Raw genomic sequence first — 70,662 nt, 5'->3', positions numbered from 1 at the left:
CCACGAAGAGTCAGGGCCAATGAAGAGCACAAGATGACCAAGATGCTACCTGATCCTGCGTCCACAAGTTCAAGATCATGCTCAGGCTGACATGAGACAGGCTCAAGGTTGATACAACAAAGTATAAGAGGATGAAGGACAGGCATACACACTCACGTCCCCATCTGTCACTCTCACTATCGATCCAACCTCCCTCTTCCACTCGCACTCTCTCTGCTTTCCTAGACAATTTCCTATCAAAAGACAAACATTCCTAACAAATATGCCTGAAGGATCATGTATTTAAGTTTCCTCACCCCTAAAAGCTAATTTTTTTTAATTTTTAAGTGCGGCAAAACAACCAACTATATGAGAAAATCAAAGGGGAAAAAATAAGTTCCATCAAAACATCAAAACTGAACCTTTTCAATTCGAACATAATGGCTCCTTAGTAACTTCTCTTTCGACAGATCCTCCAAGAACTCAAGCATAAAACTATACCACAAAAATAAAACGAAACGTCTAACTAGACAAGTTAGTACGTCACCAAATTTCGTATCAGAGAACTTCGTCGCAAAGTGAATGTCAGACCTTCCAATGTGCTCTTTGCAATTGACTTATTCTAACTAACCTTAGAAACATCATCGGAACTCATCCAGAAAAGGAACAGAAACAGATCGATTCTCCCAACTAATTACAACTTGCCTAAACTTCTCAGCGAAGCCCTACAAAATTAATCTCACTAGATCCCCACTTCCCTCCAAAATAAATAAACAATAAACTAAAAAAAAAAAAAACCATCACAATCGACAACCTCCGGCTTCATATCTCAGCAGAACAAAACCTAAAATCTCCTGAAGAACAATTACAACTACAGAGAAACAACCAAAAATATAGAGCCCCAAGGCACGAATTCAACAACCAAGAGATGACTAGAGAGAAGAAATCACCCACCGGAAGGCGAGGAGGCGGATCCGTCGTCGTTGCTGTCCTCCATCCCACTACTGTTCTCCGCCATCCTCCCAAGATAGAGAGAGAGAGAGAGAGAGAGAGAGAGGTGAATAAGAAAATGGAAAACAAAAGGAAAGAGTGATGCGACGAGAGCCTGGCAGTCGGTTGTAAGGTCAGAATTCTCCATTCGCCGTTACGACATCGCATACGATGCCTGAAGACACGTGGCGCCCTTCCCTCGCGCCAGCTTTGCGCAGAATAAATTGTCTGCATATAGTTTATATGAAGATATCATCTCTGCCGTCCATGTTGTTAAATGGAGGAATTCGGACGGTCGATATATCAATTGTATAGGTGTTAATATCTATACAATAAGGTTAGATTTGATATGCTCTTAAGAACGTGCGTCGGGTAGCGGTTCGAGGACCATCTTTTTATTTATTTCTTTCTTTTTTGTAAAAAAAGACCATCTTTTTGGACAGCGGAGAAGGCGCCGTTTCGGAAAAGAACCTAAAAAAAATGGGACTTTTATTGCAACCATTGTGACGGGCTACTGAGATCTTGCCACGTCGTAGATTGTTCAAAGTTTGGTAACAGTATTGATAAGCTTCAATCTTAGGAATTTAATCGTCTAAATTATATAATAGTGATTTTATAAACGATTGGATTCCGAGACGGTTGCTCCACTTGGAAGACAGGAATCTAGATTTATATTTTTATTAGCTTGTTCGAATTGTATAATATTATCATGAGCGACGTATATGGGATTTTGCAATTTAAATGGATTTAATTCTTAGATTTACACTAATATAATTAGGTGACGAGAAGTGAGTCAATTAGATTGAGTCGAGTCAAAAAGATAACCTAGTAGAGCAAATTTTGTCTGACCCGCTATAATCTACTCTTATAATGGTTTAATTATCATCATTGAATGAACTTCGGTTAGTAAATTTCTTTTCATGTATTTATCGTTCTTTTTTATCCCAAACCTCTTCTCTCTCGTAAAACTGAGGTGTTAATTATAACCGTTTATTTTCTTAGAAATAGATCTAACCTAGAAATCTTAACTCTATCTCCAAACCCCAGCCACCATCTTCCTCTATGAGCCACTTATTCATAGGGCTAATACACACCCCTCCATCACCATCCCACGGTCATCCACCACCTGCCGATGACTGCCACAATGTCGGTATATCTATTTCTATCCAATTTTGATCATTCTCTACTATTTCAATCATATATTTTTCATCCCGATAAAGCTACTTGATCTGAGACTTATGAAGCTAACACATAAAAAAAAAAATTTTAAATTTTCCTACAAATATATATGTTCAGATCTAGTTAATAACATTGATATTAGAGCCTCGTTTCTCAATTGATAGTGAACATGCGATCCAAAGCATATCTGAGGGAGATCACTACCATGGAGGACCAAGAATTCATCTTCATCCCTATGTAAGCTTCTCCAATGTCACCATCACTACCAACGACCGTTGTCGATAAACTACCCATGAGGGCGAGAGTGTTACTCGAATCAATGGAGGCTTTGAAAGATCTAACCACAGAAGCCACAAATTCTATTATGGAGAACGCCAAACAGCTTGATAAGGCATTGCAAACTTTGATATAGGCCATCCTGACCCATCACCATCGCCTAATGCCGCCGACCATGGCGGATTTGACCCACCCACAAGAAGAAAGTCTTCCCTAGTCGAGGTGGAAGCTAGAGCCGGAAACTCTAGTTTTCGATCAGCAATGATACACACCCTCCAACCCAAATTACCATTGTCAATCTCTTCCTTGGGACTTTCACACCTGAGCCATAGTTGTTGTTCACACCAACGCTAGTTAAAAGACCGTCGTTGACAGCCTTTCACTCTACAACAAACTATGGCTGATAGCCTCAGGTCCAACACTTCTATCATCATCAACGACCATGACTAGCTTCCTCTGTCGAATTGCCAGTCAATTGTGGACACTACAATGGTCGGCAAACCGTCGAGTGGCCGAACTCGGCAGCCACCTTCCCTTCTACTGTGTTCGAGCCATACCACATTAGTGGCTTCCTCGGGGCTTTCCACCATCGTGATTCCACTACAGTGAGGCCTTGGGCACCATCCACAGTCATCAAAAGTTGGTAGGATTGCCGAAGACGCGTCATGGTTGCCTATGCAGCAAGACGAGTTTGAGCTTAAAAATCTCCTACCACCTCCACTCGTCGTGAGGACTCGTCGATCACTAGCTGTCGTCGGCTAGGGACCCTGCCCAACCGCCACTGAGGCTACAACAATCTGTAGTGGCACCCCTAGGCTAAAGAGAAAAAAAATTGGCATTAAGGTTACGATTAGGGCAAGTGGGTGGAAGGGAGGCATCTCGAGACAGGTTAATTTTTTGCGAACCGGCTCGACCACTTTGTGCGACTTAGTTTTGGACCTAGGAACATGACTTTGGGCCCAAGGATAATTGGTGGAGTGACCCAATCAGCCCAGTTAGCTGACTAAGCCAGACCTACATGTAGCTCGAGCCCAACACAAGCTAAACCTATGGGCTCATGACCCACATGACCAACAGCTATTGTGAGATCGTCCAGCTCGCTATGATGGACAACATTTGGGAATTCAAGCTCAAACTAACAAGCAATTTTTAATATACCATGGCACGCTCGACCACTAGAAGGTCAAGCTTGCATCATTTCACTTGCAAGGCATGATGATTAAGTGGTACCAGCCTGTAGAGCGGGCTTGACCATACAAGTCTTGCCATCTTTCACAGATGTGATCTATGCTCGATTTTGTCCGACCTAGTATAAGAACTTTTAGGCTATGTTGACTAAGCTGATTCAATCAACAACAGTTCAAGTTTACTATGAGAAGTTCGAACGGATTTACAACCGGGTCACCAACTAGTCAGACTCGGCCCTAAATAGCACATCTATTAGTGGGCTCAAGCTTGACATTTAAGCTAAGGCCAAGACCCTGAGGCCCGCTACTTTTGAGGAGGTCTTCTCACTTGCGATTCTGATAGAGATCCAATTTGTATTAGCTGAACCAGATCCGCAAGACAGAGAGAAGAAAGACGACCCAAGCCTAGGGTCCACTAGAGGCTACATCTACCTTGGCCTAGCCACACAAATGACCCAGCAGAATTGACAACAGATCATCCATCGATTTGTGCCAAATAATTTGGAAGACTATAGGAAGAAGGGCTTACGCTTCTCTCGTAATGACTGCTTTATCCTGGTCACAAGTGCAAGCGTACGTCAATGGGCTCAATTATGTTCTTAGGCGGTCTTAAAAAAAAAGAACCCAAGTCCTTCGACTAGCACAAGAGGCTATACAACGACAACAACGTGAAAAACTAGTCAACTTGAGGACAATGTGTCAAAAGCATGGTGAATTAGTACAATCCGACCAAGAGGGCAAAGTCAGTTAGATTGTCCCGAGTTAAGTCTAATAAATTAATTTTATTTATTTATTTTAAATTTATATTAAAGCGGATAATTTGCACACGTAACCCAGTAGGTCGAATTAAATTCAAACCACTATGACTACTCCTACAAATACGAGTGGTCATGGCTTATTTATTGTCATAGAATGAACTTTGGTTTAGTAAATTTTTATCATGCTTTTATCATTTAATCGTAGCAGTTTATTTTCCTAGGAGTAGATCTAATCTAGAAACACTAACTCTATCTTCAAACCCTAGCCACAATCCACCCATTCACATAATCGACCCCTACATTCTCATGGCCATCCACAACTTGCCGACGACCACCGCAATGTTGGTATTACAAGTTTTTCCAATTTTGAACCTTCTCTATTATTTAAATTATATTTTTTCACCCTGAGCTCGGAATCACTTTATTTTAAAGTCATTAGATCTAAGACTCATGAGACTAAAACTCTTAAAAATTTCAAAATTTTCTTGAAAACAAATTGGTCTGAATCTAGTTTATAGCATTTAGGTTCACCAAATATGTAAATCATGTGTCTATCATAATAAAATATATATTATAGATGTACTCAATTTTATATACTAAATTGAAAATTAAATGCAATTAAATTACAAATGCCCGGCACAAACTTATTTCCTTCCCCTCAGAGTTAATACTAATATGGATATTTGTGGAGTTTTTACTATTACTAATAGTAATATATTACTAGTATTATGTCTAAATATCGGTACCTAATTGCCTGACATGTTCACAGATGACATATAGACACAAATACCTGAAAAGATTTAGCTGCTTTAAATGACCAATTTGGCACTAAAAGTTTATTTTGTACCAGTGAAATTATCAACGACTAGTTGGCAAGTTTATAAATCTAACAATTACTCAATTCTGATTTAGTTTATGCAATCTCCTAGAATTTCTCATATGGAAACAGTTTATGCATCTAAAGATCATCTAGATATTTATGCATTTTCTGGTGCTAACTGGGATGGTTGTTCTTGTGATCATCAATCAGTAGAGGGTGATTATACCTTTCTAGATTGCAATCTAATGACATGGAAGTCAAAAGAAGCAAGATGTTGTTGCTCAATCAGGTGCAGAAAACTAAGTGTAGAGCTATGTCTCATGCTACATGTTGATTAATATAGTTAAAGATATTTATAATTGAGCTTAAATTCTCTATAACAAGACTAATGAAGATGTTCGGTGATAATTAATCTTCTATTCGCAATGCAAATAATTCAATATTTCATTTTCTTCAAAAAAAAGTCAATAAAAATATTTGTACTGCTTATTTGAAAAGTGAAGATCAATTTACAGACATAATCACCAAATAAATAGATAAAATCAGTTACAATTAATATTCTTTTTATTTATACCATAACTAACGTATTGTTCCTTCCAACTACTCACAGGAAAGGTGTCATCAAGCACCACTACCTCAACTTGTTCATGATCATGATCTGCAACATTGGATGCTTCTTATATCTTATAATTTATTCTTTTATAAAATAAATGCAGGTGAGTCTGGAGAAACATTTGATCCCTGTCAAAAGAAAAAAAATGAAATCAGGGCACTTCTTTTTCTTGGTTGATCTTATCATTCAATTTTTATTCGTTATTAATATGAGGGTTGTCTATCGATATTGTATACCTAATTGTGTATGATTTATCTTTCTCTCTTTTGTGATTTGATAAATATCCTATTCATGCATACGAAGAAAACTCAAAGTCATTATTGTGTAGGTTTTTTTTTGATTTAATTTCAGTGGTGACATCTGATTCTTCACTATTTTATTGGGTGTTTGACTCTCTTTAAAATGCCCTCTACAAAAAAAAATCCTATTAGATGAATTATATTAGGTTTTTAATTGTTGGCAATTGTGTACAAAATATTCTAAGTGTATTTTTACATATATATGAACTTTATACAAGTTTAGAAAATCTCTGGTTTGAAGAATTGTAAGATTATTGGAGCAAAGTTGATGAGTTAACACCGCATTCACAAACATGTTCGAACGCGGGTACTGCGTTCACACAGACCGAGATTTGCGTTCACAAACGCGTTCGAATGCGGATACATGCGTTCACACAGACCGAGAATAGCGTTCACAAACGCGTTCAAACGCAACCTAAAGAATTCAAGCTGTCGCGTTCGAACGTACTTGGGCCCGTTCGAACGCACCTGAGATCAAGTCAGGCCGTTCGAACGCACCAATGAAGTTTGAAAATCTTGGACTTTCGTGAGTTCGGATAAGACTTGAATTTGGCTCTATCTTGGTGATCATATATAAGGATTGTGATGCTCTATCTCTATGGAAGTTGAAGAAGTATTATTGAATGAGACATCTTGAAGCTACATCGGTTTTTCAACTAACAAGGTTCTACTCATCTACAAAATTTAATCTTTCGTCTTAAGGGCTATCTAGATGAAAGATCAATCTTGAGGGCTACTGAGGTTGAACTTCAATCACGAGAAGCAGTGAATCGTGAGTTCTAGCGAGCAAGACTAAGAGGAACAAAGTCGTTTGAATTGACGGGTTATTTTGTGAGTCAGTTTTGTAACTGCTACTATTCTAGTGATTGGTTTTGATTCGAGTTTGGATCCGTGGTTTTTTTTCCGTTTAGGTTTTTCCACGTTAAAATCTTGGCGTTCATCTCTGCTTTCGTTTTTAATATTTCTTCGGACTTTTACTTAAGCGAACGAGTGATGTCATTGCCTAGTATTTAGATACATATTTGTGTCTAGGGGTTTTTTCAAATTATATAAATGATATATCATGTCTTTGTTTAACTAATGTAAAACTTTTTTAGCCTTTTGATACAACAAAATTTTAGTTTTAGTATTTTAAAATATATTTTCATAGAAGATATTCTTTCCGTTAATACTCAAACGATTAAAAGAGCTCATAATAAATGAGTATATTCGAGTTTGAATTCTAATAACATCGGTTTAACTGAGACACAGTAGTATGTTTCTTAGGACTAAAACTTCCAAAATATATGAGTAAGCTAGGACATTCGGGTTCCCAAATTAAGGCAAGTGACATTTCCTTTGACATTTCCATAAGCTCCCACTTTCACAAAAAAGAAAATGAAAGGATCATTATTGCCTAACAGAAAGAATTAGCTAATCTAGAGTGTTAGCATAAATGATATCCTATGACATTAATTATGCATGATATATTGCTGTATGGTAAACAAAGTTGTCGACATCCCTATTGTTGAGCTCTTTGTTCGATTGCTACAAAGTTATCAATTACTGGGGAGTTATAAGGGTTGCTTTTTAACGAGAGATTTAAGGCCAGTAGGTGCTCTCTCTCAGATCTACCAAGATGCATGAAGGATCCAATATTGAGTTGTGAGATCTGACGAAAGAAGTGGGACAGCAGGAATGAAGGAGGGGGGGACAATTTGTTAGATGTTGCAGAGCCAGCCAAAGATTTGGTCACTAGCTCCTGTGTTGTTTGCTGGCACTGGACAAAAGATATGGTTGAATCTTAAGACCATAAACAGCTCATCTCGTGTGTACTACATTGCTCTGCTACAGGTATAGAACCAAGAATAAAGTTGTCAAGTGGGGACTTATTGAAGGCTTTGGAGTTGCACCGAAATTTATTATATCAAACCTTGTTGGTTTTATGATCTGGATGTTTGGAGTGGTTACTTATAACTTTAGATCTAATATTTGGCTTTTCTTTTTTGTGATTTTGAATAAAAAGGCAAGAAGTAAGTCCAACTCAATGCGAATTCACAATATTGTGACAGATTCGCCTGGCGAGTTTCAGACTGAAAACATTCTGATCTGGTGCAGCACAGTGAATTCAATCCTTTTAGATCCTGACAGCCCAGAGATACTTAACTTGTTTTAATTACTTGTATATTAATCTAGATTTACTGTTACAGTCTTGAAGGATCTGACCAACTTAATTCTCTGCTATGAACACTGAATGTGAAGCAGTGAGAGATTACGTGAATGCATACCAGTAAGAGACTCAAATCTTTCGGAGTAGCTCATATTGTTGGTAAACCATCAACATTTACTAGAATCACACAAGGAACAAAAAGACACATACAGATTAACTGTTTCCTTTTACTGAGGATAACCAAATAAACGATGCATCTGTTACAACAATTACCCAATCGAAACTCATTGTTGGAAGAGGAATAAAGGGAAAATTAATGGTGACCAAAGCCATACAACCCTAATGTGGCGGAAAGGACTCACGACTAGTTCAATGACACAGAGAGGAAAAGGACACAAGCGAGAAAAGAAGAAGAAGAAGAGATCAGCAACGCATCGAGCTTACTCCACGGATAAAGTTGCGATGGAAGTAGGTCGAGGTTGAGAATGTGTAAAACAAAACGAACAAAAAAACGAAAAGAATCTATACCCACTGTCAAATATCCTCCCTTTATGTCCTTTGAAGGAGCTTTCATTTACTAGCAAACATAACCTCTGCGGCAAGAGAGTACTCCAGCACCTGAAGTGATGGACCCAATCATTGAAGAGGACTTGGCACCAAGGCTGGAGGCTCTTGAGTAACTTGCGGAGGCTCCAGCTCCAGAGGGGGTAAAATAGGCACCATTCAATAACAGGTCCCCCTCTGATCTCCAGTTCCAGCTCTTCCAAACACTAGTGTCTGTGTCTACCCTCTTTGTCACCTATAATCAAAATGCACAAAATAAGTTAAATTTAAGACTATATATATATATATATATGAGAATTGACTGATGGTTGGTTTAATTACCTCTTTTGCGAAGGGGTTGACGGGCGCAAGATACCGATTGGCCTGGCTGTTGATGGTCGGATTTGCGCTTCCGCCGATGGCGTACATCTCCCAGTGGGTGTAGTCGTTGTTTACCACATGGAAATAGCCATGTCTGCATCTGAAACACATCAACCATTTTTTATTAATGTGAAGAGTTAGTACTCGATCCCAGTGCAAAGCCAACCAAATTCTCAAATGCTAGTAAAAGTAAGGTACCTTGGCATCCTCTGGATAAGACCTTCACCGAAATGGTTGAAGGCGATGGTCACTTGCATCGACTTGTCCCTTACGTAAGAATCGCTATGACCCAATAACATCACCTGCAACAATTCACCAATCAGATTTGTCCAACCTATTATGGTAAAAATTTATGAAGTTGAGGATATATTTATATTCATATATATATATATATACCTCGTTGTGGTGGGTGAAGTAATTGTTGGAAACGGTAATGGCGGTGGAGCCCATGATGGCATCAATGAGACCATCGGCGCAATTGGAGAGAGAGCAGTGATCCACCCAGATATGGCTGGACCCAAAGATGGAAACGCCATCACCATCGGCTATCGTCCGAAACCCGTAATGGGATGGGGAGCTGCGGACCATGGCATTCCCGGTGGGCTTGCAGTCATGGATGTGGAGGCCATGTATGATGATGTTAGTCACGAACTGGATGGTGATGCACGCGCCATTGGCAATGTGGACGTTGAAGCCGCGGCCGTCGATGGTCTTGAAGCTGTTCATGATGAGCTCTTGCTTGAGGGTGATGACCATGTCGCGCTTGAACACGATCCAGAGGGGCTCGTCCTGGATGACGGCGTAGCGGAGAGTGCCCGGCTTGGGGTTCACGGGGTCGTCGTCGTTCGGGTCAGTGACGACGTAGAAGCGGCCGTTGCGGCCTCCGATTGCGTTGCGCCCGAACCCGATGCCGCAGTCGGCGAGGCGCTTGCGGCGGCGGTGCCAGCTGGGGTCGCAGCGCCAGCAGTCGTCGACGGGGTTGCCCGTCCCGCATGACAGGTAGCCGAGCGCGCGGCGTGCCGTGTGGTTGTTGATGGTCCTGCGCCAGCCCAAGAAATGATTAATTCTTGCAATTAGTACTCTAGATTGGTGATCGTTGAATGTAACTTCGTGTGCAATCGATTTTTCCTGGTGTTAGTAACAGAGGTACGGAGGGGATTTAATGAGGGGATGGGATGATGCACGGAAAGGGCGAGAGGTGTCTGCTGGAATTAATTCACCGACAGACATAGCACAAGGAGAGCAGAGACTTTACTACTGCACACATAACAAACCCAATAAATATCGGAGGAGGAGGACATTATTCTTTCTTGTAAAAGGGTTACTTGGGAGAATTTGGTTGGATTTTCAACAGTTCAAAGTAGAAATTTTTATTTTTTGCACCCATCTTGGCCTGCCAAGTAGAAATTTTGGGAGAATTTACTGCCTGCTCATTTAAAGAGCCTATTCCAACCCCAAGACAAAACAAGTCATTGCAACCTTGGCACTACCCTCGCACGAGGACTACAAAGACGCCAGTCAAAATAAACGGTGGCAACTTATTAATCTTGATAAAAAAAATTTCTCTATAATCATACAGAAGGCTTTCCTAGAATATAATAATTCCTTCTATGACATCCAACGGTCAAGATCATTGAGACGAGACTGGTTATGTTTCTGGGCCCGTTCTATAATAAAGGACACAACTAAAACGTAATATAAGACAAAGGAAAAAAGAAAAAACGGGTACCAAACACTAAACTCTACGAATCTACTTGTTCTACACTAAAATCTAAGCCATTACTACAAAAATCCAATAATATTTGTTATCAACTTGGGAGTATTTATTGCCTAATTAGACATATAGGTGCGATATCATTAACTTTAAATAATAAGTAAATAAAAAAAGAGACTTACATGTGGACCTCCGAGGCGACCAAGTCCGGATCGTCGACCGCGCCCACTACTGCTTCTTGCTCTGCCCTGGTAAATAAAAATTAAAAAAAAAAAGAAGCCAAGAGATTTAGATCGCAAGTGACCAAATTACCCCTCTCACGGTCTTCAAGAAATATGGTATCAAATTCCGAGACAAATATTTTAGAAGCACGAAATAAAAGTTTTGGGGCGAGTAATACATAATATCTATCGCCATTCCTCCGGAGGATTTTACCGCTCGAGACGGTCGGAGGAATTTTACCCTACTTGAAAAGACGGTAATGCCCTCCAACGAACTTCCCGTTACGACCTCGGCCGAGGCGCGACTCCATCTGATCCGATATTGATATCTTTATAATCACTTTTATTTATTTTTCCTTAAGACCACGAAAGCGAAAGTAGTGGGAGAATAAAAAAGATCTCCATCAAAAGGAACGTAACGAAACAAACGAATTAGATCTGGAGGGCTTAGATTCGTTTTCAGCTAGATTTATGGCTCAGATCTCCCCGTCACTATACTACAGTCCCTACTCTACTCCACTAACCTCGTCGTCATCGGCGAAGTCCCATTCGCCGCCGCCATTGCCGCGTCCGCCGCTCTTAAGCTCCTCCTCGAGCTCGCAGCTCCATCTCCACTAATCCTACACAAGAAACCCGCTTCTCGTATCAAATTGAGCCAAGAAACCCCCAAATCTGAGTAAAGAAACCGTAAAATCCTCCAAGAAACCTTCCTGCAGCCCGCATTTCCTACAAGAGAGAGAGGAAGGAGACGAGGAGGCGTACCTCGATACGGAATGCTTCTCGGCGCCGATCCAGCCGAGGCCACCGGCGAGGAGTATGAGGAGACCAAGAGCCAGGATTGGGAGCCATCGGAGAGCCGCTGCCGCCGCCATTAACGTCGGTAAGCTTTTCCTCTCTTCTTTCTAATCTCTATCTACACTTTGTTCTCAGATCTAAGCTATAAAAGAAATGGGGAAGAAGAGAAAAGAAGCAGAGGGAAATGAGTGGGGAGGAGTCCAAAAAAGACGCCGAGGGAAGAGCCGATTTATAGAATGTTCTCCTCGGCCCTCGTACCCACCTCCCTCTCTCTCTCTCTCTCTCTCTCTCTCTCTCTCTCTCTCTCTTCCATCTTTCTAAACTTGACCACGGTTAAGACCACCGGTGACCCAAAATAACCGCTTCTAACGGTACGGTAACGTTACCGCTGCCACGGAGAGGCACGTGTCTGCGGTGTCGGTTGTCACGTGCGACCTACCCCTAGTGATGTCTGAACTAACTCTTAGCGCGAGGTTAAGTGGTGGGACCCATTTGGCATTGGGTGAATAATTGGGTGCAATTGTGAGGTCCCGGAGGGCTTTTACCGGGCAGGATGATGGACCCATGCGATGCCTCTACCACCTCCCATGATCTCCATCACCGCACGCTCCCACGCGCGTTCTCGACGCCTATGCCGCGGTCGCTTTTACGACTTTACCCTTCGTTACTGCATGACCAAAATTTAGAGGATATGGTGGTCCGGTGGATCAATGTATCTTAGCGTAGCCCCATAAATCTTGGCGCATCTATTGGCTTTTATTGGTAGGTAAATGAGAGAGAAAGAGAAAGAGACCTCGCTTAACGCTTATCTCATATAGCTCGAGATACTATCCTCACAATCGACCACGTTGTTATAAAGTTTTATAACGAGAGAGAAAGAGAGAGAGAAAGACATCGTAACCTCACAATCGACCACGTTTTTATTAGTTATTATGGAAAGAGGCCGGATAGAAGAGCCTACCAATGTGTGACTGGCGATAAAAATCCGTGCAATTTGTTTGGCTTATGGATGCCTACCACCTGAGCCGGTGGATAAGTACGCTATACGTGATGGTGAGTATGTGGACATTGTAATACGTAAACGATCATGATTCAGTTTGAGGCAGCTGTTAATTAGCTAAATAAATATGGATGTTTCAGAGTTGTAGATTAGGTAGTTGATGATTCTAAATGGGATAATGGAAGAAGAGGACGTCCCAACTCCCAACTGATCACTCCATGTGACTATCTATGTGAGCACAAAGACAGGAACCAGATTAAATAGTAGAAGGGACGAATTTTCTTTTATTTTTAATCTAATTCTGTGTAAAAAGAATCGATGTGCAAGAAAAACCTATTAATTTAAAAAAAAAATCCAAAGGAGGTTCTATTATCTCATAGTAGAAGTTATGAAATCAAATTCTTTTTATAAGCTTTGAGGTTATGTAATGTTTTTGCCTTACATGACAGGCCGACTCATTTAGAGGATTGCAATATTGTAGTTGAGATTATATATGCACAAATATATGTATAATGTAGTTAACAAAGAACATGGAAGAAAAGGAAACTTAGAGCACCGGCCCTAGCCACTTGCTTTACTAGGGTTCTGAGGTATCTTTCTCTTCTCCAACCAAGAGCTTTCCTCCACTGTCGTAGATGACTTCTTCCCTCTCCTCTGTTCTTATCTAGTGGCCGAGGGAAAGGAGAGACTTTCTCCCTCTCTTTCTCCTCTTATTTTCGTCGCTCTCCTCCTATCTTTCTTCTTTTTTCTAATCTTTGTTGCGACCTATCAACTCTGGCCTGACTTGCACTCCTCAACCTTCATGGTCCCCCTATGACTCCTCTTTTTCTATGGTTGTCATCGCCTCCCCCATCCTGTTGTAGTTGTCTCTCCTCCTTTGTTATTAGTGCCGCTCCGAGGTCACTAGACCTTGGTGGGCGGGCTCAATCTGATGGTTCGTCATGCTCTGCCACCCTAACCCTCCTTTCTCCTCCTGCCTCCATTGCCACCTCTGTCACCCCCATCACTACTTACTGTTGTTTTCTCTATCATCCTCTTCCACCATTGCACCATTCATTGCACAACGCCGTCGCCACCCCTCGCCCCCCCATCTTCCTTATGGGTGTTGGTCTCTCAGAAATCCCGTTTTGACTCCCCGTTATCAACGCCACCTTTTTGCCAAGGTTGGTGTTTGTGGGCTTGCATGTGATGCATTATTTAATGTTATTTCTTGATTTTGCCTCAAATTGTTAGCCTCACACTTCTCTATTTATTTTTTTTCCTTATATATTATCTTAGGTTTTCTTATAGTGTTTCAGGGTGTTGTAGGTTTATAGCATTGGGTCTTTCTGTGGTGTTGACGAAGCTACACGACGCTAACTCTCGTTTACCTATCTTCTCTCAAACCTCCTATGGTGTTTCGCTATAGTTTTATTGTTGGTGACCGAGAGGGAAGCTTGTCTCTAGGGCAGTTGCCCTTTCTCCTCTGTTCCTATTTGCAAGAGGGCAACCACAGAAAAGAGTAACCCTCTAAATCATCGTACCCCTGCTTGCTAAAAGACTAGTACACAAGCTCTTTTTCTTGAAAAAGAGAAAATTATTCCTTTTATTTTAGGAGAATTCCTACTACTAAGGCTGTGCTTATATGTCTATATTCAGCCTAAGTTTAGAGCTTGTACTCAAGATTGTCACCCTAAAGCTTAATGAATTATCAAGTGCACAAACTTGAAAACAAAAACAAAGAGCAGGTAGCTCTGCTGTACGTTTAAAATAATCTAAATAGACGCATTAATGAGTGAGTTCCAATTAGGTGGTCTTCTTTGCAGAACCCAATGTACAATTAGCATTCCTTAATCATATACGTGTTTATCTGGATGAGACCGTAATTTATTTGTATGTATACTTTAATTTTTAATGGCTGGAGATCTGGCTCTGGGTCAGGCACGCTGCTGTTTAGAAACAAAACGTCCGCATATAGTACTTGGTCAGTACTTTTATAATCTACTGCTCCATCTGTTGCATTTGTTCTCTTCTTATCCGAAAGCATAACTACAACTGACCCCCTTCCCCTTGTTCCAATGACAACTCTCTTTTTGTTCTTTTTATTCATTGTATCGTTCTCCCTCTCTCTCTCTCTCTCTCTCATCGTTTATCTTTGAGAAAATTATGATTTACTTCATTTGATTTCTACTTCAAATTTAAGCACTTAAAAGTTAATTAAAGACAAAAAAGATTTCACCAACACCATAAAAATATAGTCTGATCAAACAATGATATGGGTAGTTTGGGCATTCCATAATTTACTCACGGCGAGGAATACTGGTGCTAATAAATTATTATTAGTTTTGGATGAAAATTTCTACAGTTATAATTTGGTTTGGATCATAGTGGATTAAAAACTTAAGTCTAAAGTACATAAAGTAGGTTAGAACTGGGTAAAATGTAAAAAGTAATGTGCCCTTTAATTTTAAATTTCTTCTCTGATCTTTGCAACTTAAGTTTCATAATCGCAACCCACAAATATGTATGATTTAGGTTAATTACTGGCACCTATTTGCATAAGTTGTTCCTTTGTAAGGTCCCTATATTCTTTTGGTCAAATTGAACTAAAAAACGAGCTGAATTGAAACACAGAGTGACTCTTATCTACCAAATTCGTACTTGTCTTGATTACAATCCTATTGACTTGTCTACTAATTTATACGTGACCACATGGAAAAATACTATGGCTACCAAATCAGGTAAACCATAAAAAATTTCTCTATTAAGGGAAGTCCCAAGGCAGATTTCATTAAATCCAAGAGAAGGACAATAATTAGAGCATGACACATAAAAAGAGATGAGAAATAGGGTAATAAATTCTTTAGCAACAAGTTTCACTCTTGGCTATGGTAGATAGCACGGCATGTAAGATAAGGTATCAAGCCAAAAGGGTTGGAAAAAATCACAGGAACTAATGTGCGACCCAGGCAGGTATAGATGCTAAAATGCCTTTAAGTCAATTAGTGGTTTCGTCATGATCCAATATTTAAAGGCTCACACCTACAACCCCCTAAAGGAGAGAGAGAGAGAAAAAACATCGACGTAACCAATAAAAGGCTTCCATACAAGAAAAATATATATACATATATACGAGGCTTCATGAGCAAATAGACCATCCCCTCATTGAAGAACTAAGCAAGAAAGTGCACATACACTGCAGAACAAGAGATCTAGCAAGCCAGCCTAACATGGTGATGGCGGTAAAATTATTGCCCTAACCCACAACAATGCATACACCACCCAAGATTCTCCCTTGTCAACAGTAGCTAAATAAGATATGGAGGTGATGACGAGGGAGTACTTGATAGCGTCGAAGATGGCCATATCAATAGCAGTGACGTTGAAATCACACTGAGGGGAAGAAAAGGAGAAATCGGACAAGATAAAAAAATGGGAAGAAAAAGGAGAAAAAGAGAAGAAAAGATTAACAATGAGACAATAAAAAGAAAGAAAGAAAGAAGAAAACCTCTCCCCTCCTCCCAACCAAAGTGGCTAGGGAAAGGTAGATGGAGAAGGCCGCCGATGGTGGTGAGTAAATTCATACGATGAGAAAGACGAAAAAGATAGAAACCCTAGCAGAGAGCTAGGGTCGGCTGCTCTTTACCTGACTCTTTGAACTAGCTCTCCAATTGTAAACATTTTCGAAAGAAGAATTCTTATTAAGCATCATACAATCTGAGTTCATCCATTTACCACTGAGTCCACTACCCAACTTTGGATGTGTCTTTTGTCTTGAATTCATATTAGTCACCAAGAATATTCGTTCTATTGGTTTCAATCAATATCTTTTATAGAATATTCCTTCATTTGCTCCATATTTTTGTTAGGTTACTTTCATTAAAACGTTCCGGCTTCAATTAAACAAGTTGAATAGGTATGACATTAAATGCACTAACCAGAAAATCTATAGTGCTAAATAAAATTAATTGTTCATCTAAACTGCACCTTATTTTACCATAAATCCTTTTATATATTTTTTATGATACTCTAACCCTCTTAACTATCCAAAATCTTTTACTCTTCCAACTGTGTTAACAAAAATCTTCAAATAACTATCTCACACTCAACTCATTTTCTTCAAAAATAAGCATAATATAATTTCTAAAACTTTAAAACTAATGACATGATAATTATGTGAAACATTTTAAAAGTCTTACATACTTTTGAAGATATAGTTTAAAAAAAAAACTAGTAATAAATCAACCAACGTACCAAATCATCCTTTGTCCACAATATATATATATATATATATTTTTTTTTTTTTTCACCAAGCAAATCATTGAATAATTCGTCTTTAGCCACCCTCCAAAAGCACGAGTGACAAATTGACAATACACCATACCTAAGTTTAAGTTGGTAGCATCCATTAAAATCCTTTTTTTTTTCTTTTTTTCTTTTTTTTTTTTTTGGGACCAAAGCTAGCTTCCAACTAATCCTCCAAACCCAATCACTCACCCAAACTCCCAAAACACTTTAATTAGTCCTTCGTTGGCTCCAACCAACTCCTCCCATTAATTAATGGCGGGGAGATTCAACCTATTGGGGTAGAAATCTTTGGGTTCAAGTTTTCCACCCAACTTATAACATTATTGGGAACACAGGGGAGGGGGAAGGGACCCACTCCAAGAAAGAGGGGTTAAGTTTGGGGTCACCGACGAGGGGGGAATGGACCCCACCGAGACCCCACCAATCACACCCACATGGCTTGCACGCACCGTTCATTAAGGCCGGATTGACGCGTTGCCACGTCATTTATTTTGTGCCTCCCTTGGATAGTTTATAACTTTTAAAATTATCTCTTTTATTTTTGTTTTTTATGAAGAGAATCCTAGTATTTATTTGATAGGAGAGATGAATGTTAACTCAACTATAGTATCTAAAATATAGATAGATCTAGAAATTAATGTTGTTTAATTTTAAATATCATAATTAAAAAAATTGAGATAAAGAGTAACTTATGAAATAGGCAGAGTATTTTCTTTAAATTTTTTATTATAATATCAGGTGTCATTATTCATAAATTTATTTATGTTCAATTTTATATCGCTTTTATTCGGTGCTAGAGTTTGGATAAATAAAAATTAGGGTATATTTTTAGTTAAATATAAAAATATGCAGGATTTAAGTAGAGATATTTTATTTTTAAAATAACTCAAATGCTCTTAGTATGACTTAGTTGAGAATATTTTTATAATTTTTTTAATAAAATTAATTTAACTTATAGATTTAGTTAAATTTAACTAACTAATCTAATCGCTAAATTATAGTATTCGATTATAGGGTGTTAATTTATAATTTTATTAAAAGGCTGGTGTTATATGTAAATTTCTCATATATATATATAGTGCTAGAAGTGGTACGGATTTTATTTTGTCGGGGCCCAACTGGAGTTCCTCTAGTGCCGTAGTTTCTGTCTCTCTCTCTCTCTCTCTCTCTCTCTCTCTCTCTATCTCGCTAGACAAGACATGCATGGGAAAAGGGAAAAGGGATGGCACCCCAAAAAGCTTTATTAGGTTGGTGGCATGATGATGACTGCTTTTTGTCCAAACAGACTAATAAGGTTAATTTTGATAATATAAGGCTTAATTTTGGGACTTTTTAAATAATTTATAAAGGGTTTTATTTTACATCTACACCCTTAAAAAATCTCTGATTTATTTATATAAGTATATGTTATTTACAAAGATACCCTCTTGGTATGAATAATTTAATAGAAAAAGATAAAAGAAATACTTAAAAAGCTAGAATAAAAATATTTTGTCTGTTGATGTTTAAGTCACTTGAATTGTAATGATTAGCTCATTCTATAGAGAAGTGGTTGGTTGGCTCTACGGAGACGACAACGGAGGGAAAAGGACGATGACCTTAATGGACGATGGCCTTGGCTTGAGAGAACATGAGGGGAGGAGAGGAGAGGAGATTGAGAGAGACGAGAAAGAGATGAGAGGTAGGAGAAGGTTAAGAATAATTATTCAATGCTCTAAAATGATTGCATTCTACAAATTTATTTGGACTGCATTCTAGTAATGACTCAAATTAATTAAACGCTAACTTCAAACAACAATTGAATTATCGACGGTCAAATACGTCGATAAAAGCTGCTCTCGAGTTTAGGCATTCAAACGCCTCGATGACATTGTGAAGTAGCTGTCTAGGGGCGATGTTCAACTACCCTAGCTCAAATACAGAAGTCTTCCAAAAATAGTAATGACTAAACCTAGATAAGTGAGTTTGACCCAGCAAACCTAATGTCTTGTGAGGTGAGTTGATTAGATCCGGATCAATATATATTTTATACAAAAAAAAAACTTAAATATTTATTGAACTATTTTATTTCTTATTATAGGTGTTTTATAAGAGGCGAGCCATCTCTAAATTTAAGAAAAAATCGGTAGTATTATATCTATACTAATTTTATTTAAAATATAGCAAATAAAATGTACTTTTCTAAAATAAATTATATTATGGCTTAGTGTTTGTTTCCCTGTCAACACTAACTATTAATTAAAATTTAATATAATTGACATTTATAAATTATAATAACTAGAATCAAAGGGAACTAACATTGTATTTATAATAATTATAAAATTTTAACTTTCAAGAGCTACATAGTTTAGAACAATTAATCCGAAGTCATTGTGCGCCGGACTACTCTAAGCCAATTGCATCTCCAAGTTATCAACCGAGTTGAGTCGTTGAGCCAAACAACTAAATAATTTTCTCCACAATAATTATTTGGGGTTAAAGTCAATTCAATGACCTTTTTAGCCATGAGAAAGGGTACCTACCAATAGTACTAGAGTTGGTTGATAAATGTGTTATCACTATCCTTGCATGTAGTCCCTTTGGGTACGTATCATTTCTGAACTAAATATTCTGCATCTCAAAAATTTCCTATGAACGGTGGCACCCTACCAAATGTCTAGACAACAAGGAGTACTTCAACTCAAGATTGCATATCACCAATTTCCTTGAGAGTTTTTCTCTTTAATTCATATTTTATCATGTTAAACATAAATTTACTTTATCCCTTTTTATTTATACTAAAATGAAACCGTTATATTTTCTAATATATACGAGTAAACTTGATATCAAATTTGAACATATCTATTAGGGACAAAGTTGTAAATGATTGGGTAAAATTTTCAACGCATCTAAAATAATCCATATTAGATTTCAGATAACAAAGATATGATAAATATACTGAACATATATATATTTATATATATTTATTATATATTTGTTATCTAAAATTTGATCAATATTATTTTAGATGCATTAAAAAATTTCTCCAATTATCTACAAATTTGCCTATAATGAGGCTTATTCAAATTCGACCACTAATTTGGTTAAATATAAGAAGAAAAAAGTACTAGTTTTAATTTGAATATAACTAAAAGCTAGTAAAGAGACACAAATAAAATTATAGGGAGATAATATAAATTTAGGTCTTACGAATAAATGGGTATATGAATTACCATCGGCTTCTAACAACTTAAGATTTTAGAACGATCAATGAACTAACAACTTCATCGATCCGAAATCGAACTAAAAGAAATCGAGTTCGAATTAAATGGCAAAGTTGTTAGATGAATCTAAAGTTTTGGCTAAGAAAGCTGGCAAAGAGAGGGGAAGGGGGGGACAATGGTGTAGGTAATGCACATGGAGAAGGAGAAAGCCACACTTCTCTTTTCACACACAGGCAGATCCAGCTTAATATGCTCATCCTTAGTACTAGAATTGCAATTGAGAGCTAGGGTACCCTTCATTTTTTACTTACATATTAATCAACACCTTTAACCTACTACTAGAGACATTATAAGTAGTAGTCCTACTTAATGAATGGTTTTGTTATCTTGTCTTCCTTTTTGGTAGCTCACATGGGGATCCACAGTGCAATTACTACTCTATGCCAAGGACTAAATAGGAGGTAATAGTGGTAGGATTTTGATCTATTATTGTATTAGAACCCAAATCAACTTATGGATCTAAGACTAGAAGTCAATTAAGCACTAATTGTTCTGATTAAGAGAAAAAGAGAGGAGAGCTACTAGAGGGGAACTCTCTCTATCTCTCTTCACTTTTAAGGGGTTGAGATTTTAATATGTTTGAAAAGTTTAAATGAGTGGATGTTTTATATTTTAAGTAGCATATAAGTCTTGTGGGAATAATAGTTTTATTTTTTTAGAAATTAATTTATAAAAAAATACATATATTTTTAAACCATGTATTTTAGTTTTATTATTTCAAAAATACTCCGAGTTAAATTTAACCTAACGAGTTATGATAAGTAGAGGTCGAATGATAAGTAGTTATATAATAGAATACGATATTAATAATAATAAAAGCAAGGTGGAATTTTTTTCTCCCATAAATTTTTTAGATCCCTTTTCCTTGAATGCTACACTATAATTTAGTTGTGACTGAGGCATCAACATTTATTGAAATATTATCCACTAATCAATCCATTTCAAACGCTTAGTCAAACTATATCAATCTTTTGACCTTGGTTCACTTTAATACCTTTTCCTTGCTTTTGGTCGTTAGTCTCATAATTCGATTATTTGGTGGAGTTTGGTGTCCACAATCCATTCCTAAATCATCGGTGACATCCCAATAAAGTCTAACAAACTTACTTCAATATCAACACCAAATAATATTTTCAATTTGCAGTCAACAATGAATTTATATATAATAGCTAGATACATACATATATATATATGCTAACTTTTATATAGGGCACTAAAAAAAAAAGTTAGACACGCGTATGTATCTAAATCCTAGATAATGATTTTAATCATTTGTTTATGTAAATATGCGGAATAAATATTAAAGAGTAAAGCAAATATTAACGCTAGGATTTTTATATGGAGAAACCCAAAAGAGAAAAAATTAGAGATCGAAACTCGGATTATAATCAATCATTAAACTTGTAGTAATTACAAGACTGACTTACAAAAACAACTCGCTGATCCTCACTATTTTATTTCACTTAGTCTTGCTTACTAGAACATGCGAGGTTTCCGTAATTGATCTTCAATCTTAATAGCTCTCGAGATTAATCCTTTGTCTAGATGACCCTTAAGACGAAAGCTTTAGTGCGTTGAAGAAGAGATGAACTTTGTTGGTGGAAAAATATTGTAACTCCGAAAACTCTATTTCAAAAGCAATCACTAATCTCTTTAGGGTTAGGGCATCACAATTATTGTATAGGTTAACAAGATGAAACCAAATTCAAGTTAAAACAGAACTCTTAGTAGTCAAAAAACTTGCATGTTATGTGGGTGTATTTAAACGCAGTCTGGATGTGTTTGAATGGCTAAAATTTCGCATTCAAACGTGATGTGAATTCGGGGTGAATGAGATGACTTATTTTCTCTAAAATTTAAAATTTTTTAATCTGAATCTTATTAAATCCTGTAGATATGCTTATGAATATGTATAAAAACACAGATTTTTTTGGAGAAATAAAAGTAAAATATACGGTTTATCTCTTATGGTTTTGGATTGATTTTTTTACTTATCTTATGTAGTTCAAAATTATGCATTTAATATTTTTTATTCAACTAAGTTGCGATATTAGTTTACCATCAACAGATATATAAAAAAAATTTAATTACCCTCGTAGAGATATAGAATGAGTTGGTGAGAGAAATATGGGTAGCAATGGACCATCATTAGTTTTGAATAGAAAATCTAATGATTGTAACTTAGTCTAAACCATAGAAGACTTAGTTGATATAGGGCAAACCACATAGGGTGAATTATAATTCATCCTAATGTTAATACGAAAAAAACATAGTGTGCTTTATAAATTTCCTTGAAATTAATCAAACCATTATGTTTCTCTCCTAATTACTATCCATTAGTCCCATATGCCTGTTTGTTTGAGGATTCAATTAATGTCCACATGAACCCAAATGATCTATCTTAGCCCCTCATAGATTTAATCCATTAATTAGGCATTTGATCCCATCTACTTCTTATAATTTTATAGTGGAATAAGCTATCCTTCTCCTAATCTCATTAGAAACAGCCATCTAAAGTTAAGGATATTGCTATAATTCTCATATAATGTTCTTTCCAAACTTGTTAATAATCATGACAAGTAAATAATGCTGTGAATTATCCAGAAGTAAAAGAAGGGGAAAAAAAAAGGAAAGGGTTGGATCCATTTGATACTTTGATCAATATGTCACAGTATGTGTGCTTTTCCTTTTAAAAGTATAGTTTATCCTACTATCATGGTTGGGCTTTAGGAGGACAGAGATGAATTGGATTTCCCTTTTGATCATAATCTCATATATTTAGGCCTTGTTTGATTACTGTTAAGGTGAATGGATATAATGGCTAAGAGAGAGTCTTATCTATGCAATTAGTTTTATTCACCATGATTATCTAGGTAAATTACTCTTTCTTAAGGGATAAGAAGGTGGAGATTTATTACAGCTTATCATGATTTCTTATGAAGGACTTGAATATCTTGTTTAGTCAAAGACCCATTTTTAAAAATAAATTATTCAAAGTATATTTTATATTATTGGTCCATTACATAAAAGTTTAAGCTTTCCGGTTTACTTAGTTTTAACAATTAATGTATCAAAATCTAATTTTCCAAAGTTCAAACCTAGTCAAGCCATATTTAATTTCTATCTTTTTATCTTTGAAGAAGAAAAAAGAAAGAAAGAGAAAAAAAGAGTAGTTCTAATACCTCTCTTTATCTAATGCCTGAATTAATATGATACTCTAGATAAGTATCAGTTACCCTTTCACTTATTAAAAAAACAATTAAGTAGTCTCTTTATTTATTTTCTCTTTTTCTCTCTCTCTTATATAGTCACACGATTGGTCAAGTAATGCATGTAAAATATCAATTTTAGCTCTCGATAGATCTAAGGGGGATAAAAAAGAAAATCTATTTCAGCAACCAAAGCAATTCATCTGTATGTATCGAATCACTGTTCGATTCGATAGATAATCTCGCACTTAATAGATACAAGTTGATGAGCAAATTGATCCATAAAGCCAACCACAAATACTCTTCACATCTTATTGTTCATCAAGAAAAAGGATTACATTTAGCTAGCTCCTGAGTTCTTCCTTGAGTTCATATAAAGAAAATTGGTCCTTTTTCTACATGCCCTAATAGAGGCCCACATCTTTAAAAGCTAGATAAATGAACTTATATGGCCAGCAAAAAGAAAAGAAGAAGATAAAACTGGCAAAGCAATGCAGATAAGGTGGATAAAGGCCTTGATTCCCTGAAAATTGTCCTTAACTTTGTTTCAAATCTAGTCTAATTAAACTTAAGTAGAACCAAGTAATCCATCCACTGAAACATAGCAGCAGACATCCTTAGTTCATATCCACATGCATGGCATAAATAACCATGGAAAGCATCAGCCTGATAAGATCCATATCCACAGAGATTTTCTTATGGCATGGAGATCATCCAAGCAAAGCTTGCCATCACTATCCATGCAACTGGGATTAGATATCAACTTAATTGCAAAGATTTCTGACTGGCATTTGGCTTTTAATGCAATAAAGAGTAGAATATTGTTGTTGCTTTGCTGTTGCATGGTTGGTACATAGCACACAGACAAAAAGAAACCAAAGCTTTAAGTGTGATGCTTTTGGTAATTAATCAAAGGGGAACTTAATCCAAGTTCTAATTGAGGTGTCATCTTGTGGTTTGCAGAAATATGTGGCAGTGTTAGTTTAACAAACCTCTCTCTCTCTCTCTCTCCCCCCCTAATTGCAGTCAATCGTAGTAAGAGGAGATTTTTGATCCAAAAGTATGCTAATTGAGTGTATATTATAGTGTAAATATATTAACACGTCTCATGCATGCTGACCTTAGCTATAGTACTACATGTAAACAGACAGAGTTGTTCTCAGGTTTGTGTGTAATTAGAAAGCTAATTGAGTGTATATTATAGTGTAAATATATAAAACTAGATCAGGAGGTTTGCTATTTTCCTTTCTCTTTCTTCCCACTTGGTGAGCTAAAGTTACTAGTTGCATTAAGTGCATGAATCACACAAGATCTCTAGTTTTGGGTTGAAGAGAAAAAGTTGATTACATTAAACTTCAGTGCTAAAGTTCATCTGAAAAGAAAAGAAAAAGGAAATGGATGGTTCTTTTGAGGCTCTCTCTCTCTCTCTCTCTCTCTCTCTCCCCCCCCCATCTTTTCCTAAATCCTCTTCTATCTTCTCTCTTTCTTCTATCTAACTCAAATATTAGCTCTAATTATGGTTCAAACATCCATGAAATCCATAGGATGATTTGGTACTAACATACTTAAATTCTGGTCCAATGGACTATTGAGCCAAGAGGCCCAAATTAAACTAATTCAAAGCTGGTAGAGAAGTTTGAAGCCCATTTTATTGTTATAGTACACATATGTTAGTTATTCCAATATTTTGGGCTTCAGGCTGACGAACTGTAACTTATATTTCCAACTAATTCCAAGATTATAGAATATTTTGGGGTTAACAACATTTAGCTATTTTAAAGTTTTACATAAATTAGAACGCTCCCGTGAATATACTAATTGGTCACACTACCGTCAAATGTGTGTTAATACATTGACGGTAGACATGCAGCAGCTTTAATCATACTCGTTTTTTAAGTGCGATGAGAATTATTAAAAGTGTACTATCAATTAGGAGAGCGATAAAAGGTTGACTTGACCCAATAATCCGACACAAAAAACTCACTTTTAAATGAGTTTCGATTTAGTCTAATCGAATTCGAGTCATACCTATCTAACACGTTTACAACCCGAATAACTTATAAAATTTTAAATAATTCATGTCACCCAATAATCCATTTATAACCCATGTGACTCATTTAATAAATAAATTATATTCGTGTCTAGAAATTTTAACCCATTAATAAACGGGTCATATTTGTGTCGGATCGCCATCTCGTACTATCAATACATTAGTATGTATCTGACACACGACACTCGGACTTCAACATTTTAACTCTAATTTTTCTCCCAATTTCTTACAACAAAGAAACTTTGATTGATCTCCAACTTTTAATTCTCCCCCACATTGAATTTAGCAGTGCTGGAGAGCTCCCTCCCTCCCTCCGCACTACCCGCCAAAATTCATTCTTATCTTTTAATGGGGATGCAGCACAATTCTAGACATTTCCGATCGAGACCGGATCCAACACCTGTCAACGACCTCCATCATCCATCCAGAATCCTCTGCAGATCTAGTCGTATGAACTTGCTGCACATGCTATCTCGCCCAGTGTAAAGCTTCCAAGTACCCGCGCCGGAAAAAGTTTATACAACTGAGGCTGCAGACCATCTGTGCGTTCGCTGTTGATTAAATTATTTGATACTGTTAAAACGACAGTTGCTGCTTTGCCACAAAACCACCTACATTTTGTCTTATTTTCTATTTGCCCATGCTTTTAAGGTTTTAAATAGGAATAATTCGTATAGTTTTAATCTAATGAGGAGGTGTTTCGAAAATAAAACTAAAATGGAGGTGGGGATTTGTAAAAATAAGTACGCACCTTGATATCCCCCCTCGGCTTTGCTTTGCCTCTCAAACCGACACCATCTCCACTCCTCCATGGCTCTCTGTACCTCTCCCTGCGGATTTCTCCTCTTTCACTCCTCCCCGGGAAACCCCAAACTCGGCGCCGGTCTCATATTGTCTACTTCCACCACTACATGGAAACCCCTCTCGGCGCCGAATTCGTCAAGGAGTCGCCTTGCGATCTCGTGCTCCTCGTCCTCTGACACCGAGGACCTCCGCCTTGCGATCGACGAGAATCCAGAGGGGATCATCTCCGGCGAGTGGCCCGATAACTTCTCCCTTCTCAGCTACGACGACCTCAGCGCCTACCTCGAGACTCAGATCTTAAGCACCGATAAGGTCCTGTTCTCTTCTTCTTATTCTTGCCTTGGTTCTCGTTTGGATTTCTTGGATGCTGTTGCAGAGCAAGCCGACGGCTGCGTTGGGAGAGGCGATGTCGAAGCCGGTGCGGACGGCGACTCCGGAGCAGACGCTGGCGGAGATCGAACATCATTTTGGAGTCGTATCGGGAATCCCGGTGGTTGATGGCGAGAGGAGGTGTGTTGGGGTCGTTTCCAAGAAGGATGTGGCGAGAGCTGTGAATGGGGTAAGATTTAGTTCTATCCTTTCGAGATAGTTTTGATTAGAGAAGGTGTTTGATGAAATTCCTCTTGCTCTGTTCATAATTTTGAGTATCATATGAATGCGTAAACACTTCAATTTTGGAACCGGCTAGAGCATATGTTATGTTTAATGTGTTAGGAAGAATAAGTGCTGAGATTGGCATTTAATTTTGACTGGATGAATATATTTGGTGACATAAATCATGGAAAGTAAAACCTAGCCCATGGAAGTGGGAAGGTTGGATTCCTCTATTGTTGTTTGTTCTGTGGTCTCTTCCCTTTTATCATACTTATCTTGGAATATCCTGAAAATGTCTTTCAAACTCAACTCGAATGACACTTGGAGGATTAGCCCTCAGCAATCTGCTATCTGGGATATAACTTAGAGTTGTTGTAAAGTAATTGTGATTGTGATCTAGATCTCCCTCGCAATCAACTATGTTCCCTCCACTGTGCTCCATCAGTTTTGCCAAGGCCTTCAAGAAGTATATGGACTAGAGAACCCAAATTCCAGGCCTTTTTCTGATGAGCCATTCTGACAGGGTCAAATTAGCTGCTATCCCACGTAATAGTACATAGTTTTCATCACTGCCTTATAAAGGCACCTGGCTGCTTAGATTTCTAACCAGACACAAAATTTTGAAATACCCATGGTGCTTTTACCTGGGGGATTCACAACAATTTCCTTATGTCAGTTGTCTTATGATGTTTTAAGCCGCAAATAACATGAGCGCCTGTACTTGCATACATATTCTTTCTTCTTTATGGTTTACCAGTATCCTACGCACTGCATGATTACAAAGAGGACCAAATACACAAATGTATTAATTGATAATCACTTGTTTGTGGGTCTCTAATTTTGTGTAGCTACTAGACGTAATAATATGCCAAATAATTTTGTGCATAAGCAGATCAATTACTACATTCGGCTGATGCTTTGGTTTCTTGATGGGAGGATTTCTCATGGAAGTTGATTGTTCTTTTCAGTCACCTTCAATTCCTTCCTGTCCTGATGTAGTTACTGGTTATGTAGTTGGAATCAAAGGTTGGTGAGTTCATGTCATCTCCTGCCATCACATTGTCACCAGAGAAGACTGTCTTGGGTAAACTTCTATAGAACACCATCTATACTTAATTCTAGGTTTTTATGATTCTTTTGAATTGGAATAATTCTCATAATTGATCATATGAGCAGATGCTGCAGCTTTAATGCTTAAGATGAAGATTCATAGGATACCCATCACAAATGAACAGGAGCAAGTTGTTGGTAAGATTATTTTGCATGGCGGGCCGTTATTTATTCAGTTCTATGCACACATCTGATAAGACCAAACTGCGTTTATACAGGAATAGTTACTCGTACTGATATATTCCAGGCACTGGAGGCCCAGAAGATATAAGGTCCTTCCTTTTCATATATATTTTGTACATATAGGCGTAATTTAGGAGACTAGTAATTATGAAGTTCTGAATCCTAGTTGTGTAAATAATGATGTTTCCTGTTACTCTCCGGTGGAAACATTTCTGGATTTGACTTGGGACGGCACTTAGTACCACTTTTACCTAATTATATGTCGTGTTACTCTATATTCGAACTGTTCTGAGTGCAGAACGAGTGTGTAAATATTTATAATAATCCTCTTGTAATTTACTTCTCTGCATTTTGAACTAAGCTTGATAAAGTTAGGGGTAACAGTAGCTTCTTTTGATCTTTTGTTGGCTGAATTAATACTTTTGACTCCTAGAATTATGTCCTGTTATCATTCCTAAAGAAAATATTAACACTGAAACCCTCTAAATTATTCAGGTGTCCAAAATGACCTTTGTGTTAGTCTATCATTTATTTTTTTCATCTGAAATTGATATTTGATCGATTTTTGCTCTCATTTGTGTTTAAATTATATTCATCTTTTTCCCTAAACTTAAACTAATACATTTGTACTCTTTTCCTTCTAAATTTTTTGTCAATCCTTTCTGTATCCTCTTATTTTAACATTTTTCTCACTTAACAATGACCTCTATGATTTCTATCCTCTCTTTGAATAGAGTACTTTTTGTAAAATTAACTTTTCTATTAATGGTGTAATTTCTTTAAGGAAGTATAAGTAGTACTGATGTCTATAGATGTAATTTAGCATTATTTTTCTCTTCCTTGGCAATACCTTGTATCACTATCAGGTAAGGAAGCAAGTAAGAGAGAGTGAACGCACCGTTTATTGCCAAATTATTGTTCATCTTCCTCTCATGTAGCCCAACTTCCTGTCATTTCAAAGGATTTCCCTTTTCTTTATTAGGAAAATCTTTTCCTTCTTTACTTTGTTGTTTCTTTCTTTTCTTCTTGTCGTGTAATTCTATTTGACACAGCCAACCTCTCTTTGACTTGTCATGTCCTTTGTCATTTTAAGTGACTGTTTGTCTTAAGTTGGAACAGGAGTTCACTGTTGACTTGTTTCTTGAAGTTCTAACGTATTAATATTCTCACCAGCTTGCAAAGTGGAACACAACCCGTATATATTAGGCCTTGCCTCGAAATTATGGAGTACTATTAATTAGTTACTCCATTTCGTGCCAACTTTCATCATATATCTTTCTTAATTTTAGTATCCGGAGCGTTCTCATTATATACAGGGGGTGGCAAAAATTGATTTGACTTAATAATTGGACACAATAATCCGATTGTTAATTAAGTTTAAATTTAGTCTAATCAGGTTTAGATTTAGTATAATCAGGTTTGGGTCATAAACGGGTCAACCCATCTGTCCCGATTATTAATCAGGTCATGTTCGGGTTTATACCACTGACCCGCTTGATCCGTTTAATTCGTTTTTAAGTATACAGATCTGGTCAAGCTGCCAACTCTCAATATGTATATATTTTTAAGTTCTAACCCTAAGACCTAAGTCCCGACTCCCCAAGAGGCCAAGGCCATAGCTGCATCGTCGTTGCCCTTAGCCCTTTACCCATGCTCGATCACGCTGCTTGATCTCTGCACGTTGCTAGATCTCCTCATGCTGCCCCCGATCTCCACACCGTCGGATCTCCTCACGCCCGTTCGATCTCCTCACTGATGCTGTCGGATCTCCTTATTACCCACTCTTCATGCCGCTCGATCTCCTCATGCCACCGAGTAACATCGCTGGATCTCCTAACTCACGCCATCGAATCTCCTCCTTGCTCATGCCGTTGGATCTCCTCACTCCTCAAGTTGATCGCCTGTCAAATCTCCCCCTCACTCACGCCACTGAGTAACATCGATGGACGACGACGTCGTCACCCTCACCCATCGACGTACAAGCGTGGCGACAACTCCCTAGCTTTACCACTCTTAGGCAGCGTTGCTCCTCAACGGGTGTATGCTTGTTGACGAAAGCAACCCTTATGTGTACTACAACTCCTCTGGTGTCAAGTACCCAACGGAGCTTAGCCTCAAGGCGTTATCGCCTCACTGCCATGGGAACCAGAGATGGGACTCTGTCACCATGGAGGTTTCTTAAGCAAGCCCAATTGGAACTCAAAAGTTTTTTCCCCGTAAAGCCATAAAACTCAGAATTTTACTTTTTTTTTCTATTTTTTCTTGTTTTTGATGATTTGTTTTTCATTTATCTAGATTTCATGGATTTAGAGATAGAACCGAAGCCGAATCAGCAAAAGCAGATCAAGCTATGAACTGAGTGCCATTTGATGAGTAAGATCAAACAAGGGAGAGGAATATGGAAAGGATGAAGTAACGAAAGAAGAAGTCTCTCCTAGAGCCTCACCGTTGCCGACACCTTGATCTCCGCCACCGCTTCGCCAACTCCGACAACACCTCCATTGCCATAAACTGGTGTAGATTTGTTGTTAAATATTGTCAATACTTCTGCTAAATTTGTGTTATGTGTTATATAATTTTTGTTAGTTTGATTAGAATATGATTGTATATATTCTAAATCTTGTTGTATTAAGTTTTTATAGTAATCTTATATATGGGTTAATCTTGTTTTGAAAATGGGTTAATTGGGTTGTATAAATGGGTTAATCTTATTTTGTAAATAGGTTAATCGGGTATTGTAAACGGATTAATTCGGTCATGTAAATGGGTGGACTATGTTATATAAAGAATACAACTCATTTATTAAATGGGTAAACGGATCGTGTCATGTTACCTGCTTAATAAACGGGTCGTCTTCGTGTTTAAAAATTTAATCTATTTAATAAATAAGTTATGTTAGTATTTGTACTATCTTGACCCGACCTAAATCTGACCCGAGTCGAACCCGACTCCCGGTCCGATTGCCACCGCTAATTATATATCCATGTTCTCTCTTTTGAGCAAGTATGAACTCATGGTGTCCCAGTTTTCTTTACATTCTTTTCTAGTTGCTTGAGTATGTAAAAGAAAATTCATTAGAATGTCATATTTAACTTGAACTTCATACGGACCAATATCTAGCTTGGTTGGTTCAGGGATCTGTGAAGTACAAAAACAATGTGCTACTAACATATTGGAAAGTTCTTCTATATTGCAAATCTGAAAGGAAAGACCGAACTCCAGGGAAAGTGAGTCAAAACTTTTGCATTGTTTTAAAGATGTAAGACAAAGCTATTTACTGTGTGAATTTCGTCGTGATAATATGTTGTACGCTTTGAACTTGGTCGTTATTATTGTTAGGGTTGGCAGTCCTTATATTACTCTGAATGACATGTTGTTACCCACAGTAGATGATAGGCTAGGATTCTACTGATAGCCCAGGCTTAGTTCCCTTGGATTTGTGTTTATCTGATGCCTTTGTTACTTTCCAGAATCCAATCAATATAATGTTACAAGGGACTAGATAGTATATGTCCAAGAGAAGATAATGTATTAACCAATCTATGAGCATAAACATCTTCATCTTTATTGCAGCATATATTGAACACTCGCAGCATTACGGCCCTTCCTTCTTGCAAGTATTCGTTGAGGCCTTGTAGCTACACTACCAACCAGAAACAAATAACATATAATCTTCTTTACATCCCACCACCACCTTCCATGGCAATGCTGGAGCAGAGTAGAACCAAAAGCGAACAAGAGATGGATTGTTCTTTAGGCCTGATAGCTGGAGTTGTAACCAAAGGGCGATTTGGCCTTGGATGAAGTGTAGATTGCAGCGGCGGAGAAGCTACTGTTGTTTCTGTTGCTCTGGTGGCATGTCAGCGTGCTCGAGGTGGACGTCGCCGCATTCACCGCCGCAGAGGTGGGGGACGGCGACGAGCCCTTGAGGAGGACATCCACCTTTGCGTACTCCTCGCGCTCGTGCCGTATCTCCTTGAGCATCGCCGCTACGTCCTTCATCGTCGGCCGCTCGTCCGGCGTAGGGCTAACGCAGAGGAGTGCGACGCCCATCACCTGCAGCATCTCCTCCACCTCAGACTCGGGCCGGCCCCGGAGGCTCACATCGAGCACCTCCTTGCTCCCCTTCCTCCGCCGCACCCAGTCCACCACATGCAGTCCGTCGGGGATCGTCGGGTCGATCGGCTGCTTTCCCGTCAGCACCTCGAGCACCACCACCCCGTAGCTATAGACGTCGCTCTTCTCTGTAATCTTCATCATATATCCATACTCTGCAACAACCAAAATTACAAGCAGTTTCATTACAGTAAGTCCAATGTAACAGTGGAACTTTCAGCTGGTAGTGTGGAATACAAACCAGGGGCAATGTAGCCATAGGAGCCGGCGACGGTATTCGACGACCTTGCGAAATCCCCGTCCTCGACGAGCTTTGCAAGTCCAAAGTCGGCGATGTAGGGTTCGAAATCAAGCCCGATGAGTATGTTGTTGGCCTTGATGTCGCGGTGCACGATCGGCGGGACGCAGTCGTGGTGCAGGTAAGCGAGGCCTTGCGCGGAGCCAAGCACAATCTGGTACCTCAGGTCCCATTCAAGCGAGAATCCATTGCGCTCATGGAGCAAGCTGCCTAAGCTTCCATTCGCCATGTAGTCGTACATGAGCAATCTAGTACTCTTATTCCAGCAGCATCCGAGAAATCGAACGATGTTCTTGTGCCGGATCGAGCCCAATGTGCGGATCTCAGCGGAGAAGGAATCACGAACTCTGCTGCTGTTTCCGTCATCCTTTGTCGCCGTCACCGCCGCCGTTGTGTTGGGCCATAGCTTCTTGACGGCGATGGCGTCTCCGTTGTCCATATTGACGCGGTAGACGACCCCGGAGCACCCCTTTCCGATCACATTGGCGTCCACCAAGCTGCGCACCACCTGTTCGACGGAGAAGTTTAGCTTCTGGAACGGGGTGAACTGCCACGGCCACGACATTCCCCCGCCCATCTCCGCGTCATCGTCGTCCCTACCTTTGCCTCCGCCCATCCTCCTCGCCCTTATGATTCCCACCGTCCCGAGGATCATCGCCACCGTCGCAGTGATCAGCAGCGCGATCGCGAGCTTGAGCTTGTGCACCCTCCTGTTCTCCTCCGCCGCGGTGATCCCCGGGCGGCCGTCTGCGTCCACGCTCACGAAGCAGACGTCGCCGCCGCGGGTGCAGAGGCCTCGGTTGCCTGCGAGGTCTGACGCCGAGAGCTGGCGGAAGAGCTTCGTGTCCGGAAGGAATCCACTAAAGTTGTTGTTGGATATATTAAGAGTTACCAAATTCTCCATTCCGGCGAGCGGGGCGAGGCTGCCGTCGAGCATATTGTAGGAGAGATCGAGCACCGAGAGCTTGCCGAGCCGCGCAATCTTCTCCGGTATCGGCCCGGTGAGTAGATTCCGACTAAGGTTCAGCGCGATGTCAAGCCCTTCCATCTCGCACAGCTCGTCGGGGATTCCTCCGGAGAGCTGGTTGTTGCTGAGATCGAGCGACTCGAGCCCATCGCACTTCCCGAGAGATGCCGGTATCGAGCCGGAGAGCGAGTTACTACTCAACACAAGCTTGTTGAGCGAGGTAAGCTTACCAAACCTATCGGGAATCCGACCCTCGATTCGGTTGAGCGAAACATCGAGCACTTGGAGTGCAGGAATCGAGGCGAGCGAGTCGGGGAGATTCCCGACGAGGGTGTTGTTGCTGAGATCGAGCATTTGAAGATGAGAACAGTTGCCGAGCTCCGAAGGTATCGGCCCGGCTATCCGGTTATCGGCGAGGTCGAGAAAGTTGAGGTTTTTTAACCCGTCGATAGAAACGGGGATGACCCCGGTTATCCGGTTGTGTCCTAACCGAAGCCGGATAAGAGACTCGGCCCGGCCGATCTCTATCGGGACGGGGCCGGATAAGTCGTTGGATAAGAGTAAGAGTTTGGTGAGATTGGGGAGGAGGAATAGGCCAGGGGGAATAGGACCCGTGAGGTGGTTATGCGAGAGGTCGAGGGCTTGGAGATTGGAGAGGGAGGATAAGGATGGCGGAATAGCGCCTTCTAATTGGTTCTGCCATGCGAATAGGAGAGTGAGGGAGGATAGCGCGGCGAGCTCGGCTGGGATAAGCCCGGATATCTCGTTGGTATCGAGCTGGAGCTGGATTAGAGAAGTGAGGTTGGCGAGCGTCGGCGGGATCGAGCCAGAGACGTTGTTGTCGCTGAGCAAGAGATCTTGGACGCTCGGCAGAAACCCGAGCGACGCCGGGATCGCTCCGGAGATGGAGTTGATGGACAAGTCGATGGAGATAAGAGACGAGAGGTTGCCGAAGGAGTCCGGTATCGGGCCGGAGAGCGAGTTCTGCCACAGGAGCAGCCGCTCGAGTTTGGAGAGGCGGCCAAGAGAGGGAGGAAGGGGGCCGGAGAGCGAGTTCTCGTAGAGGTAGAGGTTGACGAGGGAGGAGCAGTTCCCGAGCTCCGGCGGGATCGAGCCGGACAGCATCGACGTGTAGATGGATAAGGTCTGGAGGTTCTGGAGAGCTCCGAGGGAGGGAGGGATCTCCCCGGAGATCTTGGTGTCGGCGAGGCCGAGGACGACGAGACGGGCGAGGCGGGCGAATGAGTCGGGGATCCTCCCTGACAACTCGCGGTTGCCGCCGGCGCGTAGTGTCTCGAGGAGCGTGAGATTGCCGAGTGAGTCAGGCAGAGCTCCAGAGAGGCGGTTGTCGTACAAGAGGAGGTGGCGTAGCCCGGCTGCGGAGCCAAGAGACGAGGGAACAGGTCCGGAGAGTGAGTTGGAGCTGAGGTCGAGTAGTGCGAGGTGAGAGCAAGCGGAGAGTTCGGGAGGGATGTAGCCGGTGAGGTTGGCGTCGGAGACGACGAGGGCGGAGAGCATGGGGAGGGAGGAGCAGAGGTCGGTGGGCAAGGAGAGGGCGAGAGGGATGGATTGGAGGGTGATGGAGGTCACGTAGCCGGAGGGGTCACAAGAAACGTGCGTCCAGTTGCATGGGGTAAGTGAGGAAGGACTCCAGTCCGGGATGATGGCGGCGGTGGTGGTGGAGTTTAGCCATGAGGAGAGAGCAAGGACTTGGGGTTCAGTGGTGGTGGCGGCAGTGGCGGTGGTGGTGGTGGAAATGGATGGTAGTAGTAATAACAGTAGCAGCAGTAGTAGTAAGTTGGTGCTGAGGAGAGGAAGGAGGTGGTGGTGGTGGTGGTGGTGCCTCGACCTCGGCATCATCAAAGGTCCCTCCTCGGCTTCAAATCCCAACTAAGAAGGTCTCTCTTTGGGGTCTCACTCCTTATTTTTGCATTGGGTTTCCCCTCTCCTTTGCCTCTCTTCTCACTCCTCTTGCCTCTTTTAAACCTTAAACCAAGCAAAACTAATTAAAGACAGCAGATAGAGAGACACACACACACACACACACACAGGGAGAGCAACCCAACTCATGCTATACCTATTTCTATATTTTTATAATATAATATAATATAATAAATATTACGCGTCCACTGTAGACTATAACGGAAAGTAATTTACTTACTTAGTCCAATTTATATTGTCACAGCCGTCACACTTAAATATCAGAATGGCAAGAATTATACATCTAATCTAATATTAGGGATCATTTTCATGTCACGCCCAGTGCAACAACAGCAGCAAAGAGACGACGCCAAGTGCATGTGCGGGTGACTCTTGAATCCTGATCCTCCCTCCCCATGTATGCATGCACTCACTGCCACTGGTTGTGGTTGGAAACCCTTGTGCCTATTGGTTTCATGGTCATCGAATACTTAGAAGAAAATATATATAAATATTCGTATGGATTCGTGCGGGCGTTGTCGAAAATGAATAGATATCATCATCAAAGCCCTCTCAGTGTCAAGTCAGGGGAACACCAAGCATCTCCTCACAGTACTCCCCCCTACGCCTCCTCCTTTGCTATTGAAATTTCATACAATCACTTATTATTTACTTCACTTGTCTATTAGATGGCTTCGCCTTGGGCTCCGCCCAAAGATTTATATAAATTAATCCATCTTTGTCGCAGGCAACAACTATATACATATACATATATGTTTTATTATTATTAATATTATTAATATTATTGTAGCCATTTATGAAAAGATAACCGCACGTAAGTTGTTATGGCTCTTTAATTGATAGGGAGTTGGTGGTCCTCCCTTGGTCAAAGCCTGGTGGTGATGTGGCTTATGTCACTTGATTAGGTTGGATGGCTTTTTGTAGCTTGTTTTGGCACCATGCCTAGCAAATTAATATTATTAAGGTTTGCATTAATTCATGGATAAATGAGGGTCTTGTTTTTACTCTTTATGTTTTAATTAGACAACGGCGAGGATTTGTTAATAGTTAGTGAATAAATTCAATCTCCTAACTTTCTTTTTTTTCTTTCAAGTAGTCAACAACTCAGTGTACGTGTTCTTGGGCTCCCATTTTTCGGAACTACAGTCGTTACAATTAGTATAAAAATTGTGTGCTAATTAATACCTCTCTGCTGTACTTAATGCATGTATAAGTTTCCTTCTTATCTTGCAAACCACCAACTTGGAAGCTCTTTTATGATGTTTATATATATATATATATACATTAATCTTGCACGGTTCTAGGGTCTTAGGAATCCTGGACTTAAACCCTAGAAATATTGCATGAGTAATTGTATTTCTTTTAACTTATTAAACTGATGAAGTTACTCGTTAAGTTCCACCACATGCATTCCACTTGCTCAAGGACTGTCACTATTGACTAACTTATGTTGATATTAAAATAATTATAAAAAAGGGGGTAGGCTCTAATATCCATGATATGCCCAAAAGAAAGTCATCTTGGAGGTCACTCAGCCACCACTCACCTCCACCTCCACCTCCTCCTCCTCCACCACCACCACCACCACCACCACCACCACCACCACCATCACCACCACCACCCACTCCCTCCTCCAGTTTTAAAGTTTAAACTGCATTTCACCCACATCCCAAGGCAAAGTCCACATGGTGCATGGTAGATTCCACTTCCACCACTTCCCCTATATGCTTAAATTAATACTACTATACTACACAAGTCTTTGTTTATACTTTATACCCAACACCCTCATTATGCCACCCTCTTCCTACCAACATTATTTATTTAAAGGTCTTTTCTTCTTTCTTGTTCATATATATAACAACACCCTACATTTGAGCCCATTTTGAGTTTTCAAACCTTGCAAAAATGGTGATCTTTGTTGGGCTCTCAAGAGTAATTTATAAATGGTAAAATAACAGGTTTCAAACTGTAATCTCACTAAATGCAGTGTGTTAAATGCAAATTTTCTTTCCTTTATATATATATATATATAATTTAATAATAGATTAGAGTAGCAGTAGCTCTTTAGTCCCACAGTCACAGTGGAAAAAGCTAGCAGAAAAGATACAAAAGCTAAACGGCGCAGGTAGCTCCCATCCCTCTCCCTTGTTTTAGGGTCTTGGCCTCGGGAGCCTCGACCCAATGGAATCTCTCCACGTGTGTTCCCTGCTCTCCACCTATTAGTAATTTAGTACCCTTAAATTATAATTAACCCTAATTATATACAAATATGCTATGTTTTCCCTTAATTAAGTGTGGTGGGGTGGGGGGGAGAAAGAAAAAGAAATTAAATCGAACTCTTCCGAGTAAAAGTATTAAAAAATAAAAATAAAAGAAGAACAATTAAAGTGAGGAAAGAGATTTGTATAGAAGTAAACGAAAGGATGCATGGGTTAGCTTAGCTGTTAGTCTTAAGATAAGTATCCATGGTTAATTTAACTTGATGAGTGTCATGTGCTCACTGCTGTGTTTGTATCCCCCTCTCTCTCTTCCCTTTTAAAAGCTCACATTTTAAATCTAAAGTGCAAAGAGATCTAGAGAGAGTCTTTTTTTCCTTAATCTTTTACATTAATTAGTAAGATGATAATGATAACTATTGTTCACCATGTAGCATGGTAAGTTTGAGTACTCCTGGGTTATTATAATGGGTAATCATTTAATCTTCTTGATGAAGTTAAGCAGACTAAGTGGCATGCAAGTTGGTCATGGAGAAAAAGCTTGAAGACATTAAACTAATTGTGATGGATGACAAAACTTTATCTCATGGAAACTGGGATTTAATTAAATGGGTCGCTTCTAAGCAGAGAGATAGTTTGATAGAACTAAAAAATAAATTTAATTTGAATAGGTGGAGTTTTATATTATATTTTTAAGATAAAAATAAATATGATAAGATTTAAACTTATAACTTTTGACTTTGATACTATGTTAACCCACTAAATACTTTAAAATTTTAAGCTATTAGATAATGGTGATTTTTATATTTTAATAGACATATTTTGTATATAAACAATACCATGCACTTGCCTTTGTCATCATTCATACTCTATTATGTTAATATTAGTAACTTAACTCAGTTTATGCTTAATACCTTAACATTTTGAAATTAGTTTTCTTAATGAACAATGCTTACTATATAGATAAGTTAAACTAATTATAAATGTAATATGCCTTTAATACTCCTGAGTAAGTTTCTTAAGGTTTAGATAAAAGTGAAAGAGGAACTCATTTTTAAGATTAATCGAGGAATATTATTATATAATGAACTTGTTTTGGTATAAACTTTTTTTATACTGATACAGTAAGTAAAATAATTACATAGGTCTATATTAGTATAATAATATCTATTTATTTTTTTCTTCTCCTATCTAATATTTTATATTTATCAATTATTATTTTATAATTAAAAAATATTAATATATCACTTTAATCAACTATTATTTTAAGTCCTCTCGTTCTCTCCCCCTCTACCTTCGCCAAAAACTCTAAAATTTAATTTAAAATTTAAAAAAAAAAATTAAATTTTTAAAAAGTTGTTTGAGGGGAGAGAGAGAGAGAGAGCAAAATAATTATCATGGTTAAAAATTTACATTCATCAAGGATGGTAATTAACTAAACTTTAATCCCCTTAGTGAAATTTTTCTCTCTACAAGAGATGATGGTCAATGCTTGATTCATTAATAAAGTCACGGATTCGAAAGATTCCCGGATAGAAGAGTGGTGTTTAATGATGCTCACATGCTAAGTGAGTCCATTTAGAATAATAATAATAATAATAATACCTAGACCCCAACCTTTAATAATGCATGAGAGCAAAGCTAGAAGGTAATATTAATTATTAGTACAAGTCCTAAGTCTTAGGGGGGACATATATAGAACAAAATCTCCCATCAACCAAAAAGTAAAGTGGGAATTATTTTGATCATTAGAAGACTAGGTAAGGTTGGATGTCATATGAATCAACAGTGGGATATTTGCATATCTACTTGGTTATGATCATTAACCACAAAAATAAGTTAAATTAACTATAGATATAAAATGGGCCTTAATTCTTCAATGTTAAGGTAAAACTAAAATGAGAACTGGATCCTTTAGTATTTTAAATTATATATATATATATATATTACAATAGTAAGTAGATTTTGCTGAAAGTTTACTTAGGATGTTTTTGAGGTATTAAAAGTAAAATGCAATTGCCAAGTTATTTTCTTTATTTATTTTTTTCTTAGAGAAGTAGAACTTAGTGTTTAATAATACAGCTGGAATATTTATGTAATATGAGCTCCTTTGCCATCCATCTATTATTAAAATGTGATCATTAATAAAAAAAAAATTTTAAAAAAAACTAGCATTCTTACCTAGATTTATGTACATGACTTTGGTTTTGATATTTGATGTTTGATGTTAGATATAATAATTTGAACCTTACTTTTGTAGTAGTCACAAGCTATTATTGGCTGTAGAAGAATTGGTGGAGGTGAATCTTTTGATGAAAATTTTTGGCAGTGAGATTAAATCAGGTGATGTGATACAACTGTGCATTAAAGCAAACACTTTTTGATCATCTATGTGAGAAAAGATTTGTAGCTTCTTAATTATCTCTATCACTTTCTCAACCTGATGAATGAATAGGAACAAACATAGTATTATTCCTTTTATTAATATGAATAAATTTATATAGTATTTTGAACATTATTTTTATTATGTGCTCTTATTTATACGATGATTATGACTAATTATTCAACATATTTGATTGATTCGAATAAAGATTGAGAAAATGTCTCATTTTAATTGACGATTATCAAATATATTAGGAAATGTTACGAGTTCGATATTAACTGAATTTAGTATAATCTCAAGATTTTAAGTGCTCTCTAACCACATTTCGACTTGTGATCAATCCATAAATACTGATAAAAAAATAAATAGACAAAAAATAAGTTAGAAAAAAATAGTCTTTTTGTGTATTTAGAGAACTACTATAGGCATTTTCTATAGTATATAGTTTGAAAAACTTTTGGTTCTTATGAAACAAATGGTTACATGATAATATTGAATTAATCAGTACTCTTTGGATATGATCTGTACAGAAACATACACAAACAAAGGTTTTAATTCAAGTGGTTTGCAATCTTTATATCCAAAATTTCTGTATATCAATTATATTTTTCTGTGTACAGAATGAATCATAAATAAGTTACAATCCATTAGTACCATGATATTTGTTATCACAAGTTTCTTCAAAATTACAATTGATAGATAAACTATCGAAATTTATTTCCATTTAAGCATGATATGAAGTAGAAAAATAGTAAAGCTAGTAAGTTTAAATGAGAGTAGACAGTATAACATAACAATAGAACATTACTTCCAGCTTATTTAGGACCAACATGATCATTACTTCAATATTTCCGCAAAGATTTGCTAAAATATATATTACCTACCAAGGGAAGCAAGGAGACAGATCATGCTATTGATTTTAGCACTATGCTGTAAAGAAATAAATGCTAAGCCTCCACAAGAGAAAAACATATTTCCTACCCTAAAAGTGTTAATGAATCTTTAAGAGAAAGAGAGCATTCTTGTGCACAAGATGTATAAAGAGAGAGACCCCATTTCTTATGGGTCTTCTTATATTGAGTGATTCTTTCAATATGTACTACATATATAAAGAAAGAACCATTAAATCAGCAGTCCATGCTTATTTATTGCGAAGCTCTAGACCAAGTTGAAATTACAAAACAGAGAACCAATATAATGTAGAGCAACTAGTAGACCATTTGTTTTAGAACAAGACATTTCAAGATTCTAATGAGTTTGTTGACATGCAATATCGGTCCTGAGCAGATAAAACGGAAAGATTTAGACAAAATCAGTAAATCACCACATAGGCATGTAATAGTTTCTGATATTTTCACAAGAAAACAATTGCTTGTTACAAGTGGATTGATATGATGATCATTCACAGACGATCAAAGTAAAAAAAGATCCATTGTAGCTAGCTAAGTATGCAGGAACAAATACATGCGACGTGATTCAACAACGTATAAAATATCTATTGTTCAAGACTAGCTAAGAGAGGAATACACTAACCATGGTACAATAAAGGAGTGAGGTATTTTTACCTGGCAACTTGCTTTTCTCATCACTTGAACAAGAAATAACACTTACATTAGTGAAAAAGAAGTAGATTGCATCACTGAACATTCAGAAGCGTGGAACTATCAAATCTCAATTGGCCAGGAATCGAACTTATGCAGAGCATAAGCTTTCAAATAACTTTTAACTACCCAGCTCTTCTCATTTTGATGTTAACAGGTATTTCCTTGTAAGAACTTACTTTCTCGGCTGCCTTGCGAAGTGGCCTTCCAAGAGATGATCTCCGTGGTATTTGCATTTCTAAGCAGCTCTTCTCCCTTAATTCTTTGCTCACAGGGTTGAGTATAACATCAGGAACAGAAGCAGGCATAGAAGAGTCTATCTGGCTAGAACTGTCTTCATGCACAGTGCCATTAATCAGTGATCGAATCGGCAATTTTAGATCATCAATCTCAAATAATTCCCCTGTAGGTTCACTTAGTTCCACTTTCATGTTACTGGATTTCCTTCTTAAAGACTGCCTGCTTAAATAAATACAAGAGCCACTTTGCACCATTCAGTTCTTTGTTCAACAGTGATAAAGATCGCACTGTTATATTTCTATTATCTATACCAGTAAAGACATATACCTTCTAGAGTTATGATTCTGCTTTGCAGTTACTTCTTGTGTTGATGTGGAAGATCCAAAAGCTGTGAGATTACATTGACTTCAATATGTATGGCAGGCAACAAATAAAGTTTATATGAAAATTTTAACATAGAACTTCAATATGTATGGCAGGCAACAAATAAAGTTTCAGATTACATTGACTTCTCTGCAAGCGCTTCCTACTGGGATTGCAGGTCTTCTTATTACTAGTTGGATGTAATGCATCAGAAACAATATGAATTGCCTTGTTGTTTTCCTCCTTGACCTATAAAATTTGAGCATGAGCATTGTTGAGGACAACGAAGTTGGCTTCAGAATGTTATACTTAACAAATGATAACAAATTTTAATACTTACATCGAAGCTTATCTTCTCGTCTGGTTGTTTGTTGTGTTGCTTGTTCAATCTCTTTGCCTCCTACGGGGAAAAAATTAATTTAAAGTCTCAAGGGCAATGCCAACAAACTATGTCAGAAAATTAATAAATTCAGACCTCCAATTCCAATGTCTTTGCTCTGAAAGCAGTGGCGGTGCATCGTACCTCATGCTGTAATGCTTTCATCTTTACACAAAACAATGACACAAATGCATTCATTCGTTAGCTTTTGGTGCTAAAAAAAATCACATTTCTGACATCGTTTTACAAGAGTGACATAAATTTCCACATATAAGGAGAAAAGTATGGAACTTACTTTCTCTTTACCTAAATTGAACTCCTGCAAATAAAGAATGGGAGCATCTAATATTAGTAAAAGAGTTAGAAAAAAAGGGAAGTAATCATTGAAAATAAGAACAGGGAAGGATGAGAACGAACAGCTAGCATCTGAGAGTTTGTTTGGGCAAGAACCCAATTCTGCTGCTGTACTTTTTGTAGAGTGATCCGAAGCTTCTGCAGCTCAACACTACCTAATTCTATGATCTTACTGTGTGCCATCAAAGACCAATCCATCAAAATTTTCGAACAAACACAATAAATTCATACAAATTAAGGCATAATCCAATCAGATCAGATCATTAACATACTTTCTTTCCCCAAGAAGCCTCAAGATAGCCGAATTCTCCTGGTATTGGGACCAGAGAAACAAATTTATTCAGAAAAAGATCCCTCCTTTTTCATAAATCTAGATAAATAACGAAAATTGGGGATTTGGGTTCACCTTAATTAACTGCGCAATATAATCCTTGGCGTTCGTCGAGGGAATAGCTTTCGATATTTCTTGGTCTTGTGGATCACTTCTCACATTTGTTGGCCGGCCATTACTAGTTAGATTGGTGATGTCGGAGAGTCTCTTTCTCCTCGTGGCGGGTTCCGCCATTGGCATCGCTATATTTGGGTCGATTTCTTGGGGTGCTGATAAATACAACCCAGATTAGGGTTTCGTAGGAGCAAAACCAAAGAAAAGGAAGAATCTAATCCAAGAATGAACACCGCAAGAAACCATAGAAGCGGACAAAGAAATAGTTACCTTGAGCGCTACCAATGGCGTTGATTCCTGAGTAGAGAATACTGACCCCCTCCATGAACAACCAAGAAAAAGCTCCCAAGATAACCCTAACTCCTCTCTCTCTCTCTCTCTCTCTCTCTCTAGAGCGAGCGAGGTTGAGAATTAAGAGTGGAAGAGGTTCGGATGAATTAAACGGTTATCCGAAGCTGTGGACTCCGAACCTAATTTTCAAACTTCGGATGGTCCGAGCCAAAGACATGGTAGCGGATCGTCTGCATTCGCCATTAGAGGATTTTGGTGCAACAGGGGTACTTGTCAGCCCACCGTCGAGTGCTAAATCAAAGTCAAAAGGGATTCAACGCTAATCCTTCTCTACAGTGATAGCCTTTGTTGAAAAATTTGTTGTGATTAACTAATAATGATAGCCGTTAATTATAGCTGAAATCAAAATAGTAAAATATGAACAAAACAAATTAGCCGAAAATACAAACTATGTTAGGCCAAAATACAAAGTGTTTTTCTAAACTTATCTAACTTTTGTAGACAAATTATTTGGTTGTTGTGGTGGCTTAATTGGCTTGACAACTCACCTTGGCTTAGTTTAATGACTCAGCGGTGTGTAGGTTTGGAGGAGTAACTCGGTGCTGAAGCGACTAAGAGCATCTCCAACCGGGCTCCAAAACTCCAAATTTGGAGCCCGGTGGAGCTCCAACCGGGCTCTATATGGGGCTTCAAATTTGGAGCCATAAATTTGGAGCCCCACCATCAAAATGTAGCCGGGCTCCATTTGTCACATCAACATTTTGAAAATGCCAAAATTGCCCAATAAGTGTTATATTCAATAATTTTAATTCCATTTGTATCCTTTGTTAAATAATTTAGTTAGTTAAGCTAAGTATATAATTAGTTTTACTAATCAGTTTTTAACAAAAATAATACCATTGGAAAAGTCTCATCGAGACCTTTAAAATGAGTCTAATATTAAATTACTTTTGAGTTAATTTTAATTTTAATTTTTTTATTATTTATAAAAATAAGTCTAATATTAAATTATTTTTGAGTTAATTTAAATTTAAATTTTTTTATTATTTATAAAAATGAGTCTAATAAATTATGTATCCTAAAATATAATTACTCAAAATTATCCCCAATGTAAATATTAAAAATTAAAATACATTAGATATGAAATACATCAAACATGAAATACATTAAAAATGAAATACATCAAATAAAAATTACATTAAAATTTATATTCCTTCATTCCCGTGCCTCTTCGATAAGCAATATTCATTTTCATTTTTAAGTCGGAGGTTCATCGCAAGAAGGTGAACACAGTCAAGAAAGAGAAGATGGCTACGGAACCGGAACCGGTGGCTACGGAGATGACTTACCAGAATATTAAACATCTATTGCTTTTATTATATTTGGTTAATTTCTACTTATTTTAGGTAATGTAATTTTGATATTTTTAGTTAATGACATGTAATGCTTATTTCGATGTTTATTTCGTGTAATGTAATTTCGATGCGTTTGATTAAAAAATTAGTAATTTAAAATTACTTCTAAAACTATTGAATATTAATCTTATTTTAAAGATCTCGATGAGAGTTTTCTAACCATATATTTTTTAATAAAAAATAATAACGCTAAGATGATCTATTAAGCAATTAAAAATAGCTAATATTATATATGGAGCCCGGTGCATTGGAGTGCACCGGGCTCTTGCTCCATTTTTGGCTCCATATTTGGAGCCTTTTGGGCTCCAAATATGGAGCAAGCATTGGAGATACTCTAAGAGCAACTCCAATCGGGCTCCAAATTTAGAATTTGATTTGGAACCCGGAGCTCCAATGGGGCTCTAAAACTAGCTCAAATTTGGAACTAGCAAAAAATACCAAAATTGCCTAATAATTATTACATTCAATAATTTTAATTCCATTTGTATCATTTATTAAATAATTTAGTTAGTTAAATTAAGTATATAATTAGTTTTACTAATCGGTTTTTAACAAAAATAATACCATTGGAAAGGTCTCATCGAGGCCGAGTCTAATATTAAATTATTTTTGAGTTAATTTAAATTAAATTTTTTTTATTATTTATAAAAATGAGTCTAATAAATTATGTGTCCTAAAATATAATTACTCAAAATTATTCCCAATGTAAATATTAAAAATTAAAATACATTAGATATGAAATACATCAAACATGAAATACATTAAAAATAAAATACGGAGATGACTTACCATAACCGTGGCTACGGAATCGAAACAGATGGCTACGGAGATGACTTACCAGAATATTAAACATCTATTATTTTTATTATATTTGGGTAATTTCTGCTTATTTTATGTAATGTACTTTTGATATTTTTAGTTAATGACATGTAATGCTTATTTGCGATGTTTATTTCGTGTAATGTAATTTCAATGCATTTAATTAAAAAATTAGTAATTTAAAATTACTTCTGAAACTATTGAATATTAGTCTTATTTTAAAGATCTCGATGAGAGTTTTCTAACCATATATTTTTTATTAAAAAATAATAACATTAAGATGACCTATTAAGTAATTTAAAATAGCTAATATAATAATATATATTATATTATTATTTTAATATATATCTAACTCACGAGGCTATTGCTCCATTTTTAGCTTCATATTTGGAGCCTATGGGATGGTCTAAGAGCAATAACTCGGCGGCACGACATCTTCGGAGCTTAGATTGAATAATTTTGTCTTGTTAGTTAAAAGATTTGACGAGGCTTAAGTGTCTTTGTATCAAGCAAGGGTTTACTCTTACCTTCAGACTCTAGAATAATTAAACAAAAAAAAAATTTCTAGCTATTGTTAATAATTAAAATACTCATTTTGTTTTACAACATAATTAAGAAATAACTTTCTTTTTTTTGAACAAAAAATCCTTTTTAATACTTCTTTCATCTCACTTTTTCTTATTTTTACATTGAAATATTGCAAAAATATTTTAAAAAATAAAACTATTTTTAATAAAAAAAATAAATTCACCTTAGTTTAAATATAAACACTAAGAGTTCTTACATAGATTAGAAATTCAAAGGATTAAATGATAAATAAAAGATCATACATCTCAACTGAATGAAGATAAAATATAATTTCTCTTAAATATTAAATAAAAGAAAAAAAATAGAGATAAGAGAGTTTTTGACCAAATTAGTCCTCCTCACAATTAAACTTATTAACTTAAATGGTCCATCTCTACAATTATCCAGAGAATCTATTTTTGACATTCAACTGCAAACAAATAGGCCCAATAAAATAAAATAAAATTGTTGAATTTTTCAGCATTATATATAAGAAGTAAAATTATGTATAAATATGAGAATATGTGATAAAAGTGAGAATTAATAATATCTTATGTCTATTTATCTTAGCCAAGTCTGAATCTATTAATTTTATTTTAGTTTATCTGATTGTAATATGATAAGTATCTCTATTTTATTTCTACTTTATATAATTATTAGATAAAGATAAACTAAATAATAAATTTCTCACTCTTTATATTTTATTTTTGATAGAAATAAAGTGCCGATGAAATCAACGTTTTATATTTACATAGAATAAAAAATTTATTGCTCTACAACTTACATGAAACATGGATAAGTTTATCCCTATTTTTTGATTGCTAAGTGTATAAAAATATGAGATGCCCAATTTGGTCAAAAACTCGAGATAAGAGGTAGTATTGTCTAATGGACTCGGTGGCATAAGAAGACATCTTAATTTGCCCAAAGATGTTGTCAGCTAGCAAGATAGGAAGATGGTTTGGTGTAGCTTTGCATTACTTTGTAGATAAACAAACAAGAATATGAATAGATTTAGAATTGAAAAGTTGTGAAAATTAATAATATATAAGCTAGAAACAAGAATAATGAGGAGAGAGGATTTTATTTATGTTAGCAGAAGGAGGTATCTCTCTTATTTATATATAGGGTTTCTTCTTCTTCCTTTTTTTTTTTCCTCTACCTTGTCTAGCAATTTTAGCTGCGAAGAGGGAAGAGTCCATTTCTCCTGCCTAAAGTGGATATTTTTCTTCTCCACCAATCTCAGTTTCTTCCTCGGTTATATTCCTCTTTCTCTCTTCCCGCTTTTCTTCCCATTGTCGAGGATATTGCTTTCCCTACATGGCTACTTCTCCCCTCTTGTCTGCCACTGCATCATTTTCTTTGCCTCCGATCCCTTCTCTTTCGCCGTCGCATCCCTATCATTGTTTGAACTGTTTTTTAATTTATTTCTATGTGTCATTTGGGCTTGATACATGGGTCGTTTAGTTTCTTATATTTAGATATAGAATGTATGCGTGTATTTTAAGTTTCACTATGGTCCCACAATTAGGAGCTTGTTTGTTGTGCTTTATGAAGATCATATTAAATATGTTTGGCTTTCTAAGATGAATTTATTTCTCGAACATAGTAATAATATCGTGTCAAAAGTCTCTAATTAAAGTAAAAGATCTTCAAATTCATACTTAATGAGCTCTTAGCGAACTTGTCCAAAATTTTTTGATGACTTCTATTAGTAATATTTATTAGAATTATTTTATTTCATATACGCATATTAAATATTATGACATGTTATATTATGCAAAAAAAAAAAAATCATATTTCGAGATATAATAACTTATTGTTAAAGTTGATATATTTTTTCAAACTAATTGTTTACACGTTAAGAAAGAAAAATAATTTTGAGGACCAACGATGAAAACGACACAATTAAATAACACATTTTTATGATGCTATTTTCTTGCTATACTTTCACATCTTAATCTCTGTCTGTCGATAGATATGTGGATTATATTACGCTAATGAGGATGTAAAGACTATCATAGTTTAAAGATAATGACTGTATTAGACTAAATGGTGTCTAAACCGTTGTATTTGAATAATATTTTTTTCATTGCGGCTGCTTATTCCGTTTTCAAAATTATTCAACCCTAAAGATTTTACTAATTACAATTAATGTCATCCGAGTAGGAAAACATTAACATTTACAAATGAAGTATTTAAGTATCTAATTAAACAGAGACAGAGAGAGAGAGAGATTACTAGCAGTTGGTATTAAAAATGGTTTTAACTCAAGTTAATTTATTAAATGGGCTAAGTTTGAATTAGCGTATGTTTGATAAAATTATATTGACCCGTTCGAACAGAGACAGATTACTACCAGTATTAAAATTATATAACTTTCTGGACGTTTAATTAATTATAGTTGATGAGCTTAATTTATAGAGATTAGAGGACGAGAGCACCTTCTCTCATTGGCCAGTAACTCATGTCATCAAGGTGGGGAGCAATACACATCACGAGAGAAACGTCTCGTAAAGCTCCACTTCCCTTTAATTTTGAAACTATAAAATTAAGACAAGTGTTAGATATTTGTTAAGCATACTATTACTTATTATTATTACTTTTGAGAGATAATTATACTCTCATCAATCACGTACTTCTTTTTATTTATTTTTCGTCACAGGTTCGCTAGTTGGAAATAGTTTAATGGGTATATTTGTCACAAATATTATTATGGTCTTTTCATGAGTTTTTACCAAATTAGCCATGTTTTATATATTTTAATTAAATAAATTACTCGCCAGAGTTAATACTAAAAAGGGGGTACGGATTAGATCATGATAATATAAACACGAACATAATTTATTTATTAAATAGGTCAATATGATATGTTTATTAAACGGGTTATTAGAGACATAAATGAGTTATTCAAATTTTATAGAATTTTTTGAGTTATAAATGAGTATTTTTTGTATTATGAATGATGTTAAACAGAGTCATAAATATGTTAAACAAATTATAAAGAATTAATGTGAGAAACATAAATATGACACGTTTAATAATCGAGTTAATCCGCTTACGACCCTATTAGACTAAATTCAAACCCGTTTAGCATATTATTGCCAACCCTAACGAGTATACTCAGATGATGATCTCTATTAATAATCACTAGTAATTAGCAATATTATAAATGATGTTATTAGGAACCTTAAACCTACATCACCCCTACAATAATAAAATAAGACACATATTTATTTTCTCTCTGTTTTAAAAACCGACCCAACTCAACAACCTTTCTCTCCTCCTCATCTCTGTGTCTGTCTCTCTGAGATCTCTTTCAGTACTACTCTCTCTCAAAACACTCCTTTTTCTTCTCTCCTCTTCTTCTCTCTGACAAGATAGCAGAGAATTGCAGGTCTCCACTATTAAAGCCTCCCTTCTTTCTTTTTTGTCCCATAAAAACACTAAATCTATCTATCTATAAATGGACCTCCACCTCCACCACCACCTTCCTCCGCCTCTTTGGGACACACCGCAGGTAACCTCACCACCACCATTACAGTCACCACCTCCTCCTCCTCCTCCTCACCCATGTCCATCACAATTCTCCCCAAATCTCTTACTGAAGTTGACGAGTGGATGGAAGCAGGATTCGTGCGGCGCCGAGTTATCGGAGCTCCGGCAAGCGCTCCTCCGCGTCACCGCGGAGCTCGACTCCACCCGCGCCGCGGCGCGTGAGGAGCTCGTGCGGATGGAGTCCCAAGCCCTCCACCTCGCCCACCTCCTCGACGCCGTCACCAGGGAGCGCGACGAGCTCCGCCGCCACTGCCACGCCCTCCTCCTCCTCCTCGTTGACCCATCGCCATCACCATCACCGCCAAACCCTAACCCCAGCCCGAGCCCTAATCCGATCCAACCTGCAATTGCGGTGGACGAGGGGAGCAATGCGGAGGAGGAGGAAGAGGGGAGCAACGGGACGAGCCCTCCTCCCCCTCCGGTGGCGGCCCCGCCTCCTCCTTCCGTGGAGGCGGAGATGGAGGCGGCGGCGAGGAGGAGGGGGTTGCCAGAGAAGGGGAGGTTGGTGGAGGCAGTGGTGGCTGCAGGGCCGTTGTTGCAGACCCTCCTCCTCGCCGGCCCGCTCCCCCGGTGGCGCCACCCGCCGCCGGCGATGGGGAGCTTCGAGATCCCGCCATTTAACCCCAACCCTACCCCTACCCCTAACCCTAACCCTAACCCTAACCCTAAGAGGGAAAGGGAGGAAGGGGATTCGGCAATGGTTTTGGGATCGTTGTCTCCGTCGCCGACTCCACTTCGGAATTCGACTTCGTCATCGCCAGAGAGTAATTGCAGCGGGCGGCAGTTCTACCATAATAATAATAATAATAATAATAATAATAATAATAATAATACTATTATTAACCCTTTCCATCTCTGATTAGAGTCTTGTTACTAGCTTCCTCTCTTGTTGGAGATTAAGAAGTTTAATTAAGTAGTTAATTGTATAAGTTTGAAGGAGTGTTATTATGTTATATGTATACAAAATCCATCTTATTTGCTATTAATTTTGTGAAAGAGAAAAGGTATCTGAAATCTCTATCTACTAATTTCTCTTTCAAACTTTCGCTAGTCAAATAAAGCATTAGCTATAAATAAATGGCTTCCTTGATCTAATAAAATGCATGTTATTGGAATCATAAGAACATAATTTGTTTATATCTTTGGTCAAAAAAGGTAGGATTTACGCACTGCTAATTAGTGTTCAGATAGAGATAGCCAGCTATATGCTCTATTTCCTCCCCAATTGGGGCTTAAAAACTGACCAAAAAAGAAGCCAAACTTTGCGTCTACTAAAATCTTTCTTATTTACTTGCACACCCTTCTAACTAAACTCACTGCAGTACTTAACAGTTTAATATTTCTCATTAACCCTTTGGCTTGTAGTAAGAACTTAAACAAATAATGATACTCCCTATAAAGAAAGAAAGAAAGGAAGAAAGAAGAAAAAGAAAAAGAAAAGTTTAATAAGACTATAAAAAGTGCATGGTTGAAGAGGACTAGTATCAAGTAATGATAGGGGAAGAGGGTATCTCATAATAGTTTTGATACTAGGGTTTTTCTCTTTCTGCCCCCCCCCCCCCCCCCTTTTACCTCCCCACCTTTAATGACTGCAAGTCTCCATCCATGACCACCTTTAGCTTAGTGGCAAATAATAAAAATGGCTGTGGAATCTAAAGACAGCAAGATGAGACCTAGAGCTTAAAGGCTATGGTGTGAAATTAGGGAGAAATTGACGAGTTTCTTGATATCATTGTCATCAGTCAGTAGTACTACGAGTTAGCTTTGATCATGGTGGTGGTGGGGGTGAGAAGAAGGAAACAAGGCAGAAGAAGAAGTGTCACCCAGCTAAAGACCAGCGAGTTTGGACATCAATCTTAATCAAAAGACCCACTTCGTTTTGGTTGAACATATAAGGAAGGATCTAATGCAGTGAATTTGCACCAACCCTTCTTCTTCTTCTTTTAAATTTTTTTTCTTCTAAGCACTCATTAATGAGACTTTCGAACATAATAAAAATGTCTTGTTGATCATTAGCCAATGCCCAGTAGTAGTTAGCGGACCAATTAAACTGTTAATCACTATCAACTAAAATTATAGAGTATATATGATTGCTTTTTGTTGACTTTATGATACCTTTGTTTTCCACTAATAATATTTATAGTTGTACGAACAACAAAAATTTCGTTCTCCATGACTCTTTGAGTTCCTTGTGTTTCAAATTGAATATGTACAAAGATTAGATTTAAATTTATTTAGTTTTTGGAGTCAAATCAGATCTTAAATATTTTTATCTATTATAGATTACGTTTGGACTCGAATCAGATTTAAATTCAAAGCCGAATTCAAATTCCTCTATGAATAGTTCGTATACTGTGAAATAAAAAATTATAATAATCTTATTCCAAAGCAACAAGTCACATCTATTCGTACTAAATTATGATAATTTAATAGCTAAAAGTTAGAGTATGATATTTTAATCAATGCATAAAAAATGATGTAAACTTAACATATTAAGCAACCATAATAGAGATCTGGAGGTTATTTTTTGAGAGATTCAAGATTATTCATACAATACAAGAATTAGAATAATCCAAAGCTTTTAAGTATTGGACAATGTAAGCATTGTCTATGGGCTAAACAAAAAAATATATTAAATATTCATCAAAGCTTTGATAAATATTTAGTTAGTATTCGCTGCGAATCTGAATATGATCGGATACTAATAGGGGTGTAAACGAGCCGAGCCTGAGCGAGTTGGCTATGGCTCAGGCTTGGCTTGAAATGACTTTCGAGAATTCTAATTCTGCTCAGGCTCGGCTCAGCTTAACTCAAGCCGAGCTCGAGCTGGGCCGACCCGAGCCCGAGCATATTATCAAGCCCTCGTTTCTCCTCTCTCTCTCTCTCTCTCTCTCTCTCTCTCTCTCTCTCTCTCTCTCTCTTCTTACCACTCAGGTTACTACCCAACCCACGGCCAGCAATGGTAGAGTAGAAGAACCGATGGACGTGGGAGTTGCGGGGGTTCGAACCGAGAAGGCCGTTTGAGCATGAGGAGTTTCGCACTCGTCTCCGCCATTAAAAGATTCCCCGTCCTGCCGTTGTCGCCCGTTCCGCTCTCCGAGACCTCAGCTTCCTCGACCCCGTGACGCTAGAGATTGGGACGCCGGATGGTGGAGGAGGAGGGGGTCGACGGTGGGGAAAGAGGAGGAGGGTCGACCGTGGGGAAGGAAGTGGAGGAGGATCGACCGTGGGGAAGGTAGAGGGTCGACCGTGGGGAAGGAGGAGGAGGAGGGTCGATCGTGGGGAAGGAGGAGGAGGAGGAGGAGGAGGATCGACCATGGGGAAGGAGGAGGGTCAACCATGGGGAATGAGGAGGGTCGGCCGTGGGGAAGGAGGAGGACAAGGGTTGACGTGGGGAAGGAGGAGGGCCAACGGTGGGGAAGAAGAAGGATTAGTTTTGGTGGCTTTGAGAATTTGAGATCTCAGAGATGGAGGTTGTTGGGATTTGTTGAGATTTGAGGATTTTTAAGATTTAGGGTTTGATAAGTTTATATATCGAGCCTATCGAGCCGAGTCTAAGCGAGCCAGCTCCAGCTCAGGCTAGATACTAATTTATTAAATAGATTAGAAAATTGAGATCCGACTCTGAATTAGTTAGGTTCATAACGGACGCAATAACAGATAATTTTGAATTCGATTACACCTTTAATTACCTCAACTTATGCAGTAAAATTTGAGGGGAATTACTAGATTGCTCATTACTTTGCAAACAAGACATTAATTATAACTAGAGATACTTAAACCCATTATGATTCACACTATTAAGTGCATAAATAGAGTCTAACTTGAAATAATATGAGTAGTTTGATCATTTAGTAGCTTAATTATGGCCATGCACGTCAATTCCAACATTCCCACCATTAGTTTTGGATGAAAAAAAAAATCTAGCAATCGCAACTCATTGTGGGCCAAGTTAAAATTAAGCAAAACCACATAAATTAATTTATAATTTGCCCTATCTTTTAATTTAGGAAAATTAATCAAAGACGCTATGCATTTTAATTTTCTTATTGTTTATATCCTATTTTACTTACCCGTATGTGAAGTGACTGAAGTGCCCTTGAATAAATTAACCCTTTACTTTTCTTCCGCCATCCATCGGTTTTAGTATAAAATAAGGAATAATTTAGATATTTTAAATTTTTTAGTTATGAAAATTAACAAAATATTCTCCATTAATCCATCAGATAATTGCCTGATGATTGCGTGTCGTTTTCAACATGAATTGATCGCCATCACCACCACCAAAAATTAGCCAATTAATAAGCTCACCTTTAGTCTTCGCTAGTTTGGCTGCCAACATGACAACGTACTCTGTCTTCAACTTTCTCACTGCCATGGCATCCCATGGGAGACTAATAAGTATAAATAAAGTATATATATATATAGATGCATGCACGTAATGCCTGCATATATATATATATATACCATATCTATCCTATATATGGGTGGGGTCGATCACTAAAAGGTCATTCATCCATATATATGAACAACTCTACCATTATTAGTAAAGCCCTACATGATCCACTTGCTCATTAATAACTTACTTATTTGCAATGGTTTGCTAAGCTAAGGATCATGAATTAGTCACGAGACAGTGGAGGTATATAAATATATATATATATATATAGAGAGAGAGAGAGAGAGAGAGAGAGTTTGTGTTGATTGCTAATTAATTATGGTTATGGAGTGTGTTAAGAAAAAGACTACTTGTTAGATGATGTGGTTATCATTTCAAACGTTGGAAATCATAGGTCATCGGTCCATGATTAGCTCGCAATTGTTGTTAATCCTTCGGCAAATTCTAGATTGATTATTCTTTCTAGAATAGATGAACTCCGTAAACAAACATGAAATACCTATCTGATTAAACTATATAATTTGTGATTAACACATTGTCTTTTAAGCTTCTAACAAGATGGAATTAAAATACCCTTACATTACCTTTTTTTTTAATTTAAATCCTAAAACACCCTCGCCAAAAATATTGGTTCAAGCGTTAACAGATAATTACTCGAGGTAATAATAAGGTGTCATATGTATAAAAACTACAAACTTAATCCCATAATTACTAAAATATAGAGCGTTATTTTAAGAGTTCCCCGACAAATATAATATTGCTTAGCTTTTTATTACCCACCAATTGCGCACCTTCTCATTTTAGATAAAACGTTGATAAGTTTAATATTAATTTGATACATGATACATTTCCATTTAAGAAAAACTGTTTAAAAAGGGGCTAACTTGGTTTAAAAAAACAAAGAAAAACTCATTGCACACAGTAGATTGGTTAGATTTGGTCTAGATATTTATGTGGCCTATATTGTACAGGCAAAGTCAGAAGGGCTACAAGAATAATGTGGGTAGAAGGACAAGGTGGTAGGCTAAGCAAGGTCACATTCATCCTATGAGAAATGAGAGAGAGAGAGAAAAGAAAGATGAAACAATAGTATGGAAATGTGACAATTGGATATGTTCATGTCCTAATTGTAGGACCATTTGCAGAGGTGGTCCATAGTTGATTAGATACTTTCTCTTCTCTCCTACTTCTTCTTCTTCATTTTTTTTTTTTTAATTTCTTTCTTTCTTTCTTTCTTTCTCCTTTGTGGGGTCAGTAGTCAAATGTACCTAACTAGTACTCTTGGAGGCTTGTGGAAGATTCCCCCCTTGCTGTCAAAAGTTCTACTGCTGGCTCTCCAGTCTCCAGCCTAACCTTAGGGAGTGGTAGTCTCCATTTAGCATGTGCATGGGTCCATGCTATTTCTTCCTTGCATGGAACTATGATGTTGATGCTATTGAAGAATAGAAAGAATGAGAGAGAAGGAAAAAGAACTTCTTATAAATCATCCTAAGTTTTGCCGTTAGTATCATTCATACTCTTTGCTGTATACATCTTGTTTTTAGAAAATATTCTGTTGCTAGTTTTCTTAATTAGAGTGGTATTTATTATTATTATTTATTTTAAAATTAATGAATAAGTCAAAATTAAGCAAAACCACATAAGTCAATTTATAATTTACCCTATCTTTTAAGTTAGGAAAATTAATCAAAGACACCGTGCATTTTGATTTTCTTATCGTTTATACTCTATCTTATCGATATTTATTATTTTACCCATGCATTATGAGTTTAATTCTCAAAAATATCCCAACATTAGATTTCTCAGCTGAAAGTAACCATATTCGTTGTTGTACTTAACAGTATGTGAAAAGTGACTGAAATGCTCTTGAATAAATTATCCCTTTATTTTTTCCTCTGCAATAGGTTTTAGTATAAAATGAGGAGTAATTTAGGTATTTAAATATTTTATTTTTGAAAATTAACATAATATTCTCTATTAATTCATCAGTTGCTGTTAGGTTAAATTTAACTCAGAGCATTTTTGAGGATTAAACCTATAAAATAGGAGTTAAATCATATATATCTGATGACGTAGGGCGTAAACAATAGTAAAAGCAAAACTTATAGCAGTTTCGATCAATTTCCCTTTAATTTATTCCATTTGTGGTGGACCAACTATTGTTCTTAGGGGTGGCAATCGGGTCAGGTTGAGCGGGTTCGCGTCGGGTCAACTTTACCCTAACACAAACACGACACAGTAACACAACTCATCTAACCTATTTAATAAACGTGTCGTGTTAACACGACCCATCTAACTTGATTACCCTATATAAAATTTAAAATTTATTAATTTATTCTATATAAATAATATATTAAACAAACAAATTAACCTATTTTCATCTCAAAACTCATTCAAACATAAAAATTACAATTCTATTAATTCATTAATTATATAAGTAGCACGAGTAGATTTCGAGCACGAAGAAGAGCAGCTGCCGCTTCGGGAGGAGCACCGACGACAGCTATTGGGAGGAGCTGCCAGATCTGAAGTTGACGAGGATAGGGGAACAAAGCTCCTAGCTCCCCACTGCCTGATCGCAGATCTCGATGGCGAGGCAGTCTAGAGTGTCCCTTCATAGTTATGGGTTACTCAGAAATAATGTGAAGTATACATATATGTCGATCTCCTACAAAATCATCATAAAGACATAAACTAAGGAAATATCTATAAAAAATGTGACGAGATCTTGACAGGCATGGCAGCGGCAGTGGTGAAGGTTAGAGCAGATGGGGGGTTGGGGAGATTTGGACAGAAAGGATGTAGTAGGCACTTGGATGGAGGCGGATACAAAGGTGGGAGCTGGGAGGTACCGTGGACCGAGGCGATTAGAGAGATTTGGAGAGAGAGGAGGCGTGGAGGCACCATAGACAAATGTCGGCGAACTCTTTGAGCAGGCGGCAAATGGAGCCGATGAGGTGGCTGGACTCTGCAGAGTGAGTAGGCAAGCAATGGTGCCGAAGAGATTGGAGAGAGAAAAGGCAGGTGCAGCAAAAAAATTTGCCTTTTCGATGAGGCGGCTGGAGATGGAGAGTGGAGAGAACCGATTTAGGTTTAGAGTTAAATTACCTTATATATATGAGTTGGCGGGTTCCCGACCCAATCCGACCCGTATACTTAAACTAGTCAAATGGGTCAGCTATATAAACCTAAACACGACCCGATTATTAAACGGGTTAGGTAGATTGACCCGTTTATGACCTGAACCCGATTACACTAAACCCAAACCCGATTAAGAACTGGGTTATCGTGTTGAGTTATCGGATCGGGTCAAGATTTGCCACCTTTAATTGTGCTGCATGGTTGTTAATTTTGCCTGATCATTGCATGTTGTTTTCAACATGAATTGATCACCATCACCACCACCAAAAATTAGCCAGTCTAGTCTCACACTAGTTTGGCTGCCAACATGACAACATTGTAATAACCGAAAAAAAGGGTGCGCACTTGCCCATCACGTGCAATGACTTAAGGGTGCATACGTGCGAGGCACGTGCACTCCTTTCCTCTCTTCCCCCCCTTTCTTTTCTTCTTCTCCTTGTTTCCTTCTTTTCTTTTTCTTTCTTCCTTCTTCTCCCCGCTAGCTCACTCTCCCTCTTTCTTCTTTCTACCGTGTCGGATTGCCACTGAAACCGCCGACCCCATGGATCGAAGCGTCGGAGCTGCCTCTCTCGTCAGGTAAATTTAATTTAAAAATGTGTTAGCGTTTGAGTTTTTCTTTTTCAAAACTTTCACCTCTCGGTCTCATCGTGATCTAGCTAGCCGACGGCTTTGTGCCTTGCTGAGCTAGTCCGGTGAGCTTCCCCTCTTCGCGAGGATACCCTTGATGGCATCCTTTGGAGCCTTGGTGACCAGAACTATCGAACGACCCCTCTCTTTGGCCGGCGGCCTTGGTAAGGGCGGTTCTCATCGTTGGTCGCCTCTAGCAGCTAGGCTCCCCCTTAGCTAGCTTTTGCTAGCCGAGGGGAGGGTGCTAATGGGGTCGGGCGAGGCTGCCAATGGTTGGGACCACTGGCAATTTCCCCTCCCTACCGTTGGGCTTTTGCTGCCTTATTGGCAGCCATTGCCTCCTCTGTCGGCCAGTTGGCACCATGGTGCCTTCCTTAGCCAGTGGGGAGTCGGCCAGGGTACCAGCTTGGCTGCCGGCGGTGGTGCTTGCCGACAGCCCTTTTCCTTCTCTTCCTCGGCTAATATGAGTCGAGGAGGGGGGCTCGAGCTCGGGGCTGGGTGGAGCCAGCCAGAGTGCCGGGTCGAGTTGGGCTAGATATAGCCCAGCCCAGGTGAGTGGTGGGTTTGGGGTTGCAAACAACCCAACCCAAACTTGGGCTGCAGACAGCCTAGCCCTAAATTATGGGTGTAACTTGGCCCATGTGGCTTTAGTAAATAGTGTGGGCTGCGGGTCCATATTTTTGTGGGTCAAGTTGGTGGTCTTTGGGTTGGTTGCAGCCCAGCCCCTTTCGTTAGGCCTAATCTAAATAGATCTTGCTTTTCATCTATTTTAATATAATTTCAAATCTTCGGTCTAATTATTTATGTCAACGGGAAATTTATTTAATTATTTTAGAGGGCTTGGTAGACATATCATAGGTGTAAATCAATTTTAATGAATTAGATTGTGAGCCTTAGTTAATCGATGTTTATTTAGCTGATAGTAGTGTTCGCCATATTAATTATTTTATAAATTAATCTTAATGAGCCAGACCATGGCCTAAGAGTGGCATTACAAATAACACATATTAGTAACTAGCTCCAATTGGATATTAACTTTTGCTGATTATGATTTTAGGCTAATTCAACTTTTATCAAAGTAGTCGATGGTCTAGGTGTATCTGTATTAATTGCTCATACCAGAGAATTAATTCAAATAAATTGTAAAAAATAATATTAAGCAAGTTGCATTTTTTGACGAAGCTTATTAATTAAATATTATCTATGCGATCTTCTATAAATTTAATAATAGTGATTTGGGCAATAGTTTGAGGAGAATATTTTTATTATATTTAATAATGTGTGAGGTCTTGGTACAATTGTGTTGGCTCTACGTGATTAATAAAAGTAGGAATTATGAGATGGACCTACCCAAATCTATAGTGAACATCAATAAGATTATTTGACTAATTAGTGACAAAAATATTGTGCTCATGCTTTTTATTTACTTTTCTTATCGAGGTGGACTCCATACTCTATGAGAATAATCTTGTGGCGTAGTTACAGCTAGTATCAAAAAGGTGGTTCATGCAAGTGAAACTCCTATAATTTAAGAGTAGTATAGAGAATGAAGTAACTTATCTTATGACGCCATCACATTTATAGTATGCATGTGCATACGTTCTCCTTATTATTATTATTGCACGTCATGCATGGTAATTTATTCTGCTGTTTAGTAAGATTTCAGATATCATGATTTTTGCGCATATTTATTAGTTATGAACATGTGTGTTGGCACGTAAATCATAATAATGATGTATTTCATTATGCTTGTTGTGCTGTATAATATCATGCCACTTGTACACATACACGACTATAAAGAGGGTGACTGCTGTATATCGATAGTACCTAATACCTCCCCAACTAGGATTAGGGGCAAGGAATATTATTATACTTATATATATTAGAGCTCACGCCTGAGGTCTTAGTCTATTGATCCCAAGTAATTAGTTAGTCGTTTCGCCGAGCAAGGGCGATTTACTATCGATTGACGAAAGTCATACTCTTTAGGGTATTTAAGATAGAGAGAGAGAATGGTAAAATGACGCAGTAAGAGCGTCTGTGAGCGACGACTCATGATTTTCGCATGGTGGTGCAATGATGTGGAGCAAAAGGCTTAGATGATAGTATCGATGTGCGATACTAACCTTTGTGATATGCTTACGACTGAGGTCTTTAGTCTGTAGTGGTAGAGAATTGGTCATGCTGTTCGCCGGATGATAGGCTAGTGATTCTACTGCCAGGGTCTACCCTCCCTTGGGGTATGTATGTGGTTGGTGTGAGGATTGATGCAGCCTACGAGAGTAGCTTTACATGAGCCTGTATTATAAACTTAGTAGCATGAGATGATGCATATTACGTGGTGTGGTGTTGATATGACTTATAAACGGAACTCAGTACGAACTCAAGTTTGATGACTTGATAGTTTGGACTGATGCATTGATTTGATCATGATGCACATAATTTATATTCACTTATTATTGCATCATTCATTACATTAGTTTTAGACTATAGAAGTAGAAACTTGTTGGGCTTTATGCTCATCACCTTCTTGTGGAAATATTTTTAAATCAGTAAATAAACCTGAGTTCGTAGCGAATCTGGCGAATACTGGCTTGAGTCTTCTTATTCTTATTTTTATTCATGAAAATTAAGCTAAATGGCTTGTAACCTCTATGTGGGCAATTTTTTCATCTGTATATGAATATGTATTTTGAGGCTTGTTGTGGCCTATAGTGTTATGACTTCTTGTTAGACTATATTATTTGTGAAAATATGGGCTTTTTGCTTGTATATTGTGTTGAAATATTAATCAGGAGGTTACGTGGTAATCACGTGGGTTCTACCCATGTGAAAGGAATATGTTTGGTGATGGGTGTTACAAACGTACTCTATCTTAATTTTCTCTATGCCATGGCATCCCATGGGAGACTAATAAGTATAAGTATATAGTATATATATATTCCTACCATATGATAGGGCTATCAATATAAACGAGCGGCTTAGGCTTGGCTTGGTCAAAGCTGAGCTGAGCTTGAGCCGCTGAATACGGCTCAAAATTAATATCGAGCTGAGCCTGAGCTAGAGCCAGCTCGCTCAAGCTCAGTATAAAAGAGGTGAGAAAAACCTTAATCGCCCAAATCACATTCCCACATCCCTGCCTCCTCCTCCTCCTTCGAAAATCGGCACTTGTGCTTGTCTCTTCAAGCTGCCGCGATACCGCCTCGTCCTCCTCCTCCTTCAAAAATCGGCACTTGTGCTTGTCTCTTCAAGCTGCCGCGATACCGCCTCGTCCTCCTCCTTCGACTATGGTAAGCCGTTATGGTGCTGCATCGTCGTCCTCTAAACTGCCGCCTTGTCCTCCTTCACCAAGCCGCCATCGCATCGTCCTCCTCCATCATCCCGCAAGAGGTATTCTCTATCGTCTTCCTCCTCCATGTTTGTTAGAATATTTATCTTTCTATGATTTTAGTTTCTTGCCATATCAAGAATATCTTCCTCTGATATTAATATAGCAGAGTTTCTCCCATCAAATATACCCTTCCTATTTGGTTGAGAAGAATGTTCCCTGGGCCCTTTTACATTACTTGAACTTCTGTAAAGATTTGGTTGTTTCACTGTTGAGACCCTTTGTAAGTCCAAATTGATGACTCTCCAAAGATGGAAACCATAGGAGATCCTTCCATTCTCAAAAGGTGGCTGTGATCATTGTGCTGATAAAACAAGGATGGATGTAACATGTTTGCTTGACCCCATATGTGAGATGAAGAAGGAGAAAAGCACACAATCTTCATCCTGTAAATGAGCTTGGAAATTTTTATACGGTCTCTTCTAACCTTTTTCATCCATTAAACAATTCCTGCACTAGGCCCATAACTTAGACTTTAAAATTAGTACTTGAAGAAACAATGCTAACTACACTAATACACTAACTTCTTTATAGTTTATACCACGCATTACATTCTTTATGCCTAGTTATTGTATTCTTTATGAGTTATTGAGTTGATCCCAAGATGCCTATGTATTTATCTAATATATTTAATAGCAAATCTATAAAGCAGGGATATTTTATTTAGACCTCAGTATTAGTATCGGATATGTATAGGATATCGATACGGTTCCGATATATATCCGATACGGCTAAAGAAATATCTAATTTAAAATAATTAATTTTAAATATACTATAGGAGATACAGCAGGATACGTTTTTGAATTTTTAGTTAAACGGGTCGGGTCTGCAAATAAAACTAATTAAAAACCCGTTAATAACCGACCTGTTAATTTTAACTAACCCGATATTGCTCAGCTCTCTTGTTCCTCTCTCTCGCGCGACCTAAAAATCCCTCTCTCACGGATCGGCGGCGACGAAAACCTTCCTGCCTCCCTCACGCGCCGGCGACGAAGGCCTCCCTCCCTCCTCCCTCACGCACCGGCGACGAAGGCCTCCCTCCCTCCTCCCTCACGCACCGGCGACGAAGGCTTGCTCCCCTCCCCTCCCTAGTGCGGCGACTCCCTCGACAGCGGCTCCCTCTGGCGACGACGACTCCCTCGGCAGCGACTCCCTTCGGTGACTGAGGTACCATACTTCATCTCCCTCCTTCACGCACCTTCCTCCCTTCCTCCCTTCCTCCTGCACCTTTGTCTGTGACATTAGAATTTAGGGTTTCGATTTTTTTTAGGGGTTTTGATCACAGTGAGGCAGTGAGCTGATTGATGCTACTAGAGTATTTTAGGATGCTATTAGAGTAATTTCAGATGTTATTAGAGTAATTTCGCACCTTCCTCCTTCACTGTTAATTACTCCCTCACTGCCTCACTCTCTCACTGCCTCACTGCCTCACTACCTCACTGTTAGTTACTGCCTCACTGCCATGTTTTAAAAATTATTTACTGCCTCACTGCCATGTTGTATTAATGATCAGTTGATCACTGTAGTAGTGTAGTCAGTGTGATACTGTGATCTTTGTTTTATTTTATTGTTATATCATAGTATTCAAGTATTGTATTATTGTATTAAAAATGTAAGAATGATATGCATTTAACCATATGTTATATTGGTTTGCAATATAATAAATAAAATATTTTTATTAATTTTTTATTGCCGTATCCATGCCTTATCCATATCCTAGTTTTTAAAATTTATCTTATCCCCGTATCTTATATCGGTATCCATGCTTCACAGTAGCAAATTGTAATTAATTACTTGGGTATCTAACTTTCTTTGCATCAATAACTCTCACAAAACCTTGAAGTCTTCTTTGGTTGTTCTTTCCTAATTAATCCTCCTAGAGATTTATTTGCCATGTTTCCTTTTTATTTTATTCTATTAACTGTCCATTGTTGTATCTGTCTTCTGTGATCTGTTTTTGTTTTGTAATAATTAAATATTACAAGAATTTAAGTAGTACTTCTGTTTTTGTTTTTTATTTTTTTTATGTAGATGCCAGAGTCAGTAACTAAGAATCTTTTGCAATCATTTGATGCTGTTAGTAAAAATGAATCTATTGAATGTGAAGCCACTTTTAGAAAATTTCAGGAACATATTTTGCATACTGAAAGGTAGAATTTTGGATAAACAATAAATAAATGTGATGTAAGTCAAACCTATAGTGTCAGAGTAGGAGAGTTTATCATATTCTAAATCTTCATGTGGAAATCTAACCTTGCCATCCACGAAGATTTAGACAATTATAATATTAGGGGTAAAAACATATTCGATATTGGTCGACCAACATCAGCATCTATATTTTGATATAAATATTAGACCGACATGAATTTAACAAAATCATATCCTGACTAGACAGATACATCTACAAATTGCATATAATTTCAAATGGGTACCGATGTTAAATCGAATCTTAAATGAATTTGGAGACGAACCAAATTTTAAACGAATAACAAGATTAGAATACAAATCGGATACCAACTGGATCTAAAACAAATAGAAATACAAATAACAATGTTTTGAAATATGTTTGCGGTATGCAGGCACTCACCCCACCGCATAGTGTAGGTAGTATACAGGCACCAATGGGCGCCAATGCAGCCTAGCATTCTTAATATATATAAAATTATAGATATGATATATAATATATACTAAATACCTTCCCACTATCATATAATATATATATAATGTTATATATGTGATATATAATATATATCTTAAATTCTTAATTAATTGCTAAATGCTAATTAGGTAATTAGCATTTAGAAATTGCTTATTAGTATAGCATTGGTTGATTTCTTGGGTTCGTTTGAGAAATTGCAACAGCGAACTGAGGGAAAGTATTTAGTATATATTATATATTATATATATAATTTTTTATATATTAAGAATGCTAGGCTGCATTGGCCCCTATTGGTGCCTACATATTGCCTAGGCACTATGTGGTGGGGCTGAGTGCCTGTATACTGCAGACAGATTTTAAAACATTGTTATTTTTATTTCTATTTGTTTTAGATTCGGTTGGTATCCAATTTGTATTCTAATCTTGTTATTCGTTTAAAATTTGGTTTGTTTCCAAATTCATTCAAGATTCGGTTTAATATTGGTACCCATTTGAAATTATATGTGATTTATAAATGCATCTATTTAGTCAAGATATGGTTTTATTAATTTTATGTCGGTCTAATATTTATATCAAAATATAGATGCTGATGTTGGTCGACCAATATCTAATCTATTTTTACCCCTAATATTATAATTGTCTAAATCTTCATGAATGGCAAGGTTAGATTTCCACATGAAGATTTAGAATATGATAAACTCTTCTAGTCTGACACTATTGATTTGACTTATGTCACATTTATTTATTGTTTATGTTTTGGTTCCAAAATTCTACTTTTCAGTAAGTAAAATATGATCCTGAAATTTTCTGAAAGTGGCTTCACATTTCTAATTTTGGAAATGTCAAAACTTAGAACAGATGATGTCAAATGAGATGCCATAACCTAAATAAAGTAGTATCTTTTCCTTATATTGTTTAATGTCATGCAAAGATGAATATGATGCATTTTATTTCCAGATTTAGGATCCGATGGATTCACTTAGTCTGACACTATTTGTTTGACTGGACAGAAATATGGTTGAACTTCTTTTTGAGGACATTTTTGTCTTGACGAGAATCGATCCAGATGGTAAAAAATTTGATAAAGGTACAATAACTCCTTTTCCTTCGCATTATTATACTTCTTTTTCTTGGCTTTCATGCTTCACTTAATTTCCTGAATTGCGAAGTGTAGATATTTATAAAAGGTTTAAGCAACAAGGTATGACGAATTATACATCATAAATTCAGGGATTGAGTACTAGAATTTTTGTGGAAAGCCAAAAAATCATAGAGTAGTGTGATTCTATCTCCATCTTTCATAACTGACAGACTCCTAAACCTATGAAGCACATGTATATCATCTTGGTATAGAGAACAAATGTATGTCGACAATGCTCCATGAACTCTGGAACAAATTGTTTTCAGTAAGCTGTTAAACACTCAAACTAAGATCAATGTCAGATATTGGTTGTAGATTCCTAAGCAAGCTGTCTTAAGGGAAGAAAGGGGTTACTAAGCTAGTCAGTAGGTAAGATATCAACTTTACTAATAGCAATTCATGTTCACACTGCAAAATACAAAGCCTGTAGTTTCCTTTTAAAACTAGAAGGAAACTACCGCAACTTTGAATTGTATGAGTAATGAGATCTGTATATTCCCAACAAAGGACTCAGGCAAGAAAGAGGACAGTAGACTAATTGATGGGCATGATTATCTATGTTACTATTTATTATTTATATTCACACTACAGTATATAAAAATATAAAACCTGCAAGTTTCTTTTCAAGAAGGAAGAAAATTACTAGACGAGAACTAAATTTGGCTTCAAATTACATGAGAGAAGACCAAGATGAACATGTCTCTGGCTCATCTTGCAGTTCTGATTTACACCTGTTAAAGTCATAATTCAGTTAGGGGTAGATTTATAACTTTCCGTTTTCTATAATCATATAATCATATATTGCCGTCTAGCTCCCTTTAAATCTGACTTTTTGATCCAAAATCTTTTTGCTATCTGTCTTCTGATTTAGAGTTGATTTATACTAAGGTTTCGATGACGAACTCTGAATTTGAAAAAATTATCGGCTGTTTATGAAATTATGTCTTTGGTTAACACCTTTGATGACGTAAATTAGTAAATTTTATTGACCTTTTTTTTAAAAGAAATTTTAAAATCTGTTTGGTGCTGTTTATGAAGGATGGGAATATTATTTCATTGCCAAAGTGCAGTTTTGTAAATGATCTTGGGTGTCATGAACTTATCTTTTTACATATTAATTACATGTTTGCCATAATGTCTTCCCTTGCTGATTGTCAGTCTATATCCCTCGTTTGTATTGTCAACTGCTTACGCTGTTCATTTTTATCTTGTTTAATTTATGTTCTTTTTGTCAAGTTATCTCAGCATTGTATTTGTAAGATCAATTCCGAAATCTTTAGATTATCCAAAATTGCTCCTTATTTTAAGGTGTCATGAACTTATCTTTTTACATATTAATTACATGTTTACCACCATAAATGTCTTCCCTTGTTGATTGTCAGCTTATATTCCTTGTTTGTACTGTCAGCTGCTTACACTGTTCATTTTTGTCTTGTCTGGTTTATGTTCTTTTTGTCAAGTTATCTTGGCATTGTATTTGTAAGATCAATTCCGAAATCTTTAGATTATCCAAAATTGCTCCTTATCTTAAGGTTTGTCTTTCTGATGGGACTGCTTATCTATATTTTTCCAGTTTCTCGCATTGAAGCACGGAGTGAGCAGTTTGATATGTACATGCAGCTAGATGTTAACACAGAGATTTATCCTATGCATGTCAGTGACAAATTTACAATGGTTTTAGCTCCAACATTGAGTTTGGATGGAACTCCTGACACTGGTTACTTTATGCAGGTGGATTACTTGCTCATTCGTGTTTGATCATAATAGAAGTTTTTGTTTTTCATTCAGATGCAGGAAGATCAAGAAGTTTGGTGTATACTGCTTTTCAAATCTTTGTTCATATCTGGTGCATAACACCCCATACATGTCACTGTTTCTGCTATATCCTTGCTCATACTGGTGGATAAATTAAATCATAAGCTAGGTCCTTGGTCTTTAAGTCTTATTGGAGAAGTGCCTTTGAGGATTGATTTAAGATTTCAAATATAATCAATATAACAGTGGTTTCCCTTGCAGGGAGGTAGAAAGTCACTAGCTGACAAATTTGAGTATGTTATGCATGGGAAGCTGTACAAGATCTCAGAAGACAGTTCAAGTGGACATAGTACCAAAGTGTATGTCCTTTCTCCAATTTTTTAATTGATGCTATTTTTCTTATATATGGTAATTCAAATCATATGAATAATGCTATATGCAGGTGCATTTACATTTTTGTTAAAGTGATCTTGATAACATTTCCTGTATACTGCATCTATCAATGTTTCTTGAACTGCTAGCATTCAGGCATCGTAACTAATTGTGTTCAAACTATTATATAGCTTATTATAATAGTTCTAGTGGGATGGCTTAGTATCCTGTAGCATCATTGTTCAGTTTGTACCTTGTGTAAATTTTTCTAACTTTCCATGCATTTTATGTTCTATAACGTAGCTTTGAAATATTTGAGCTCATGGCTATCATATTATTTAAAGTAGTAATATCTTAGGCACTCTACAGTTTGCACCTTCAAATTGTCGTCTGAGCATGTTTTGTGATTGTCTCCTGCTAGATGTTTCTGAAACATGCTTTTAATACCCCTTTTTGGATGGAGAGAATAGGGGAGAAGAGAAGGGAAAGTTAGGGGAGAAAGATTTTCTCTTGTTTGGATAGAAATTTTAGGAAAAACAGAAACAGAAAAGGGAGAGAAAAAGGGCTTCTAACGGTTACCTTTTCTTTTTCTCTCCAAAAGTGTAGAGAGAGAAATAAATGAAGAGAACTAAATTTTCTATTCTTTCTCTTGTTTTTCTTTTCCTTTCCCTTCTTTTCTCTCCTATATCCAAACATGAGGAAATAAACTTATTTTCTCTTTTCTTCGTTTCTCTTCTATTCACTCCTTTTCTCTTCCTTTTTTATCTCTCATTCTCTCCATCGAAACATAGTGTAAGTACTGATTATTGCTTAAAATGGTAAGCTTTCTGTTTTATGCAAATCAGTCCATGGACCATGCATGTCTTTACACTTTATCTTGCTAACCTGGGGAAGAGTAGTGAGCCATCAATTTCGTGGGACTGCATTGAACTACAAATATTAGGAGTTAAGACCAGTTCTTGGGCACTAAACTCTGTTTCAGTATGCAGTATGATCATTTTCCAAAATTGATGAATGTCCGGTTCCTACAGGAGCTTAAAATTGATATTCTCCAAAGGGTGGAGTTAAAGTCATTTGATGTCTTTGTTAAATGCTATAACTCAAATAACCTTAACATATTCTCAATCTTGTTGCAACTCGAATTGGCTAATGGGATTTATTGCAGTCTGGTTATACTAATACATAGGCAAGGTAATTATATATTTGTTTAATTTGACTATTTGAAAGAATGTGGTTATTTCTGATATTGTTAGTGTCAGCCAATTGAATTGTTTTCTACCTTTCACTTGTGCTTTCCCCTTGAGTGAGTCTTCCGAAATGCTTGACATATGCATTTGTTTTGTTCTTATACAAGTGATTGAAATTTTGAAGTGTCTATATTATTGTGTGGTAGTTGCTTTCAGAATCTACTATATCTGGTAATTCATTGTCATTGAAATTTTAGATCTTGTTTGGTTTGAGGCTAAGCTCGAAACTCAATTAGTTAGTCTCATTTTTTAGTCTTAATTTTTTGAAGAGTAAATTTGGTTAAATATGAAAAAGATAAAAAAATGTTTGACTACTGAACCAGATTAGGAGTCCCTGAATTAGTTCAGGATGATTCCTAAACTCAAAGAAAACAAGGCCTTAATGTTATTTTCTTTTCGCTCGAATCCACTGTATCTGGTACTTCATTGTCATTGAATTTTTAATGTTATTTTCTTTTTGTTTGAAGGGAGATTTATGCATCATTTGGAGGACTTCTGATGATGCTCAAAGGTGATCCATCTAATGCAGCCAACTTTGAGCTGGATCAGAGGCTCTTTCTGTTAATGAGGAAAGTGTAAAGTGAAACACATCGATGCATCTGGATGAAGGCCATGCTTTGGTAAATGATATATGCATTGAGTCTTGATCTTAAGTTAGCACTTTCTACTAAACTTAAGTAATGTCTTTCAACTTCAGTGAAGGGCGTTTACTGTGATCTTTATCCCCAATATTATCTGGAATCTTTCTTACTTATATTAATTATGCATGGGAATTTTGTGATCTATCTTTCTCTCTACCATTATAATGTAATTTTGCAGTTATTTATTATAGCATAACTCGTCGCAATCAATTGTGGATTTAACAGTCCACTAACGGTATCTGTTTATCCATTTATTTTAATGGATGAGTCCATAGACTAAGCCCGGCTTCATCATGTTCATGTTGTCCAGCTCAAGGATAACCATGTCATTGGGCTGTAGCTCCACTTTCCTGAGATAAAATGCCAACCTGTTCCTCGCAAGGAGAGGGGCGAATCAACTCGTCTCGTCGTCGTTTAAACGAGAGAGAGAAGGTTACCGTGGAGGTTGATGAGGTCCGGTACCAGGTGACTTAGCACTAGTTTTTTTTAAAAAAAAATTAAAAATAAATAATAAAATAAAATTGCATTTATTTTGTTCAGAACCACAACTGCATATCCTCTAGAGATAGATAACTAACTGGATGTTACTCATAATAATGAGAGTAGGGATGCATTTCCTATCACAGGATACAATATATATTTCTTATACTTTAAGATGGGCCAAAGGGTGCAGGCGATGATAGAAAAGAGATGGTTTTGGTCCCATTGGTTGGGTTGCAGGGTTCTGCCTTCCTCTAATCAACCGTCTAAGATCTAGTCATTAGAGAAAGGAAAATGCATCTGGAAAGTAATCATCATAGCATCCCAAATCCTGATAGACATAAGGTACAACAATTGTTGATTAGTGATAGTACGCATGAATGAATGAATTAGCATTGGTGGGTAGTTGGTTGACGAGTATTTTCCAAAGAGAAGTCTTAATAAGAGGAGCAATA

At 37.4% G+C, this 70,662-nt stretch overlaps 7 protein-coding genes across 14 annotated transcripts in view; 3 read left to right on the top strand and 4 right to left on the bottom strand.

Moving 5' to 3' along the window:
• Positions 1-1,105, bottom strand: part of LOC140784546 (sterol 3-beta-glucosyltransferase UGT80A2-like) — a 19,956-nt gene extending 18,851 nt beyond the window's left edge. For 2 of the 3 annotated variants that reach the window (XR_012108289.1, XM_073132023.1), the window contains exon 1: positions 934-1,077. Coding sequence is in view for 1 of the 3 variants with exons in the window: in XM_073132023.1 (XP_072988124.1) it covers positions 934-997 (64 nt within the window). In the remaining 2 variants the exon portion in view is untranslated. Of the gene's footprint in view, positions 56-933 lie in introns of all 3 variants that reach the window. The other variant, XM_073132024.1, reaches the window with a different exon arrangement.
• A 7,352-nt stretch (positions 1,106-8,457) lies between these two features.
• On the bottom strand, positions 8,458-12,229 carry LOC140784547 (probable pectate lyase 8). The gene is made up of 7 exons (XM_073132025.1): positions 11,872-12,229; positions 11,634-11,729; positions 11,071-11,136; positions 9,571-10,213; positions 9,373-9,476; positions 9,136-9,274; positions 8,458-9,049 (listed from the first exon to the last, which is right to left on the bottom strand). The coding sequence occupies exons 1-7, from the start codon at positions 11,979-11,981 to the stop codon at positions 8,828-8,830; spliced, it is 1,380 nt and encodes a 459-aa protein (XP_072988126.1). The 5' UTR covers positions 11,982-12,229; the 3' UTR covers positions 8,458-8,827.
• Positions 12,230-25,941: 13,712 nt separating this feature from the next.
• Positions 25,942-31,080, top strand: LOC140784972 (CBS domain-containing protein CBSX1, chloroplastic-like). Of its 4 annotated transcripts, XM_073132627.1 has the most exons (6): positions 26,405-26,829; positions 26,894-27,076; positions 28,126-28,195; positions 28,288-28,359; positions 28,440-28,493; positions 30,700-31,080. In XM_073132627.1, the coding sequence occupies exons 1-5, from the start codon at positions 26,524-26,526 to the stop codon at positions 28,490-28,492; spliced, it is 684 nt and encodes a 227-aa protein (XP_072988728.1). In that variant the 5' UTR covers positions 26,405-26,523; the 3' UTR covers position 28,493; positions 30,700-31,080. The 4 variants fall into 4 exon arrangements, 2 of the variants coding, with proteins under 2 accessions (XP_072988727.1, XP_072988728.1); XM_073132626.1 differs by lacking the exon at positions 30,700-31,080 and having other exon boundaries at positions 25,942-26,829; positions 28,440-28,743; XR_012108350.1 differs by lacking the exon at positions 30,700-31,080 and having other exon boundaries at positions 26,408-26,829; positions 28,080-28,195; positions 28,440-28,743.
• Positions 31,081-31,914: 834 nt separating this feature from the next.
• LOC140784971 (uncharacterized) lies at positions 31,915-35,813 on the bottom strand. The gene is made up of 2 exons (XM_073132625.1): positions 32,762-35,813; positions 31,915-32,675 (listed from the first exon to the last, which is right to left on the bottom strand). Exons 1-2 carry the CDS (start codon positions 35,643-35,645, stop codon positions 32,158-32,160), a joined length of 3,402 nt encoding a protein of 1,133 aa, XP_072988726.1. The 5' UTR covers positions 35,646-35,813; the 3' UTR covers positions 31,915-32,157.
• A 5,824-nt stretch (positions 35,814-41,637) lies between these two features.
• LOC140784463 (uncharacterized) lies at positions 41,638-44,089 on the bottom strand. 2 transcript variants are annotated; one of them, XM_073131883.1, is made up of 10 exons: positions 43,978-44,089; positions 43,669-43,862; positions 43,535-43,572; positions 43,326-43,434; positions 43,204-43,227; positions 43,005-43,073; positions 42,870-42,929; positions 42,670-42,778; positions 42,494-42,554; positions 41,638-42,388 (listed from the first exon to the last, which is right to left on the bottom strand). In XM_073131883.1, the coding sequence occupies exons 1-10, from the start codon at positions 44,030-44,032 to the stop codon at positions 42,052-42,054; spliced, it is 1,056 nt and encodes a 351-aa protein (XP_072987984.1). In that variant the 5' UTR covers positions 44,033-44,089; the 3' UTR covers positions 41,638-42,051. The 2 variants fall into 2 exon arrangements, with proteins under 2 accessions (XP_072987984.1, XP_072987985.1); XM_073131884.1 differs by having other exon boundaries at positions 41,638-42,385.
• A 5,999-nt stretch (positions 44,090-50,088) lies between these two features.
• LOC140783394 (uncharacterized) lies at positions 50,089-51,360 on the top strand. The gene is made up of 2 exons (XM_073130271.1): positions 50,089-50,319; positions 50,431-51,360. The coding sequence occupies exons 1-2, from the start codon at positions 50,266-50,268 to the stop codon at positions 51,214-51,216; spliced, it is 840 nt and encodes a 279-aa protein (XP_072986372.1). The 5' UTR covers positions 50,089-50,265; the 3' UTR covers positions 51,217-51,360.
• An 11,414-nt stretch (positions 51,361-62,774) lies between these two features.
• On the top strand, positions 62,775-69,871 carry LOC140784663 (DNA-directed RNA polymerases II, IV and V subunit 8B-like). Of its 2 annotated transcripts, XM_073132185.1 has the most exons (6): positions 62,775-63,079; positions 65,582-65,658; positions 67,286-67,365; positions 67,444-67,558; positions 67,729-67,826; positions 69,554-69,871. In XM_073132185.1, the coding sequence occupies exons 3-6, from the start codon at positions 67,337-67,339 to the stop codon at positions 69,663-69,665; spliced, it is 354 nt and encodes a 117-aa protein (XP_072988286.1). In that variant the 5' UTR covers positions 62,775-63,079; positions 65,582-65,658; positions 67,286-67,336; the 3' UTR covers positions 69,666-69,871. The 2 variants fall into 2 exon arrangements, with proteins under 2 accessions (XP_072988286.1, XP_072988285.1); XM_073132184.1 differs by lacking the exon at positions 67,444-67,558 and having other exon boundaries at positions 62,793-63,079; positions 67,286-67,443.
• The last annotated feature ends 791 nt before the right edge of the window (positions 69,872-70,662 follow it).

Source organism: Typha latifolia, chromosome 3 (assembly GCF_019914945.1).
Source record: "Typha latifolia isolate L0001 chromosome 3, TyphaL0001v2, whole genome shotgun sequence".
Lineage (NCBI taxonomy): Eukaryota > Viridiplantae > Streptophyta > Magnoliopsida > Poales > Typhaceae > Typha > Typha latifolia.
Note: the sequence above shows the minus strand (reverse complement) of the source record. Positions and strands in the feature narration are given on the sequence as shown.

Bases quoted from the DNA above. Each gene is read 5' to 3' on its own strand.
- LOC140784547 (XM_073132025.1), bottom strand. From the start codon at position 11,981: ATGGCGGCGGCAGCGGCTCTCCGATGGCTCCCAATCCTGGCTCTTGGT. The intron at 11,730-11,871 runs GTACGCCTCCTC...TTTCTTGTGTAG, and splicing joins GAGAAGCATTCCGTATCGAG to GATTAGTGGAGATGGAGCTG. The intron at 10,214-11,070 runs GTAAGTCTCTTT...GGGCTGGCGCAG, and splicing joins GTCGCCTCGGAGGTCCACAT to GACCATCAACAACCACACGG.
- LOC140784972 (XM_073132627.1), top strand. From the start codon at position 26,524: ATGGCTCTCTGTACCTCTCCCTGCGGATTTCTCCTCTTTCACTCCTCC. The intron at 26,830-26,893 runs GTCCTGTTCTCT...ATGCTGTTGCAG, and splicing joins AGATCTTAAGCACCGATAAG to AGCAAGCCGACGGCTGCGTT. The intron at 28,196-28,287 runs GTAAACTTCTAT...TCATATGAGCAG, and splicing joins ACCAGAGAAGACTGTCTTGG to ATGCTGCAGCTTTAATGCTT.
- LOC140784971 (XM_073132625.1), bottom strand. From the start codon at position 35,645: ATGATGCCGAGGTCGAGGCACCACCACCACCACCACCACCTCCTTCCT. The intron at 32,676-32,761 runs GTTTGTATTCCA...TGGTTGTTGCAG, and splicing joins CTATGGCTACATTGCCCCTG to AGTATGGATATATGATGAAG.
- LOC140784463 (XM_073131883.1), bottom strand. From the start codon at position 44,032: ATGGAGGGGGTCAGTATTCTCTACTCAGGAATCAACGCCATTGGTAGC. The intron at 43,573-43,668 runs GTGAACCCAAAT...TCCCAATACCAG, and splicing joins ATATTGCGCAGTTAATTAAG to GAGAATTCGGCTATCTTGAG. The intron at 43,435-43,534 runs GTATGTTAATGA...GATGGCACACAG, and splicing joins AGGCTTCTTGGGGAAAGAAA to TAAGATCATAGAATTAGGTA.
- LOC140783394 (XM_073130271.1), top strand. From the start codon at position 50,266: ATGGACCTCCACCTCCACCACCACCTTCCTCCGCCTCTTTGGGACACA. The intron at 50,320-50,430 runs GTAACCTCACCA...GGATGGAAGCAG, and splicing joins CTCTTTGGGACACACCGCAG to GATTCGTGCGGCGCCGAGTT.
- LOC140784663 (XM_073132184.1), top strand. From the start codon at position 65,586: ATGGTTGAACTTCTTTTTGAGGACATTTTTGTCTTGACGAGAATCGAT. The intron at 67,444-67,728 runs GTGGATTACTTG...TTTCCCTTGCAG, and splicing joins ACACTGGTTACTTTATGCAG to GGAGGTAGAAAGTCACTAGC. The intron at 67,827-69,553 runs GTATGTCCTTTC...TTTTGTTTGAAG, and splicing joins AGTGGACATAGTACCAAAGT to GGAGATTTATGCATCATTTG.